The sequence below is a fragment of the Gymnodraco acuticeps genome, unplaced genomic scaffold (genome assembly GCF_902827175.1).
Source record: "Gymnodraco acuticeps unplaced genomic scaffold, fGymAcu1.1, whole genome shotgun sequence".
NCBI classification, from domain to species: Eukaryota; Metazoa; Chordata; class Actinopteri; order Perciformes; family Bathydraconidae; genus Gymnodraco; species Gymnodraco acuticeps.
The window spans coordinates 920,802-971,669 of record NW_022990358.1 but is presented as its reverse complement, the minus strand read 5'-3'; the positions used below and the strand labels follow the sequence as shown (position 1 = coordinate 971,669).

At 39.5% G+C, this 50,868-nt stretch overlaps 2 protein-coding genes across 3 annotated transcripts; both read left to right on the top strand.

Annotated features, from left to right (window-relative positions):
- Positions 1-1,549: 1,549 nt before the first annotated feature.
- On the top strand, positions 1,550-13,755 carry znf532 (zinc finger protein 532). Of its 2 annotated transcripts, none has more exons than XM_034224030.1 (9): positions 1,550-1,708; positions 5,610-7,851; positions 8,088-8,269; positions 8,841-9,017; positions 9,937-10,099; positions 10,281-10,616; positions 10,911-11,023; positions 11,766-11,898; positions 12,001-13,755. In XM_034224030.1, exons 2-9 carry the CDS (start codon positions 5,641-5,643, stop codon positions 12,490-12,492), a joined length of 3,807 nt encoding a protein of 1,268 aa, XP_034079921.1. In that variant the 5' UTR covers positions 1,550-1,708; positions 5,610-5,640; the 3' UTR covers positions 12,493-13,755. The 2 variants fall into 2 exon arrangements, with proteins under 2 accessions (XP_034079921.1, XP_034079922.1); XM_034224031.1 differs by lacking the exon at positions 1,550-1,708 and adding an exon at positions 2,583-3,011 and having other exon boundaries at positions 12,001-12,492.
- Positions 13,756-18,551: 4,796 nt separating this feature from the next.
- oacyl (O-acyltransferase like) lies at positions 18,552-27,570 on the top strand. Its single transcript, XM_034224173.1, has 16 exons — positions 18,552-18,655; positions 19,706-19,825; positions 21,130-21,263; positions 21,353-21,431; positions 21,516-21,648; positions 22,176-22,375; positions 22,576-22,776; positions 23,317-23,419; positions 23,831-23,932; positions 24,066-24,231; positions 24,317-24,396; positions 24,506-24,616; positions 24,735-24,858; positions 25,350-25,536; positions 25,989-26,131; positions 26,252-27,570. Coding segments are annotated over exons 2-16 (1,869 nt in total). The 5' UTR covers positions 18,552-18,655; positions 19,706-19,824; the 3' UTR covers positions 26,357-27,570.
- The last annotated feature ends 23,298 nt before the right edge of the window (positions 27,571-50,868 follow it).

The window sequence follows — 50,868 nt, the reverse complement described above, 5'->3', positions numbered from 1 at the left end:
TACAATAAGTGTTCTGATGGTGGCGTCTAACCTGTGATAATATCGGCTTCATAAAACGTGAAAATTATCCTTTTAAGAAGGGCCATTCAGCAGTGAAGTGTCAATTAAAACAGACAGATTGTCATTATGAGGTCTTTGCTGCTCGTCACAGTTATGACTAAACCCCCTGGCAGCTGTCCAATCAGAATCCTTGAAGTTAGCGCTGGATTTAAGGAGACATATTGGTTTTCTTTACTTTTGTTACACAAGAGATGGAAAGAAAATAAAAAACTAAAGGGTACATGACATCCTCAGTTAGGGCCCCATACACAGGATGCCCATGCCTGAGGATCTGAGACTTGCAGAATCAGAAAATATTCACTTTTTTATTAATTTAAAAAACACTATTTTATGCAAGCACACACTTCATTTCAGTATGCATTCTCTTTTTTCTGTTTTATACAGTTTTACATTTTTGTAGGCACCACCCTCAGCCTCCTCCCGTGTACTGCATCTGTCACACTTTCATGATATGCACATATCCAACTGCCTCGCAGTGTATAACATGCATTTGTGTTGTCTGGTGAATAAATCTGTCTTTATTCTTTATACAATGAAGGCTAAGTGTATTCTGCAGCAGGCTGTGTTTGATATTTCTGCCAGATGTATCAGGGACTGGTAGCAGGCCAAACAGAGACAGCTGAAAGCCCTTGCAGGTAGGTTATGAAATACTTTATTTGATCGTGTTTCCTTTGCCACTTTATCTGGCACATGAAGTGTGATGTGATGCTCTATTTTTCTCTTTAATTGCCTTGTATTCATGTTATTTCTGTGTCTGTACTGTGTGGGTAACATGCATAAGCGAATAAGCTCTTATTAGAATTTGTGAAATAGCATGGTTATTATGAGTTACGATTAGTTACGTGTAGGAAAAATAATTATGCCAATTAGTGTATCTGGAGTTAATTATTTCAGACTGGAATGTAACCCTCTACTTTCATATATCATTGTTATTGTTAGTTTGCATGTGTGTATGTGTGTATGTATATGGTGTTGTATCAAAGGTTACAACACTGTCCAGTAGACATGAGACTTATTGACTTTGGCCAAAACAGCATGCAAATGGAGCAGTTGGGCCTAAACAGAGGCCTCTGCGATTCATACATCCTGTTGTAAATATATAATGTTACTGAAATGTGCAGGATTGAGACAAGTTATCAGCCTATCATATGGCTATGCTATGGTACCTGAAATGTAGTGTACTTTTTCAAGCCCTTATTATAATCTTCTCCTGCTCATTTCCTTTTCTTCCTCTCCATCTCCCCCACCTCCCTCTGTCTCCATATCCCACTCTCTCTCTCTTCTTCCTCTGCACCAGCTGCTGCTGCTGCTCCAGAGCCAGAGTGGAGAGTCCCCTCGCCCCCCTACTCAGACAGAGACAAAAGGCCTGATTCGCCTGCTGAACACTGCCCCCTTTCTCCATCCGTCCCTTCATGCACGGCCATAGAGGTGATGGTGGTGGTGGTGGTGGTGGTGGTGGCGGGGGCTTCAGGAGAAAACAAGGCCCGGACTGGGACTAACATCTAGGACTGACCCAGTGAAGGAGAGTGTGAAGAGGGGGAGGGGAGGAGGAGTAGGATGGGGCTGAGTAAAGGCAGGTGCTGAGGCCTCTACAGGAAGACTATTTTTTCCCTGAATATCTCTCAGAGTGGAAACAAATCTGACAAGGGTATGCCACATTTAACTATATATGCATGTAGTGCATGTTTATGTGTGTCTCTGTGGTGGCATATGTTGGCAGGTGTGGCATGCGTTTCAGGGGAATCTGGAGAGGGTTGCATAAATGGCCTACGTTTGACCACGTCAGATTTTCTAATCTGGTGTTTCTACAATCCTTATGTATATATGATATTGTTGCTGCTGTAGGCTGCATGAAGGTTCTTTATATTTCAGAGTGATTACCAGTGTGTCTATGGTGAAAGCACTGGGGTAGAAACAGGCCAAGGTGCCAGATTGAGCCTTGTCTAACATTAAGGTTACCTATATTTCCTTGTTCCTTTCATTTTGTTTAGGTAAATATCAGCTGTTATCAGTTGTTTTAAACATTACCTCTTGTAACCTATTTTTTTATTTACATTGTATGATATTTCTCACCTTCTTTACTTTGTTTCCATGTTCTTGTGCTCACCCAAACATCATCTCTTTGTTCAGGGTTGTCTTTTTGAGGCCTACATTTCCAGCACTGCTAGCAACCAGTGAATTAATGTCCTTTAATAACCTGTCTATACAATATATTGCTGTTGTTTAATTAAATCTATGACATATGTGTAGTTTGGTGTAAAATCGTGCAGCGTTCCCAAGGAAGTGGGCACACTGCTTCTGCCTGTGTGTTTTCTGAGGCCGTATTGCAGCACAGGGCTTTATATTGGGTGACCGGAACCAGATGAAACCGGTTTGAGGCAGACTGAGGGCTGACAGGAACAATGCCCAGTCTGTGCTCCACTGAGGGATAGAGATAGCCCAGGCTACTCCATGGCAGCCCTTCACTGCTCAGCCACTTGCAACCATGGCACTGACAGAGACCCTCTGCTGCTGCTCGCTGCAGGCTGGATGTCGGCGCAGCGCGGCTCATAGCGAGGGGGGGCAGGAGGATTTGGGAAGGGCCGAGGGCTGGGGAACATGGCTGGCTCGGAGTTAGTCAATCTGCAGCCTGAAGCCTCACATACACACACATCCGAGAGCATGATCTATCTGTCTGTTGTATGTCTGTGTGCTGCTGGTGGTGCACAGAAGGACTAAGGAGGATCCCACCACCACTCACCAGATCCCTGGATGTAACCTGAACCAGAATTCTGGGCCTTTACTAGTCGGGAAGGTATTTTTTTCCCACCTCCAGACTGGTTGGGGGTGTGTGGCTTTTTGTGGGTTAGTTGTGTTGTAACTGTTTGTTGCAGGAAGGAAGGAAGGAAGGAAGGAAGGAAGGGCGGGAAAAAAGGGTTGGCTAGTGGCTGGAGAGGGACGGAGGCAAGAGGGTGAGGAGTAGCTGATTCCCGTGCATGTTTCCACCATTGTTGTTTTACATTCACTTTACCAATATTGTAGTTTTACAATGTGTGGGTTTGAGTTGGTAATGATGTCTGTTAAACTGATTCTGTTTTCATTTGTGTCTGTATGTTACCCATTTACTTTCTACATCAGACTGCTCTTGCTGTCATGGCTGTAACTAGGTGTTTTTCCAGCAGGCCTTTCTCTCTCTGCTGCAGCCTCACACAGCTCAGCAGCCATTTTCCCGCCTTACTGCATTTCTTTCCTTCTCTCTGTCATTAATGCAACCATTCCATCATCTGGATTGAACTGAGAATTCTTGCTTTGTGAAACCAAAGACGAGGCAAATAGATGTGGGTCTCCCTGTGTGTGTAGATGTACATGCATCTCGATTAAAGAGCAGTACTGGTATAACTGCAAGTACTGTTCAAGCACACTTGCACTACAGCTGCTTTGATTTCCCATCATGAACCCAAAGTTTTACTGACCAATAATGTATAAGATATTATGCTAAATAAACATGGTGTGTTTTCTTGAGTCATTATCCCTATATCTTTTCCATGTGCCCTTATCAGAATTCTTCTCTGTCATCAAGGTCATATGAACAACTCATACAGTACTTAATTCAGTTGAAGTATTGTTGAGATTATTCACAACCGAAGCAGCTAACTGATATATTCTGAAATTACACTAATCTTCGATATTGTTCAAACAACTTGGACAAGAACCATCATCCTCCAGATTATATATTAGAAAATAAATGTAAAAAGAACTCTATGAATTCTCTCTTTCCAAGACAATGGAATAGGATAGCCTGCTGCAGTATACTTGTTTTTGTCCCCATTTAATTATTTGTTCAATTACAGCACTGCTGACCATGTAGTGATTGAAAGGGGAAATGTTTTGCCAAGTACCCACATTAATTTCATCAAAATGTCAAATCTACCCCGTGTGGAGCAACAAGTGGTTGCTGCGGAAGAACAATGACGCAGAAAAGGGAGTAATTGGAAGTCAGTCTGAAACCTTTTTTCCGTAAGAGCTTTGCATTGGCAAGATGCACAGATTGATTGAAGATGTAGCAGGAGAGCACTATAGCTCAGTTTGCTTATGTATAATTTGTAACCAGAAAAGCAAGAAAGCAGAGATTAAGGGTGTATTGCATAGGCTGTACCACAGAATATCTGATACTTGTTCACTTGTTGCAAGTGTTTAGACACCACAAGGCTGAATGTAATTCACACAATAGGCAAATATGAACTGGACAACTACATCATGGCTTCTACCAAAATCACAAAAATATCCCTAAAACAATGTTGTCAAATAAGTGTATTCTATTTAGTTTTGTTAAAAATGGAAATAACAAAAAAGCAGGGTTAAAACTAAACTTGTGTTAAATGATATGATATGATGCGATAAGATACGATGCAATGATATGTTATTGTCGGATCAAATCTGGAATTGTTCTCACATCGCAGCAGCTTCATTTGCTATATCAACAAGGACAGTGCTCACCATTTCATCTTAGTCTACAATATGAAAGGGATATACCAAAGCTGAAAACGGTATTACGTCACTATTATTTTAAACAGGACCTTTTTGATAAACTCACATAATAGCGTATAGCTAGGTACTATCCAAGTAAGAATAAACAAGATACCCCTGTAATTAACTCAAGTAATGCCATTGTCTCTAATAATGTTTTTCAACTATAGTATTAGTGCTCCTAGCCATCACAATTGCTATTATAATGATAATGTATTGTCAATTTGTCAATAGGGATAGGTCAGTTTATTTGATTGATTATATCGTCAGAAATCTAATGTACAATTTAAACTGGCTGGAATGTACATCCCCCTCCTTTAACTTACTGTATCATCCAGGAAATTCAATGAAATGTATATCTTTGAAGATCTATTGAATGTTTGTTGTATTTCCTTTACTGTCTAAAATAGTATATTTTGTACTTTTATCAACCAAAATGTCCTATTTTCTCCAGCAATACAGATTGTAACCACAAGCCTATTAGAGGGGCCTTGGTCCACAGAATTTGAGAGAATTACAATTATTGCCCTGCAAAACGTCACTAATTTGGTACATTTAAATCCAAAGAAAATTCCAAACTGAATATGAATAACCTGATTATTTCCCATCACCATGAGAACAAGCCTGGGACTAATGATGGACTTAGTGGGATGTTATTCAATATAGGTGTCCATGAAGTTTATCTGGAAAATGTATATCTACAAGAATACAAACCTTTTCCATTTAGAAAAACTATGATCAGAAACAAAGATACCAGTTTTACAGCCCATAATCTAATACACATTGGTATGAAAATGACTAGAAACTGTCAACATGAGCTCACAGTGGATCAACTGTCATAAAACACAATGGTGATATTTGATATGCTTTAATGGTTTTTGGCTAAGACAAGTGAAATATTAGTTTTTTCTGAATACAATATACACAGTATAAAGACTTTCCTTGCAAAATGTGATACTGTATAAGAAAGTATTTTGAAGAATTTATATCAGTATGTGTAGTAAAACAAGTCATCATTCTACCATTTCATCTGTGTTCCCCAGGTGATCTCCTCATTAAAACAGAATTAGGACCATGGGAGATATGAATACACCAGACTTTGATGACCTGCTAGCGGCTTTCGACATCCCGGACATGGTGGATCCCAAAGCTGCTATTGAATCTGGCCCTAACGATGACCATGACGGACAGCTAAAGCAACCTAGTGGTGGGGTGAATGCCAATGATGATGAGTCCCAGAAGCCGTCACATGACATTGGTGTTAGTGTCATTGTCAAGAACATCAGAAACAAAAACACTAGCAGGCCTAATAAAACCATATCAGAGACGGATGAAAAGGTCCATTCCCAACACTATACTGCTAGCATTGACAATGCACTTTATAATGGCTTTTTGCCTTCAGGACAACCTGCTAGTCTTTACACCAAGAATGGATGGAACACTCCCAGCAAGGAAGGACAGCCAGTTGTCAATCAATCACCTACATTCAATCAGCTCAGCCCCAGCAGTGCTGAAGAGTTTGATGACAATGATAACATAGAGGTAGATGACCCTATGGAAAAACAGGGAGGTCAGTCATTCTTTAAGTCCATGACTAAGACAGAAAGCCCAAATCCCAAGTCTCCTGTATCAATCGCTAGAGTTTCCAGCACAAACAGGAACCAAAAACCTGATCAAAACAACAACACCAATGGCACTCTCGAAGGTTCCAAGTCGGATAAGCCCCCTCAATTAGGTTTACCTGAGGGGGAACAAAAGGAAACTGTCCTCAAGTCTCAACGTCTGGAGTCCAAGGAGGCTGGAAAGCAAATGGATCGTGTTAATGAGTCCATTGTGTCTCAATTCCAAGCCAAGTCCTCTGCAAAACTTTCGTCTTGTATAGCAGCAATAGTAGCTCTCAGTGAAAACAAGCCTATCGCTACAGACTTGACTGTTTTGAATTTGGCCACAACACAGAAGGAACTAACCAATACAAATCCCATAGCTCTAGTAAAGCCACACAAGCTGGAGTCAGCCCTAGAGTTTGCAAAGCGGCTGCTCACAAGACAACCAGACAGCCCCACTAGTGTCATGAGTGAGGGTAGCAGTAAAGATTCCCCTGCCTCAAGCACAGATACCCCAACGGTCATCCCGAAAGTCAGGATCAAAACAATCAAGACGTCATCGGGGCAGATCAAGCGTACTGTCACCCGAGTTGTGCCAGAGTTCAGTGCAATTTTCTCATCTCTTACAAGGCCCTCTCTGCCAATTGAAATAACCAAGCAAATTACTATTAAACCTGTGGCAACAGCTTTCGTGCCTGTTTCAGCAGTCAAGACCACTGGTTCCCAAGTCATAAACCTGAAGCTAGCTAACAACACCACAGTCAAAGCAACTGTCATCCCTGCTGCATCAATGCAAAGTGCTAGCAGTGCCATCCTGAAAGCCGCTAAGGCCATCCAGCAACAGACGGTAAGGGTACCTGCCTCCAGTCTTGTGCCAAAAACAGTCCATCTAAGTAACCTCAATCTTCTGCCTCAGACTATATCTCCTGCTGTATGTGGTCTGAAACAGGCCCTGTCCTCCTCCAAACAACCACAGCAAGTCAAGCATCAGACAAGTCTTGCTGGCCGGGCCTCAAAGAAAGTCTCCACTATTCAAGTGTTTACCAACTCTCAAAGCTCTGCAGTGGACGCCTTCAATAAAGTCCTGAGTAGCGTAAACCCAGTCCCTGTGTATGTCCCGAACCTCTCTCCACCAACCTCAGCTTGCATCTCTCTACCCTCACGTGGCTACAAGTGCCTGGAGTGTGGAGATTCGTTTGCTCTTGAGAAGAGCCTGACACATCACTTTGAACGTCGCAGTGTGCGGATCGAGGTCACGTGCAACCACTGTGCCAAAGGTCTAGTGTTCTACAACAAATGCAGCCTCTTGTCTCATGCCAGGGGCCACAAGGACAAAGGGGTGGTCATGCAGTGCTCACATCTAATCCTAAAACCCATCCCTGTAGATCAGATGATAACTCCATCACCCTCATCAGGCCCAGCCAACCTAAATGGCATCATCTCCAACTCCCAAGTTCAAGCACCCACCAGTCAAATCCCAGGAAGAGTTGCCAGTGAAGGGTCCCAAACTAAAGTGATTTCAGCTCCATGCAGTGCTCCTCTTGTGGCAGCCATGCCATTGGGGGATGATGCATTGAAGGTCTGCAGGCACAGCCTAAAATGCTTGGAGTGTAACAAAATATTCCAGGATGGCAGCTCGCTAGCTATGCATTACCAACAGGCAGTGGATTCCAGTGGACAGGTTTGTTAATGTTATATGTGAACTGCTACATAGGTTAAAATAGGAGGGAGCCTTTGTTTCAATACATTTTTCTCATCTAGACTTTTACATCACAGTACGAGAACTTATATTTCTTGGTTTGACAAGATATTTCGTTAAAATAAATAACAGGATCCTTTATGCAAGAAAAATCCCTCGTATGCTGGGTGCATCTTTCCAGTGCCATGATAAAATGCTATTTCTTCTTTTCTTTTCAGAAAACATGCACCAGCTGCCAAATGCTTCTCCCAAATCAGTGCAGCTTTCAGTCACACCAGCGAATCCACCAGCACAAGTCTCCTCACATCTGCCCTGAGTGTGGCGCCAGCTGTCGTTCTGTCCACTTCCAATCACATGTCACCAAGAACTGCCTGCATTACAGCCGTAGAGTCGGCTACCGGTCAGTCCAACCAAATAAAATCATAACATTTATTATTTGTATTTAAGTTTTCTCTTGTGCTCAAATGTAGTTTTTAACTTTCCAAAAAATGTCTTCTGTTGGAACTGAATTTGTTCAATAGTCAGACCTGACAATTGAACGATTTTCTTCCTTACACAGTAAAATGTCATTTATAATTACAGTTATTATAACATCACATTTGTCTCAGCTTGACAACCTTTGTAAAGGGAAAGTGAAACTATTCAAAATGAAACTTATGGGGGGAAATTGGACACTCATATTAATGTGAATTCACCCAAGATACAAAACATTAAAACAGAAAACCCAGTATCTGACCAATTACGGTTCAATTATGAGTCTGATCCATTATGTTATAGAAATCATCATCGACTTAAAATCGCCAGTCTGGTTAAGATCATTTCCATGTCAGATGGTTATTCCATTTCTTTCACAGAAAATGAATATGCATATTGATCAAGAAAAGTTTGTGTCATGTACTGACCAACAAAAAAATTGAATCTTATAGCAGAAACATCAACAAATCATGTCATCCTTTTCCTTCTCCCTCTAGCTGTATCCACTGTAGTGTGACCTTTGCTGATGTTGCATCTGTAAAATCTCACATCCAGAGTTCTCACTGTGAGATATTCTATAAATGTCCTCTCTGCCCAATGGCCTTCAAGACTGCACCTGGAACACACTCTCATGCAAACACACAGCATCCAGGAATGAAGGCAGGAGAGCCCAAGTAGGTCAAAAGCACTGTCTGCACTTAATATTTATATAAATGCTAATCTAAACCAAATGTATTTTGTTGTTATGTTCTGTTAAAGACTGAATTCCTGTTAAGGCCTGTTGAAGTTTTGTTTTGAAGTACTTACAAATATAGATACAATTAAATATTGTAATATTTCAACTCAAATAGTATGCAATACACAAATAATACACCAGCTTTTTTGTTCTCAACACACATCCGCACGATCTTCCTTTTACAGAGAGTCTCCTCACATTAAAACCGAACATCCACGTCCAATTGATGTTTCAAAGGAAATTCATCCTCCCTGCATCATGAGCAGGATTTGTGGGTTTTAGACATGGTGGCTTATCTTGGGTTTGTTCTTTCCACATGGCAACCTTTCAATGACTTACATACTATCAATCATCACAACTACTGACGACACAGGTGCTCAGGAGCAGGTGTTTGTGTACTAATGTTTGGGTTTGGCCAAATTTAGATCTAAATCAACATCTGATGTTAAACAATACTCCGAGTACTAAACCAATTATTTAAGTATGTTTAATTATTTAATAATTTCATGATCTAAACTTTTCTTTAGGTCTGTAAACGTTGACAAGTTAACGCTCTTGATTAATCTGGAAACCTTAGAGCATTACACTGAAATTAATGCAAATGAATCACATTACCAGGTTCATCCCCAACGTCCTCCCGTAATTCCAGTCCACTAATGTTTACCATTAGTTGACTGGACTGACTCGAGAACACATCAGTAAGAACCATCAGTATAAAAGACACACCTAATCCATGACATATAGCAACTACACTTGTTCTTTGGTTGTGGTGAAAACGAAAAAATGGGGTTATACCAATTGAAGTGAAGGAGCAGAGCTTTTTTTTAAGGACGTACATTTTTTTATCTCTCTTTCAGGATGATCTACAAGTGTTCCATGTGTGATACCGTGTTCACATTGCAATCCCTGCTCAACACGCACTTTGACCAGCACATTGTCAATCAAAAGGTTTCAGTATTCAAGTGCCCCGATTGCTTCATGCAATACGCACAGAAACAGCTCATGATGGACCATATCAAGGTGGGGATGTAAAGCAGTTCTTTTAGGGAAGCTTGACTGTTTATGTATGTATGATTCTGTTGTAAATTATTTTAAAAGTTAATTATACAAGTATACAAATAACTTTAGAAATCATTCATATAGGTACGAGTGCTGAGTAAATTTGTGGTTATGATTTATATGCATTGTGGATCATTTTCAGGCCATCCATGGAACACTGAAAACCATTGAGGGTCCACCAAACCTGGGCATCAACCTTCCTCTCGGCACTATGCCTACTAACTCTAATAACAACAACAGCAACAGCCCCAAAAATAATACAAATAAAACAAATAATAACAACAAAGATGGAGGAAATGTAAATGGTCAAGATAAGGGAATCACTAAGCCTTCATCTTCACCTCTAAAGAAAACAAACACTAACTGCTCATCGGACCTGAAGAGCCCACCATGCACAGGATACACATGTGGAGACTGCAGGAGCCTCTTTAGTTCCAGAGAAGTCTTTGTGGTTCACATGAGAAGTGAACACGGAAAGGTGAATGTTTGAAACCATTCTCATTAGGAGGTTTACGAACAGTGGCATTTTTGAGATTCTGCTTAAGGATGAAAAGAAAACACACGTATTTTTAGAGCTGATGCCAGCAAAGCTCTTTTATTACTATATGACTATAAATGACTATAAAAAAATACTGTATACGAACGATAGGGTTCTGTTACTTAAGATAAGTATGTAAGCATAATCAGGAGAATAAATCAGTGCGGAAATATGGCTGTTGTACTATTGCATGTTTTATAATAAATTCATTGATTAATGCATTTTCCATTGCAGATTCTCAAGAAACATCCTTGTCGGCAGTGTGAGAAGTCGTTCAGCTCCTCCCACAGTCTCTGCCGACACAACCGTCTCAAACACAAGGAACTGCGGAAGGTCTACACCTGCCCGTAAGTACACACACCCACTGTGGTTTTAACAGCAAGTCTTACAAACAGTGTCCTTATGCGATTACGGTTGAGGTTCGGTTAGGTTTAGGCACCAAAATAACTTGGTTATCTTAGCGAAAGATCATGGTTTGGTTTAAAATGAGACTTGATTTTGTTATAATGGTTAACTATAATAAATAATTGGATACAGTAAGCAACAACTGGTCATATGATGATAAGAAACCAATGTTGACAGTCTTAGGAAATAGGAACAAGTAGCAGTTGATGTGGTCCAATGTTATGTTTGTTGACCCATGCATCCACTCTGACATCTATGTGGTCCTCAGACTACTTCTTATTTTACTACTTACAGATAGACAGGGCTTCGTCTCTTAAACGTGCACATTCGTCATTTTTGTCTGCTAGGCTAAATGTCTGATGTTGGAGGACTGTCTCGTTTTTGAAGAATGTGAAAGAGAACGTCATTGGATACAAAGTACCAACTAGCCAAAAATCGAGTATATTGAGTAGTTTGTGTCAAAAATTTAAGAGGCATGATTAGTATCCATACAGAAGCCAACATTACTGCTGTTAATTCTGGAGGTTTAGGGGTGGGAATGCAAGCTTGCTTCAGCTTGCTTTCCTACAATTTCAACCGAAATTATTCTTCAGAAGTTATAATAAGAATGAAAGCTAATTTAAACTGTGCAAGTACTAGCACGCAAAAGTCGGCTGTTATTGTTATTTGCTTGCACTTTGATAGGCACTGTCCAGCTCTCAGTCCTCCGTTCAGTAAAAGAGTGCTGCTGGATCAGCACATTCATCTGACACATGGGGTCAAAGAGGGGAAAACGGTCAACTCGGACAATACGGAGGCTTTACTGGACAAGGATACGGTACTGTTGCATACACGTCAACATAATTGTGTTAGCAGGAAGTTAATCTTTTTACCCTACAGGGGTACTGTCAATCCTAACTCATTTCCATTTTCTCTGCAGACCCTAAGCCCCAAAAGGAAGCCAGAAGAGGACGAGGGGTCTCCAGGCCTGAGGTCCAGGGGCTCCGGCTCACAGCCGTTAAAGAGGCTCAAAGTTAATATCCTTAAAGTTCAAAAGTGTGCCGTCTGTGGACTCACAACTGAAGACATTGCAGCTTTCCATGAGCACATTCCCCAGCACAAGTCTGATGGCTCTTCCTACCAGTGTCAAGAGTGCGGCCTGTGCTACACCTCCCACCGCTCGCTGGCCCGACACCTCTTTATCGTCCATCGGCTAAAGGAGCAGCAGGGTCTCGTCCTATACAATGGACGGGGCAAGGATGACCATGAGAGTCAGAGAGAGAACCAGCTGGACGTTACAGATGGGACACCAAACACCAAATGCAAAGTGTGCGGGATGAGGTTTGAGACGGAGGGAAACCTAAACACTCACATGAGGACACATGGGATGGCTTTTATAAAGTCTAAGAGACTGAGTGCGGCTGAGAAGTGACTCTTTCAAAGCATTCCAACTAAAGCAAATACTGTTGTTTTAAACTTTTCAGTTTGTTAAGACTGACAACTCTCAGTATATTATGCTGTACATACACTCAAAATGTAAATGCAGGTTACTACAATATGTATACAGTATAAACTCAAAAATATGTAAGACATGTCAAAATCACTTTATGTTTAAGATAGATTTTTGTACACGTAAATGTTTTTAGGCTTTGAGGTTGTTTTATAGAAGAGCTTTTCTTCTTTTATTTGAAACCATTTCCATTGTTCTTGCTAGGGCTAGATAATATATTGTTGTAATGACTAATTATCATACAGTCAGCAGTGTTCTGAATGTTTAAAATTGCTGATGTAAAACAAATGTCTATAAGAAGAAACATGCACACACATAAAACCTTTTGGAGTTTCAGGTTTTCCTCAAACATTCATTATGTTTTTGTTTCATTTAATTAATAACTCTCGCCTTTTAAAATAAAACCTTGCTCTGGTCTCCTTTAAAAAACAAAGATTGTTGACCATAAAACAAAATCTAGGAATTCCGTTTAAGCTAATATTAAATTAAACATCAAAAGATATCACACAAAGATAACGTCTATCAGCGGCATACAACTTTGTAAAATGTGTGTTATTTACATATCAAATACACACACAGCGAATATTAAGAAATCAGTTTATAGCTACCAGTTTTGTGAATGACTATTGTATTTATCAACAGAAACAGGAGCCTTTAAAAAAAAAAATTTAAATTTTTAAATAATTTTTGGAAACATTTGTATGTATGGCAGATCTTTAAGTTCTTTAAAAATAATATAAAATTCTATTGACTTTTTATAATATCAGTCTTATTTCTATCATAACTAATATCAACATTTTCAGTTTTTTTTGTTTTGGTTTTAATGTTGTCATAATGAGTGTTCATTCTTTTACAGGAATAACACTGGGATTTGTTTTTTTACAAATGTTAACTGGGAAACTGAATTATTGATAAAAGACAACCAGTTCAATTTAATGACCAATAACTGCAAGACTTGATAATCAAAAGATGGTTTTCCATTGCTTTCTATGTTGCAATCATTTTCAAACGTTTTTGGATAGTTCTGCTACTTAGACAATGAGGCTAACTGTCAGGCGCTGTGAGAAACAGTCTGTGAATGATTGTTGAAAAGAATGTATCTTACTGCTGCTGTGTTTAGACATTCGTCAGGCCACTAAGACTGAAACAAATAACAAATGAAAAATAAAAACTGCTTTGCCCTGACCTTCGCCATATTAATCTTATCAGATGATAAAAAGGTAGTTTTGGGTAATAGCTTCTTGTTTGCCCCCATAAGCCCCAACAACTCAATGTATGGTGCTTTAACCAACAGTGTCACTGTCTAGTGCTTCTAATATTATAATAATAGATTTATTTTGTTAGCGCTTTTACAGGTGCTCAAAGTCGCTTTACAGAGATAGTGATAGGAAAATAACAACAAATAATGTCCATATGGGTCATTTTTCACTTCATTTTGCAATAACTTTAGTTGTGTTGGTGCAAATGGCCTGATTTTTGTAACAAGGCTATTTTCTCGATCTATTTTGGAATTCCAATTTCAATTTTTCAAATCGGTCTTTAATTCACTGTGTAACAAATCGACTACGCAAATTAGTCATTTGAGACAAAATTTCCACTGCAAAAGACTGATAAAAACATTATATTAAAAGGTTTTTTTCACAACTTTTTTGGGTTCAATCTTTAAAGCAACTTCCGCCCTAATAGAAAATACCAAAAATGTAATCATTTTCAGGATTCTAACCCTTTAAATGCCATTTTGAATACATGAAACCTCTGTTTTTTTTCATGATGAAAACAGAGAAAATGGGTTATTTTCCAAAAAATACATATCTGGGGACTGGCTCTTTTTTGTTATCACAGTCTTGGATATGTCAAAGATTAGCAACAACATTTATTTTGGTGGATTATTAGTTTTTGCACAGAATCAGATTAAACAAAAAACTCACACATTAGCCACTCGCGGACAAAAATGTCCCATCCACTCCCATTATAACCACATCTTTTGATCTCTCCGCCATACCGGTATAAAATCATGCATTTTGTAATGTCAGGGTTTTATATTGGAGGAAAATAGTTAAATTGGTCCTTTTTACTCTATATCACCAGATGTGACATTTTACCATTGAATTACATGCTTGTCATTTCTTGGTTTCTTTGCCTGTTGTATAATGGGGCCCTGACAGCCATTGGAATACATGTATGCAACTAATATGATGTAGGTGTGTTGGTATGGATGTGGAAGAGTGGTATCAGCTGAGAAATGTGTGTGTTTGTGTGTGTTGTGTGTGTGTGTGTGTGTGTGTGTGTGGGTGTGTGTGTGTGTGTGTGTGTGTGTGTGTGTGTGTGTGTGTGTGCGTGTGCATGTGCATGTGTGTGTGTGTGTGTGTGCGTGCGTGTGTGTACAGAGACAACAATATACAGTAGATTTGGTTTACAGCAAGTCGCAGTTTTCGTCTCATATCTTTCTTTCTTTCTCTCTCTCTTTCTCTCACTCCCTCATTCCCAAACTCATACACACTCTTACATATTAAACTTCCTTATACCTTGTATGTGTGTGAGTGATTGTGTGTGAGAATGAGACAGGACTAAGTGTGCTCTCATGGCGTTTTGTTTTTCATTTGTGCTGTTTCATGTGTCTTTGAGGTAAACAGATGTATGATCTTGACCCAGCTTGACCTCGATGTTTTGAATTGTTTGAACTTCAAAGTCCTTTGATAATGTCAAACAGACATACATAGCGATACATACACTCCTTGAAGTAAATAAAAACACCTGGCTGCAAAGCCAAAGCTTCAAATATGTGTAGTTTGGCTGGATGGTCATTTCATTCCTGTGATACGCAGCAAGCAGTAAGATGAGTAAGATGGTCTCATGCAGCCCGTAACTTCAGCTGCAGGACTCATCCTCTGAAACAGAAACACCCTGAGAAGGAGAATCTGGTGTGGATCTGAACTGTGCTTGAAAGGAGTCAGCACAAAGATAAAACACTTTGTTGCGAAACATGAGAATGAGAATCTGATGTGGAGTTTGTAGTGGAGTCTGATCCTTCTTCCTCCGACCCTTCCCCTGAAAGTGGAGAGGACACAGAAGATCCCATCCCGTAGCTGCGCTACATTCCTCTGCACTATCCTATCTGGAGGATCCTGTCCGTCATGGCAGTGGGTGGACATCAAAACATTTTCAAATCTGGTTTTCCTCTCACGAGGAGGAAACGCCGCGCTACATTCCTGCTGCCAGAGGTTTGGTTTCAGGGCCCATGCGTTATGCCATTACGAGTGGCATAAATAAGAATTCATGACGTGGAATCCTTCTTTGATTTATTCTTTACCCCTGAGATCATCAGCAGTATTGTCGACATGACACACCTGCATGGGGGACGTTCGGTGGCAACCTGGAGGGATGTTGATGCCACAGATGTTTGAGCAAACATTGGATAGGATAGTGCAGAGGAATGTAGCGCAGCTACGGGATGGGATCCTCTGTGTCCTCTCCACTTTCAAGGGAAGGGTCTGACGAAGAACGATCAGACTCCACCACAAGCATCTGATCATTTCTCTAAGCATGGCTTCACGTGGGGGCGCAACGAATATTCTTGTTACTCCTGTGGCAATCTCTGGTGCTATCATCCCCTTTGTGGTGTGATTGAGGAGGAGATCACTAAGCACTTTAGTGAACATCAGGCTTTTTCCATCTAAAAGGTTTTGTAGTCCTTCATACATCTCAACCTCATCACCATCGTGTTGTTCCTCAGCAGCTCCTCTGCAGCTCCTCAACCTCCTCAGCAAAGGACCTCATCAATTCCTCTGTATCAACGTGGGATTCGGGGCAGAATTGTTCCTTCTTCTCTGCACCCATCCGATAAATGAACTGTTAGGCAAACTGTTTGGCAAAAAAGTGTTTTATCCTTGTGCTGACTCCTTTCAAGCATAGTTCAGGCAGATCCACACCAGATTCTCCTTCTCAGGGTGTTTCTGTTTCAGAGGATGAGTCCTGCAGCTGAAGTTACGGGCTGCATGAGACCTCTTGTCTCACAGAGAAGCTCCTCTTTATCTTACTGCTTGTTGTGTATCACAGGAATGAAATGACCATCCAGCCAAACTACACATATTTGAAGCTTTGGCTTTGCAGCCAGGTGTTTTTATTTACTTCAAGGAGTGTATGTATCGCTGTGTATGTCTGTTTGACATTATTAAAGGACTTTGAAGTTCAAACAATTCAAAACATCGAGGTCAAGCTGGGTCAAGATCATACATCTGTTTACCTCAAAGACACATGAAACAGCACAAATGAAAAACAAAACGCCATGAGAGCACACTTAGTCCTGTCTCATTCTCACACACAATCACTCACACACATACAAGGTATAAGGAAGTTTAATATGTAAGAGTGTGTATGAGTTTGGGAATGAGGGACTGAGAGAAAAAGAGAGAGAGAAAGAAAGAAAGATATGAGGCGAAAACTGCGACTTGCTGTAAACCAAATCTACTGTATATTGTTGTCTCTGTACACACACACTGTACATCCAGACACACACACACACACACACACACACACACACACACACACACACACACACACACACACACACACACACACACACACACACACACACACACACAAACAAACACACACACACATTTCTCAGCTGATACCACTCTTCCACATCCATACCAACACACCTACATCATATTAGTTGCATACATGTATTCCAATGGCTGTCAGGGCCCCATTATACAACAGGCAAAGAAACCAAGAAATGACAAGCATGTAATTCAATGGTAAAATGTCACATCTGGTGATATAGAGTAAAAAGGACCAATTTAACTATTTTCCTCCAATATAAAACCCTGACATTAAAAAATGCATGATTTTATACCGGTATAGCGGAGAGATCAAAAGATGTGGTTATAATGGGAGTGGATGGGACATTTTTGTCCGCGAGTGGCTAATGTGTGAGTTTTTTGTTTAAAAGATTCTGTGCAAAAACTAATTATCCACCAAAATCAATGTTGTTGCTAATCTTTGACATATCCAAGACTGTGATAAAAAAAAAGCCGACCCCCCCCCAACATTCATTATATGGAAAATAACTGCCTTTTTGTGCATGTTTTTCATAGAAACCACAAATTCATGTTTTCAAACTGGCAGTTAAAATCCTGAACATAAGTTAACATTTGGTATTTTTGATCAGGACTGAAGTTGATTGAAAGATTTAACCCCAAAAAGTTTTTTAAAATATTAATCTGTTGTCATTTTAGAGCAGTTTTAGGAAGTGGACATTGTCCCGAATGACTAATGTGTGACTTTTTTGTTCAATCTGATTTTGTGCAAAAACTAATAATGCAAAAAAATCCATTTTGCTGCTAATCTTTGACATATCCAAGACTGTTATAAAAAAAAAAGAGCCAGTCCCCAGATATGTATTTTTTGGAAAATAACCCATTTTCTCTGTTTTCATCATGAAAAAAAACAGAGGTTTCATGTATTCAAAATGGCATTTAAAGGGTTAAAATCCTGAAAATGATTACATTTTTGGTATTTTCTATTAGGGCGGAAGTTGCTTTAAAGATTGAACCCAAAAGAGTTGTGAAAAAAACCTTTTAATATAATGTTTTTATCAAAGTATTTTGTAGTGGACATTTTTGTCTCGAATGACTAATTTGCGTAGTCCAATCGAATGATACCGGAGGGTTAAAGTCAAATCAAAATCAAGCAATACAAAAACAATCACACATTAAAAGCCAGATTGAAGAGGTGAGTTTTTGTAAGTTGTTTTAAGGTAATGAGGTCAGTGCAGTCTCTTATGGGTTGTGAGTTCCATAGGGAGGGGGCAGCGACGGAGAAGGCTCTGTCCACCCAGGTCCGGTGATTGATGTGGGTGGGGACTGGGGAGGGATAAGAGGTTGGCTTCTGATGAGCGGAGGCAGCAGAAAGGGGTGTGCTGGTGCAGCAGGTATGTGAGGTTGGGGGGGGGGGGGGGGGGGGCTGATTGTTGAGGGCTTTGTGCGTTATGAGCAGGACTTTGAAGTCGATTATTTGACTGACGGGGAGCCAGTGGAGGTTCTGGAGGACGGGAGTGATGTGGTCTCGGGAGCAGGTGTGGGTGAGGAGGCGGGCAGCAGAGTTCTGGATATGTTAGAGTTTATTGAGGAGGTTGGATGGTATGCGGTAGACTAGATGATGCTATTGCAGTAGTCGAGTCGTGATGTGATAAATGCATGAATGATATGAAGAATGTAACACTTGCTGGCAGTAAGTCATTGGCTAATAGTTCATTTACTCATCTGCAACTAGATGATCACCCCATGAACCACTCTTACAGGTCTGTATTTTTTAACAGCCCACCCACCCATCCCCCCTCTTAATATGCCTAATGCTTCCTGGACTGAAATATTGAAAATAAATCACAAAACCTGTTACTTCCCTTCCTCACCAATTTGATGCTGAGCTATAAGAAGTAACATATTCAACATTTGAATCACACTTTGGAGAAATAGAGATATAATGACTTGAAATAAAGTTGAAGCAAAAGGATTTATTTAGAATTAATTAGGATATAAAGCTACATCATACTTGATGTGTATAGATTCCCCCCCCCCACCCCCCCATTGTTGCCAGGTGAAGTCTTGGTACTTTATAAAGGTTTTTTTTAAGGACAAGCTCACCCTCTAGTGGCCGTTGTTGTTCTGCACTGTTGCTCCTACTATGTTCTAACCTGAGATAGCTTGTTCAAGTAAAAACAAACTAAGTGGAAACATTTGAGGAAATATATTTAAATTATTTCACACAAAAAAACAACAACATCTGCTGTTCGAACGGCGGTCGTGGCACAATGTGGCACTGACTTTAGTATAAGTGTAGCAATCATTATTATGCTTATATTTGAATTATCCTGTGCAGTGACCATAATCCCAGCCTGGATATCTTTTGTTTGCATCCTACCCTCAAGTAACCAAATCCTGTTCACACCTGATGTAGAAAACCAGGTTGCCATCTGCAGTAACCAAAGCAGTTTTTCCATCTACCCCATTCAAGATTAATTTCACGCTTCCTTCTTCTTCCCTCCTATGTTATTTAAACTCCCTCTCCATTAAAAAGAAACACTTAGTCATAAAAATGGCACCGAGTTGGATGGTGTTCCTTCTTTTTGCAGGGTGTAGTAAAGCGCTGGAGAATACGCAGGCCTCGACTGTGTCTCAGAAATGTACAGAGGATACCAACACTTTTCTCTGGGAAATTACCCAGGACAGGCCGAAGGAATATGCTGTTCAAAGTAAGTGTTGCTGCCTTTTTATTTCTGTATGTTTAATTGTAAAGTCACATTTGCATTGAGTCTGAGGCAGTGGATGTTCTGGTGAATTTAAACCACAAGGGCCAGCTTTTCTTTGAGCGGGGCCAGCTACATTACTTTTGAAAATAAGTGTTAATTTAAGCCATGGAGTGGATAAATACAAGCCATCCAGAAAATGTTTATCAAACAGCCAACAACATAATAGTAAGTAAAATACAAGTCAACTGACTCATATGTACATCCGAAAGAAAAAATGTGCTCAGAAATAACCGTAATTAAGAATATTTATACTACAAAGCTTAGAAAAGAGAATACAAAAGTGTTGGCCTTGCAGTTATTTATTTATGTCAACTATGCCAAGGATATTCGAAGGATTACTGACACTTGTAAATATGATGATGGTGAAAGAGTATGTGTTTAAGAAAAAAAATGCTGTTGTTGTTGATTTCTATAAATTTGTTGTATTATAAAATAAAGTCTATTATTATTACTATCATCACCCATCATACAACACAGCTTGTAATCTTACCTGTTTCAATCTTATGAATTTCCCAACGGGTATTGATTAAGGTTTATTTTTATTTATCTTAAACCAAAACAAGAAACTAGGTAAAGGTGGAAGAAGTAGGCAACTCGGATCTCGTAATTAAGTGAAAGCAGAAGTATCAGTGTAGGAATACTCTGTAACAAGTACAAGTCCTTCATTCAAAATCTTACTAAAGTAAAAGTATTAGTATTGAAATATACTTAAAGACCAAAAGTAAAAATGACTCATTATGCAAATTGGTTATATTTTACATCATTAAACTAAATCTGCTAAGTAACTAAAGGTATCAAATAAATGTAGTGGAGTAAAAGTACACGATTTAGATTTTAAATAAAAAAAATAAAATAAAAAATTGTAATTGTAGTGGGTAAAAGTAGCCAACAATTTAAATAGGCCTACTCGTGTGAAGTACAAATCCCTCAAAATGCTACTTAAGTACAGTACTTGAGTATATCTACTTAAAAATGTTTAAATGATTTGTATTTACAGTTTTTGATTTAAGTGCAATACGGAATATAAATATGTTAGAGCTTTAAAGGGGATTTTGAAGAGTCAAAAAAGGATTATTCTTGAATCAAGGAAGCTGATAATTATGTGCATCAACAATCAATCATTAATGATACATGCTTTGTTTTATGAATTAAGTGCGTCTTTTTACATGAAAGGACTGTGGAGGTCGCTGTTTTTCTTCTTTGTATTAAGTTGTGTTTTTTGGTGATGCTTGTGAATGTTTTATCAGTGTACAATGCATTTGGAAAGATGGGCAGCAATGTGAAAGGAGGCAATGCAAACCGGCCTGGCCTGCTGCAGCAGTGTCGCTCTGCACATGGGCCCTCTTTCTCTGCACAGTACTGTGAGGTGTTCCTTAAACAGGTAACAACAAACAATGTAAAAAAACAAACATGATAAAATACCATCCTGACATTTGTTATAGATCCTGAACGGAGTTGTTTTTACTATAGGGAACAGTCCAGTACTTTGTGGGTATTTGTGTTCCTGAATCCTGTGGAGAAGAAGATGTGGACATTCTGGTGCTGGACGGTCAGTGATTTCAAAATAAGTTTTCTCTGGACAAAGCATTCTGTCATTCCAATACATTTTTTGTTTTACCCTTTTTTTTAACAGGGAGTCTTCAGTTTGGTCAGACGTCCCTCATTCCTCCTTTACCTCACATCCTGGTCAATCAGTCCACTCAGGAGATGATCATGACCCACTGCATGTCTGCGATTGCACCCGGTGCATTAGATGCCATCTCTCTGTAAGCATTTTATTGGACATGTTTTTCTTTAAAAAACCTTCCCTTCTGTCTCCCAGGGGTATTCATTACTAAACATCACTCAATGATCAACGATCGATTATCTCTGCAAAGTGGTGTATCAAGTGTATCATCTTTAAGATATGAAACTCATAATGAAAACAAACATGTGCATTTAAACATAGATAAATATGAGAAATGTGGCAATTTATATATTTATTTCCTTGACACAAAATATTTGTTTGTAATATCTGAAGGAGTCAAGAACAAACATCATGTTGTCTTTTGTGTTGATATAATTATAGCTGATAGTGTTGAATAGGCACATGATATCGTTTCATATAAATCGCATGCCCCCAAATGGAATCCTATCAAAATCGTACCAGGGCCGATGTTGTGTTATCAGCTAATTATTATGTTGTTGTCCAAATAGTGATGTAATTTACACCCCTTCTATCTATGTGTGATAAACTGAACCACAGAAGTTAAGTGAGATTTCAAGACTTCACTCTACCTTTTCGCTCCTGCAGGTTTGTTTGTTGTGTAATGGTAGCCATCCCTCTTACGGCTACCCTGTTAACGGCTATAATAAAGTGGCAAAGAAAGAGAGAGGTCAGGCCATCAGCGCAGACTTCCTGTTCAAACACAGGCCTCAACCTTTATGGGACCATGAAGACCAATGGCTCCTACAGTAGTGATATCAATCATGACACGGAGGAAAATAGTAGTAGTAAGTACATTTTGTATTATGTGTAGATGATATGTAAATTATTAACCCCTTGAGAATGACCTTCTCATTTCCAAGTGGGAAAAAACTGATGAAAAAAATGTATCGAAGAGAAATGATCTGAGTGATTAAGGAAAACTATTCCAGTCTGATAGTTGCAAAAATATTGTTTACCTGAAAAAATATGTATTTGTCTTTCCTAGGCAGCCCCAGCATCACATCCCGAAGCTTTTTGTACCGGTGCCTTCAGGCGTTCTCCATACAGAACACCAGCCAGGGAGTCCTGAGCACCTCCTCATCCGTCCCAGGAGGAGGCTACTCCTCCTTGAACGGCATCCGCGTTCTCAGCCTGTTATGGATCATATGTGGACACTCTGCTCAGTTCCCTGTTATAAACAATCTGGGTACGACGAGACTCACATTTACTCGTACTTGAGTGTTTTCATGATATGCTACATAATACTTGTATTTAATTTAATTAGAAAACCAATATTATACTTTTTGCTCCACTACATTTATCTGTCAGCTATAGTTACAAGCAACTTTACAGATTCAACCAATAAGCTAGAATAACATTAATAAGCTAATAAATGCAAAGCATTTACAAAGCAATTAAAATAAGCTCCACATTTACCAGTTGTGAAACACACAACACACATCAATTACCATAATCCAGTTATTAAACATTACACATTGGGTACTTTTACATTTTCCACTAAGTACATTTTAGAGCCAATTATTGTGTATTTTACTTAAGTAGGATTTTGAATGTTGGATTTTTTACATCTAACAAAGTATTTCAACAATTTAGTTTTGCTACTTTTACTTAAGCAACAAGTCTGAGTTTATCTTCCACCACTGCTCCATCTCACAGTCTCATTCAGTATACAAGTCATTCAGTCACCTAAATATTATTATTGTGAAAAACATTATCTTTTTTCCAGATAACTACAAAAACTGGAGGACAACAGTTGAAAGCAACCCTCTGCATGTGCTTACCATCAGCGGGCCCGTTTTTCTAGCTGTGGACACCTTTTTACTGCTAGGGTAAGACTGAAACAACATTTCATTTAGTTTAACACCATACATTATCTGTACAAATAAAACACTGAGTTTTGAAGGAGTTGACCAAACGATTATTTTCTTACATGTAGTGCCATTTATCAACTTAGATTTGTCATGAGTAGTACTTTGTGTGATATTGTAGAGAGTAAATCATTCCTGCAATAGGCTGCTGAAAACAAGATCTCTGGATTAGCTTGAAAAACAGGGTCATAATATCTGGAAGTACACCATGCTGTTAAATTGTTCAAATGTGAAACTTACATCGACACAATATAGATTGATAAATAGCACAGCAAGTACTGTTAGAGTTAAATAATGATTTTTGTTTTGCAGTGAATTGTCCATTTAACTTATCAGTTTTTAGCCGTTTCTAAAGCAGCTTTTGTGTTGTAGGGGTCTGCTTAGTGCGAGGTCTCTGCTGGGCTCCATAAACAAGGCTGATGACAATTTGAGTCCGAGTTTGGTGGCTAACTACCTCCTCAGGAGGATTAAAAGGTACTCCATGTTGTTATGACCACCAAAAGTTATGATTATCTATGTGTCATTCTGTACTTCTAAACAGATTTGAAAGCTCTTCTTTGTATATGTGAAGTTACATAAGTGTGAAAGCTCTTTGTCTTTTCTACAGGATTCAACCACTGCATATGTTTGTTATGTGTCTAACGATTGGCCTCATCTCACTGATCCAGTGGGGACCCTACTGGTTCCCATTTATAGATACACTGATGGATTGTAAGACGTACTGGTGGGCTAACTTATTTTTGATAAGCAATCTTCTTCCAGTCCATGAAATAGTAAGTAGTAAATGGATTATTTCCTATTCTGAAATGTTTATATACTTACCTGTTTTTTTAATCTGATTTCCTCATCTCTCCTCAGTGTATCCCTTGGTCATGGTACCTGTCTCTGGACTTCCAGTGTTATGCCACCACTCCTCTGTTGGTCTATTTTTACAGACTGTATGTCCTTGATTTCTACTTTTGGCAAACTCCCCTTTTGAATCATGGCTGACTTATAACAGCACTACTCCTATAATCTTATTCCTCTATCCTGTCTTTTGTTTATCAGAAACAGAGGTGTGTTTATAGTTATTGCTGGAGGTCTTCTGCTGATGACCACTGTGGCCGGAGCTGTTGTAACTGCACTCATGCATCTGCCTGTCTTTCAGCCATCTACCCTGTAAGGTCTAGTGATGGTGATATGCAAACAGTTATACAAGTGGAGGCTAACCAGCGGATAAAGTAAATTCTTTAAAATTGTCTTAATTCTCTACAATGTTTCTTTGTCTATTTTGCAGGACGTCTGAGTATTACGTCTTATATTACTATGTCAAACCGTACACAAGGTATGGGCCATTTTTAATAGGGATCTTGGCTGGAATATATTTGACAACAAAGAAAGACCCACTGTTAAAACATAAGGTGAGAACACCCTGCCAGACAGCTTATTTTCATTAAGAAATGAACACATTGTAACGTATTTTGAGAGGTTATCAGGCCAAAGAGACACAGTGATAGGGAACTAATTACTTGGCCCTTTAGTTATTTGTTTTAAATTGTTTATCCATTCCTCTCACTCCTCTCATCCCCCTAATATTCTCCTTGCATGTGACAGCTTGCCCTTTCTTTGTGCTCGGGCTTTGACCACAGCTGTTTCAAGATATGACCCTGATAGTGGGCTCTGCTTGCCAGAAGGCAGAGTGGTTCACACTCACGTTCAGAACACTAGACATGACTTGTAGTATCTTGCGATAGAAAGTTAATTATCCTCTCAGGATTAGTTAATTATCTGGGACTGAGCGGGAGGGTAAGGGTTATATGCTCTTTAAGGGATATGAGGTATCTGTGCGGACTCAACTCACATGCACATCACACTCATCTCCTTATCGTGTCTTTCTGTTGTGTCTTTTCAGTGGCAGGCAGCACTTGGTTGGATCTTCTGTCTGTCAGTCATGGCTGCGGTGATTGGATTGTCTTACATCCTCAAGGAGACCCCAGCCTCGCCCTCTGTGCCCCACGCCCTCTACCAGGGTCTGCACAGGCCGCTCTGGGCTCTGGCTGTGACCTGGATCATACTGGCCTGTGAGGATGGGTATGGAGGTAAACAAAGAACACTAATTTTAATACATTTGTATTTTAAATATGCATCTTAACAAATGATTGTTTGCTTCATAATGTCATTCTTCAAACGTATAGTATCAATGGCAATATGAGAAACATACTGTATACTGCTCTATTTTTGGCAATTGTTATTAAAGCAAAAAAAAATTGTCCTATAATGAACTAGTACGTTTTTCCTACTTGGCTGGTGATGCTCCAAACAATATTTGGGTCCATTCTATTTAAAAGATGGGATACATATTTACAACTGATTTTTCTAACATTATGCATCCAGAAATGATAAATAACAGAACTATAAGAAAAGGAAAACATGGATTTTAAATTTTGGGGATATGTGCCTTTGCATCATGCAAATGAAGTCCCAAATAAATGACCTAGTCAAACATTTAAAAACAATGCTCCCTTTCTTCTTTATTTCCTGCTCTCTCCAGGTTTGATCAAAAACCTCTTGTCCCTGGGTTTCTGGGTTCCTCTTTCCAACCTTAGTTTTGCCTGCTATCTGACACATCCCGTCTTCATAATCCTTTACATTGGCCTGCAAGAGACCCCAATCCACTACACTGACATAAACTTTGTAAGTCAGCACCTTTTTATTGAGTTTCACGAAGCGACCTTTTAAGATTATACCTTTTTATATTTGTGTTTTCGTATCCTTTTCTAAGTTAATGTACAACATTTCTCCCATCTTCTTTAGATGTATCTGTTCTTTGGACACCTGGTGCTCACGCTGGTGTTCAGCTATGTGTTTACCCTGCTGGTTGAGAAGCCATACCTCCTCCTAAAATGGAGAGGTACATAAAGAACACAAAACACTCGATCCAGCTAACACCCCTACTCTTATGTGTTCGTTTGTTGTGCCTTGTAAGTTATTTTAGTTTCTTGATCAAGTAACTTTTTGTAGAAAGATCACACAAAATTGTAACTCAAAAGTATTAATTCAATTGGTCATTAAGAAAAAACAGTTTACTATTTAGGATAAGTGGCAATTATGCTATTATTTACTGTGTCTCCACATAGTGTAAATTCTATATTGAAGCTATTAAAAGAGGAGAGGGCTTGGACTACGGAAACATACTTTAAGTGTAGCCCTCGTGCCAAGACAAGGCTTGTGTGACACAAAGTTCATCATATTCCCCCGGCCATTCGACCCCCTCTGAAACTGGACTTGGACATTGCACTTTCCATGACAGTGACTTAGAAAGTGACACTGACTCAGCTGGTGAGATCATAACAAAGGTTTTCAGTTACTTATGACGCATAAATGGCAAGCTACATTTCCATCGTAGCACTTGCAATATGCTTGGTATGCGCTCTGTGTTACATTGCATTAAGATGAGTAATGCTTTCTGAACAGCCTCAAAGGAATACCTTGATCCTTTACCACTGTTGATCCCTGCTGCTCACTCAGAAACGTAACTCCTCATGTGGGGATTTTCACAGGAGCTATGTTATAAAATCAGCAGAAGTTTATTTTTATTTTTTAAACAACACTATTTCTCTGAGAATCTTAGTCCAATGATGACAGTTTCAGCATTTAATGTTCTTAATGAAATGGTGTTTTAGTTCAATTTTAGGCAAGACCCTGCGTTAAGTGTATAATAAGATCCAAACATGGCTACCTATTTATTTATTTTAATATAGTGATCTCATATCAAACATTTTCTTGCTACATTACAGGAAATACTGAGCATGGCTGTAGTGTTGATTTCATATACTGTAAGTTCTATATTGTGTAACTCCATATGTACATGTATTTGACCTTGAATATATTGTTCACATCACATCATTGATGGTTTTGTGTCCTCATTATCTGATGTTGTGCTCTTAAGGTAAATAAAACCTTTCATAATGTGTGTGTATTGTGTCATTGTGACCCTTTGTAGTGTGTGTGTTTCCAACAACTTTTTGTGGGAGATGATTTACATATAAAGCCATGGCCCTTTGATATATTTACTTTATTTAATTTGTATTTATATGTTTGAATGTCTTTTCAAATGTTTTCTCATGTCTTTTGTAAGGACCGCTTCTTGTTTATATTTTGGATTAAATATCTGAAAGCATTATGTTAAATTATGTATTGGTAGAATATGATCCTGGCATTGTTGAATCTTGTTTTTCTGTAGCTGTGTGTTATTGTTTTTCCATGTAAAAATCCATTAGCAGCTATAAACATCCAGCCCCCCCTCCTGTGCTGTGCGTTATTGTTGGTCAGTAGATGCATATAATTGCTGTTGTAAACATAATAAGGTTGTGTGTGGTGTTTAAAACAAGTATTATTCAAATATTAGCCTTCTCCATCCTGAGCCTCATCGGCCGCATATGGCAAACATTCATACATCCGGCTCATAAATCCTGCTAGCTGCAGCGAGTGGTGGACATCCAAGGCCAACCATCTTGCATGGCGCAAATTAACAGACCACTAATTTTTAGGCTAACCTTATTTGTTATTACCATCCAAATGGGCCACTATGTTAATCTGAAGGAAAATTATCCCGATTATAAAATGTTAACATTTGGAAATGGCCAACAAAATCAACTCAATCTGAATACTGAGTGTTCAACGGGTGAACTTTGAAAAACTCTCAATTAACTCCACAATCACACACGCAAAATGACAAGTCACAGAAATAATTACCAAAAACTGCAACCTACATTTTGCATTTTAAAGTCAAAAGCTCCAATCTGGTGCAAACAACGCGTTACGGGGCTAGATCAGGAGGATAGACAATCCATAATTAAATATATTCATGGTCACATTGGTGTTTAGTTAATGAGAGCGCTCTGTGTTTAAAGTATAGGCTGTAGGTCTGCTGGTTTGCCTTTGGACCAAAGATGGAAGAAGTACTAGATTGTGTACTTAAAAAGTACAAATAACAAAGAGCAGGAATAATCTGTTCCAAAAAGTATTGGCATCAAAATATACTTAAAGTACCAAAAGCAAAAGTACTCAATTTAAGAATTATACATTTTTGATTAAAATGTGTTATCAAAGGTGCAGCTAGTTTTAATTCAAAAGTAAAAGTAAAGTGCAAGGTAGCTTGAGGATTTACTCCAGGTAGGGGTGTAACGGTATCCGTATTCGTCCCGTACCGTCACGGTTCGGCACATGCAGTCACACGGCGAATACGCCTTTTTTTTACGACTGGGAAAAAGTCTGTCACTCAGGGCAGTATTACACTATATATAATCCAGGGGGCGGTATTGCGCCTAAAAGCCAGCCGCCCGTAAATAACAAATGAAGAACAAGAACAAAACACTACAAAACGAACACAATACATGAAGAAGAACAGTTAGTAGCTATGGCGAGTTCACACAACATAGATATATATAAACACTAGATGACTCACCCGCGCTGCTGGCCAATGGAGACCGACGTTGCCACTTGGCCGCCATCTTGCTACAGGCAGTTCTCTCATTCATAACATTATGGTTTACTATTTAAATAACCATAGCTTGCTCAATTTTCAAACGGTTTGGTTTTTTATAAACATCAAAGATGTAGTTATGATACTGTATACTTATAGTCATGGACTTTCTTATGAAAATAACATTAAGCAGATAAAGCAATAGCTATACACACACACAAGGTATTTATATTAAATATTTGCCGGTGTATATATTTCCATTTATTTTTATTATATTGTTAATATTTAAAATAAATTATAAAATTAAAATATATTTATATTTTATATATAAAAATCGGTCTCATGTTACCACTCTGTAAGCCAAGAGTTGTTAATTTAGCAATGCCTTAACTTTAAGAATAGGGACACAACTAATGACAATAGCATATGGTGGTATATTATTTAGATATTCACACCTTTATCAGAAGAACCAAACCAACATAAAATGAGCTCACAGACAGGCCAGTTCTGTCTCATTTATCACAATTATATGAATATATAAATAATAGTAATATGGAAATTAATAAGTTACTTTTTTAACAATTCAATGTTCACTTATCAATACTGTGAGCCTGATTTTTCTTACATTCTCCAACAAAAAACACAACTCAGCGTACTTTTAAGAAATTGATCTTAATAGGCTTTCCCCTTATAAGGCAAAAATATGTTTTGAGGCTCTGGACAAAAATGGCTATTTTGATTGTAAAGGTTGCCAATCCCTGGGTGTAGTTTCAATGTTTGCACATGTTTATTCAAGTGTATGAGTGACATAGAGCAAGTGAGATGGCCAGTGGTTCTCAAACCTTTTACACAGAGTACCACCTCAAATTATATTGGGCTCTCCTAGTAACACCATCATAGACCTTCCTGGGTACCACCGAGATAAAGGATTTAATATGACAAGCCATATGATGCTCTCATTTGTTAGTGACATTCCACATGCAAATAAAACAAGATAAGATGGTACTTTATTGATCCCAATTTGGGAAAACATTTTTAGTTACAGCAGCCTAAGGGACAAAGCATTTTACAATGAATTAGAAATAAGCAAGAAAAATAAAGAAAAGAAAGAAAGAGGAAAATATACATGTTGAGTTTGGCAGGATATTATATATATAATATACATAAATATAAGGCATATGGAATATTAATGTTAAATATTAAATAGATTATATATGTGTAAAATGTACAACGTGGTTATATTCAAGAGAAACTATGGAGCAGAGTTATCTTCCAGCCAGAGGTGATTTGTTGAGTTATGGCACTGCGGAGCTGCAGCAGTCTGTTGGAGAAGGAGCTCCGTTGACTGTCCAGCTGCAGGTGGAGAGGATGGGTGGGGTTATCCATGATGGACAACAGCCTGTTCAGTGTCCTCCTCTCCACCACAGCTTCAAAGGGGTCCAGCTTGATGCCGATGACAGACCCAGCTTTCCTAATTAGTTTATTGATCCTGCTGGTGTCACCGGCTCTGATGCTGCCCCCCCAGCAGACCAGAGCAAAGAAGAGTGCACTGGCCACAACAGACCGGTAGAAGATCTCCAGCATCTTACTGCACACGTGGAAGTATCTCAGCTTCCTCAGAAAATAGAGTCTGCTCATCCCCTTCTTGTGCACAGCATCAGTGTTGATCCTCCAGTTCAGTCCGTTGTCTAAGTGCACTCCCAGGTATTTGTAGTCCTCCACAACAGCCACATCCTCTCCCAGAATGCACAGGGGTAGAAGAGACGTCCTCACCCTCCTGAAATCAATGACCATCTCTCTGGTCTTGGCCACATTCAGAATACTCACAACATTAGGCTGAGGTTCATCTTCCGCTCTTCTTGAAGTGGTTGTGCTTCTTGTTGCTTCCGGCTAAAATAAACATAATTAAAGACATTTTGAGTGTTTAAAATGTGCTGTAATACACAACACATTATTTATTCCTAAACTTGCAGAAAGAAAAACTAAAGTGAGACATTTAATCACATATTTATCAATCAATCTTATACACCTTGAATTCTTGTTGGCCAATGATACACATACCCTTTGAAGATGAGCTGGGAAATTGAATACTGTTGGCACAACACCATCTTTAAGCCGGACAGTCTGCCCCGTCCTGTCAAAGTCCTCACTCCTGAAGTACTCACTGCAGAGCAGCGTCCTGCCAGAGGAAACAAAACCGTCCCTTCTTAGGGCGAGTTCCCACTGCCTCCTCCTCTCTCCGCTTTTGGGAAACCTTAAAAACATGAGAAAGGTAGCCAGATATATAAATTATTGTCAACATTGTCCGCCCTTCTTTCCTTTAACATTAAGGGTAAGGACAAAAATACACACCGAAATTATCATATTTTTGGGGTAATTGTATGTATGTATGTATGTAATGTATGTATGTATACTTTAAGAATAAGACAACCACACTAAGAGTAATAAAAAAGGTGTCCAAAAGAAACATTACATAATTGTGTAAAGAAATGGTAGCAACATATTCTAAAGAGGCTGGGTCAACATCAATCTTGCAATACTATTATCTCACATAGCCCCACTGATCCTGTGTAGCAGGACTTGTAATGTACATACATCCACTAAGTAATTAACGATTATCCTAATTATAGTCATAATATTGTCATATCTTACACGTGAAAGGTGATTCCACGGGTTCTTGTTTGCAGACTGCGCGATTAGAGCAGCCGTAGGCTGCACAAAAGTCAGGCATAGTCAGGTACTTCTGTAAACACAAAGCCAGCAATTTCCTGTATCATAATGTATCTAAAAATGTAAGATGTTTTTAACAAGCCAAATCACTTGGAAGAAATCATGTGTAACTTAAGTTATGTTGAAAAGAAAGAGCAGTTCTGCCTCTCCCACTGGTGTAAAGTTGCTGGGTGAACTTCTTAATACTAGGTCTCACTCACAGCCTCTTGTTATTAGCCAGCTAATAAATACAACCACATACACAAAGAAAAGCTGCAATTTCAACATGTCCAAGCATCCTGTATCATAGCCATACTAATAACGTTTATAATAAACAAAACCGTTTGTAAATCAGTCAAGATTTCAGCGATTTAAGAGTATTTGTGTGCAGATCACTCACCTTACAACAGCTACCATAGCGCGTACCAGAGTAACTGTTGACTGTAGCAAGATGGCGGCCGGTGAGCTACGCTGGAAAATCTCCCATGAGCCATCTAGTGTTTATATATATCTATGTCACACAACACCCAGGAGCTAGAAGACCCACCTGCTTCTTTTAAATCAGGTGTGTGGGAACAATTCGGGTACCCTGTGGACTACAACAATGATGGGGTGCGAGTTGTGGATCGGACGAGGACGGTGTGTCGGCGATGTTCGACAGCGGTGCGGTATGCTAGTGGTAACACGTCAAACATGCTCAATCACATCCGAGTCAGTCTCAGTCCCCAGCGAGAGCGTTTTCTCGACGGCAGGTGACATAGTTACCGTCAACAGATCTGCCCTCACTACTGACAACATAGACAAACTCATCTTTTCGAAGAAAAACTTGAAAATAGAGTAAAGCTTGAGTACCTTTATTTAGGCATAATGGCCTCACACACTCACAAGTTAATTACACATGTTAGACATTGCTCCTAAAGGTACAGATTTAATTTTGTTTTATATGTATCATTGTATTTATTTTATATTTTGACATCAGGAGATGTTAGCTATAAAGTTCTGTATTGCCTTTTATTGATTGTGATTGAAACACTTTCTTATTATTTATTTAAATATTTTTAAGACATTCTTTTTAGTTGTACAGCTTATTTAACCTTTTTGTTTGACATCAGCCATTATAAATAATATGGCCATCTGAGTGTGTGTGTTACTGTTCGTGGTTTGTTTTTAACTGTGTAATACAGTTAATTATTCCAAATGTTAGAGTTACTTATTTTCATACCAATACTTGCACTACTGTTGAAAAAAATGCATGTGGGACTTTTTTTTGCTTTTCCTTGTTGTACCTAACCCGTACCGAACCGTGACCCCCAAACCGAGGTATGAACCGAACCGTGACTTCTGTGAACCGTTACACCCCTAACTCCAGGTGTAACTAAAGTGTTATTTAGGGGTTGATTACATGTCATATCAATAATCCAAATCTGCACAGTAACTAAATATACAAAATAAATGAAGGGGAGTAAATGTACACTATTTAGGCTACCTCTGAACTGTAGTGGGGTAGATATAGAAAGTTGCAAAAAACTAAAATACATTATAGGGTGTTTCTCAATGTCGGGGACGGTTCCTTGGTAGGACATGTCCCTCCGAGTCAGGTCCTTACGAGGCTGAGAATCCTTCCTTTCATTCGGAGAACGAAGAATGGGACAGGCTAGCTAGTGTGTCATATGAGAGGCCCCGCCATAAATTGAGTGCGATTTGTTTGAAGACTCATAACTGATTTGCGAAGATCGAAGATGTAGGACGTCACTTGACTAACTGTATTTTGTAAAATGATAATCTCTCCAGGACAGAACCACTAAACATAACACGTTCTGTTTGCAGCCTTGAAAAAGTCCTGGAGGATAAGCAGCCATAAGAAAATCATAAAATCACAATCACCAATAAATAATAAAATGTGTATTCATATACCATACTTGATGTCTGAAAACCTTTTTTACACATATTGGTGCACATTGTAGCATAAACCACAAATATCAACAAAAGAGGCAAAGTCAAAACAAGGTTCATTTTAATTATTTATTTAGGGACAAAACGCTCTAAGGTCTCATTCAAACCTATAGAGAGGCGAAGTCCCGCCCATCTACTTCCGACCCATGGGACCTTATTTCGGAAAAATTATGTATTGAAGTCAATGGGGAGAGAAAGATTATCTTTCGATTCCGTTTGAATTGTGCCACGAATATGATGTTTGTCAATCTTAAAAAATTATTTCCATGTAAAGAAAGTCACAGTTTGTCGTAAAACTGTTGAAATATAAGACTGAAAAATACGCAAAAAAACTCCCCTTTTGTGTATGTACAGCTCTCAACATGCCCGGACTTGTAGTGATTTTCACCTCTTAATACGAAAAGTATTAAGAGGTGAAAATCACTACAAGTCCGGCCTCATTCTGAAAGAAAGAAGTGTAAGGTTCGGTTTGCGTTCACACGGGCAAAACTCAAACGGACTATAAACACAATTAGTTGGGTGGGTAGAAGGGGGCAATGGTGGATAAGTCACTAGCACGGGCTGAATTTTAGTCCCAGTCCGGTATCATGCACCCCCCTGAAATATACTTCTAATCAGCTTTTCTAGATTGGAAAAATTGTGTAGAAAACGATTAGCTATGTTAAAAAGTTGGCAAATAGTCCCACGTATATATTTTTACACCTTTCAATATATCTCAGCAATTTTTGCAGATAACTGAACAAATAAGGTGTCCAGATCCATGTTTTGAGGGTCAAGGAACACAATAAAACTATTCGCATTTAGCATTTTAGTCTTGTACCAAGAAGGGTGTATTTTGCACCGACACAAAAATATACTTCTAATCAGTGTTCCCTAAATCGAACAAGTATGTAGAAAATGATGAGCTATGTTAAAATGTTGTCTGGATGTCCCACATATATTCTTTATGCAAATTAGTGCTACCAAAAACGGAATTTTCACACTTTTCACTATATCTCAGCCAATATTGCAGATAAATGAACAAATAATCTGTCTAGACCAGGGGTGCCCAACCAGTCGATCGCGATCGACCGGTCGATCGCGGGGAGATTCCCAGTCGATCGCGAGATGTGTCTAAATATAGAACAACAACATTCTGTTTTATCGTTAATGTCCTGTAACATAATCTTCCTGTGCCAGAATAATGCACTTGAACGCATCAAAGCTTTGTGATTGGCCGGCGTGACCCCATGTGTCGTGGCGTGGCCGGTGGGCACTATTTCGCTGACGTTGTCCGTGTCAACAGGAGTGACAGTCCGCACACACACAAGACCGCAATTACGGCAGAAGAAAAAAAGCCCAAAATATATAATTTTCACTACGAGTGGGAGGATGATTATTTTTGTATCTATTCCAATTCAAAGTCCACCTGTCTCATCTGCAATGCGAGCGTGGCTTTATCGAAGAAGGGTAATTTAGGAGCGGCATTTCAAAACTGCACAACCGCTACGAGACGGAATTCCCTCCTAATTCTGCCCTACGCTCCCAAAAGGGGAGGGACCTGAAAGGACGGCTAAATGCACAGCAGTCCATTTTCACCAGGCCCAACAACAAGAGCAAGGCTGCTACCATAGCATCTTATCGTGTCAGTCACGTTCTTGCGAAACACATGAAGTCTTTCAAAGACGGCGAAGTTGTGAAAGAAGCATTCATGGAGGCTGCCGACGCGCTTTTGGGGGACAGTAAAAATAACAGTAGCATTTCAACAGGTTTTTGATATAATAAAAACGCAAGTTAGATACCGTTATTAATCAGCTGTAAGTTTTAGTTTGTTTGAACTTATTCATTATAATTATTGTACAAAATGGTATAAGAATGCAAACATTCAGATCTGTTCTGTTTAAATTGATTATAGTCTATTATCAATTCAGGTTAAGAAACTAGTGTTGCTTGCATCCTATTTTAAAAAGGCATTTATTTTTATACTCTACTAAAATGCTACAAAAAAGGGTTTGATTCTATTAATGTTGTCTTTTTTTTATTGCACTTTGGCATCAGATTCCTGTGTAGCTTCAGATCTGAGTTGTCTTATTAGTAAGCCTAATTTATACTTTTGTAGCAACACTATTTTTATATAATGGCAAAGAAAGGGTTCATTGTCTTTTCTTCCTGTGTCATATGTGGCAGCACTGTTCAATGTTTCTTGAAAACATTACCCACTGTAGTGTGACGTGTGAATAAACTCCAACTCTGTATCAACAACACTGTTGTGTAACTTCAGTTAAATACTTGTATGTGTGTAGATTAGAAAGAGGTAAGATAAAGGATCTGCAGTATTTTATGAAGTATTAATCATACAAAGGTCAGTTTTATACAAATAGAAGTGTGTATTTACCTGGTAGTAGACCGTCAGTAATGGCTACGCCTCTCTATTTGGACTGGTAGATCTCGGCAGACTGGCAACTTTAAAAGTTGCTCTCGGTTCAAAAAAGGTTGGGCACCCCTGGTCTAGACCAAGCGGCAAACTGTGGGGTAGAGCCGGGAAGCCAATACGGAAGTGCCACACACTGCAGTTCATATATTGGCCGATAGGCGATGGCTGCAGAAAGGAGCAATTTCCATAGACCCCCATGTTAAAATGCCCAACTTTACAGCAGAAAAAAACATGTTTCTACCCCTGGCTCCATACATTTTATTAGCGATATAGTTAGATTCCACCTTCATGATTATGGATCTGTGAGTGAATTGTTTTCTAACGCGACCCTTATATTTATATTAGGTCTTAAAGTTTTTGCATAGATTAGGGCGTGGTCACATTGAGTGACGGCTCTGTCAAGTGCCTGCCGCTGTTAGCTTCTTGTCTCTCTGCTAGCTGCTCCGTGAAGCTAGCTACAGGGACTCTGCCTGCTCAGCTCATCCAGGAAACACAACTTGAAGCCGGCCGTGGTTGTTTGTTCTTCATGCTTATATATCGGACTATTGTGACTCGCTCTGCGGTTAAAACAGACGGTGCATGAATGCGGTAAGTGAAATTCGAGTGCTTTATTTATGTGTTAATGATTTTAATCGGCTACGTAATTAATGGTAAGGCTTGGGTTAGTTAGTGGCTAGTGGTAGCTACATCGGTGCTAACGATTGTAATCGTAGCCTCCAAGTTAAAATCATAGACTGTATATATAAAGGTTCAAACTAAATAGACAAGTGTTAAGTGGGATAATACTGTTGAACAAACGGCTTCTGTTTGAGGTTGATAAAATAAGGTTACATCCTTGTAACTTAGAGATATTTTATTATATAGGTAGAACTGTATGCATCTAAGGTTAATTTAAATTGGCTATGCTCAAGTATGTAGACACGCTAATGTCGAAGTAGTGTATGTGAAATCAACCTCACAATAAGATGTGTATATTACAATTATTAATGTCATATTTCAAGATGATTACTTAGATATTACAATATGGTTGGTTGAGCTGGAGTTCATTATCGAGCTTACACGTTAACGTCAGTCATCTGAAGAACGAACCCAAACCTTGTTGTTTTTATTAATTGCATTACCAAATGGGTATCAAATAAACAATAAGCATTGGAAACACAATTTCCAAAGTTACAGTAAAATAAAAAGGACCCTGACTCGGACAATACACAATCCAACATGTTCAACAGAAGAGAATCAGTTATATTGTTTGTACACATGGTACTTTACATATATATCTGTTTGTTTAAAGTGTCCAGGTGATGCAGACAGGCTGGACCAGAGAGTGAGAGACAGAACTGGACTCCTCACAGCAGTGAACTTCAGCACAGGTACAAAGACTCTTTTTTCATACTGTACAAAGAATCAAGAAAGATATTGGTTTAAATGAATTAAGTATTGACTTGAATACACTGATATACATTCCATTAAACAATACTAAATACTAGATCACCTACACATCAGTTAAGTTGAGGGTTTTTTTCCATGCAAAAAGTTACATTTAGATATTTAGCAATATGACTTTGTCAGCTTTCTAATTTAATGTATTGAAGGCAAAGATATTTAACACATAGTGAGAACTGCTACTATTTATCTCTCAATATTGTCTGTAAAAAACGTGGTAAAAGTGATTCTTTCAGTGAGACAACAGAGCAAGCTTCTACAGTTGCACTACGTTTTGATAACAGTTACATATTATTTTGATAATAACATATATTTCAATGTTGATGAACTTCATACTGTTCATTCATAATCTGATTGTCTTTGTAGCTCATTGTTTAAATAAAAAAAACACATTACAATTACAAAATAATTATATCTACAGCCCCTAAACACACAAACACACCGCTTTCATAAATAATACACTTGTTCTGCAATAATATGTTTTATGTTTCCTGTCATTTTTGTTAGGAAAGGACATGCCTGAAAGACACAACATTTTCTCCTTCTCTGAGGGTCAAGAAGAACATCCAAGAGGAACATTAAAAGCTGATGTTATGAGATTTTAAGACCAGTACAGGACATTCACTAAGAAACTACTTTTATTGTAAAAACAGTCAGCTGATCGAATGCAGCTATTTCCACATCTACACTCCATCAGCTGATTATTTCTATTTGCCTCACTTTATGAGCTTCACAACATGTACCTTGTTTTGCAACGTCACAAATAAATGGGGCCAATCTTCAGTCAGATGTGAATGTGTAATCTAACATTTTCAGTAAGAATAATGGACAAAAGGAGTGCAAATACAATTTATTGAAATGTGAACCAAAAGCACATATGGACAGAAGGTGTAAACCTATTAAATGTATAAGTAAACACATTTAGTCAAATAAAGTGACAGACTAGGCCTGTGCAGTTGGTATCAGCTTTGCCCAGCATGGGCTCCTTCATCAGCCCTGGTCCTCCTCGCAGAGGAAAGACCCTCAGTCCTCTCCAAACCAACAGACAGGACGTCCATCACACGGAGGTTTATCCCTGAAATCTCTCCTGCTCTCTGGACACCAGACTGTCTCAATCCGTCCACACTGAATATGAGATTGGGAAAATGAAAATAATAAATGCTTTAGACAATAAGAAACATAAAGTTGACTGTTGAGTTGCTCAGTTTTTTTAGATTGTCAATACTATTACTGTATAACTAATATCTCAGGTTAAGAGGCACATTGAAATAAAGATTGGTCTTTAAATACATTTTATCTTTTGAATTGTTTGTCGAAAGTCAAGGATCTAGAACTGGTACTTAGTTTTAATGATATAGTCTGGTTATTATGCTGTTTGGAGGAGGCCTCACAGGTAAGAGCACTAACTAGCTACCATCACATGTACCTTAGCTTGACTTAAATGTATTAAACGTATAGTTAAGTGATATCAAAATATAAATAACTAATGTCATGCAAACATATTAATATTTGCTTGATTCCAGTGTTGAATTTAGCACAATTGCATACAAAGGTTATGGGGTTTTAAGATTCTGAAGTATTATGCTAAAAACTCAATAACTTAGATTATTATTTATAGTTTTGCTGAGTAGTTTCATGTCCGCTTACCTTAGAAACGTAAAATACGACGGCAGCGTGCAGATGGGGAGCATGTTAGCTTAGCTTGGTAGCTTCAGCTAGCTCTGGAACTTCCAGCTCGGTGGCAGCAGGTCCCGCCTCGGCTCCGCCTCTTTGCCCTTATTTGGAGCGGGCTGGAACAGGCGGGAGTTGAACTCTGACGTCACTGTCGAGCCGTTAGTGGCCGACTCCGCCTACTAAGGGCTTCACGGCAACTCTGCAGAATCCTATGGGTGACGTCACGGACCCTACGTCCATTTATATATACAGTCTATGGTCTAGACCCATGTTTTGATGATCAAAGATCAAAATAAAACGTGTGTGGCATGCTAGTATACAGTGCTGGCGGTAGTGAAAATTCCCACCTTTTTTCCCACCAAAAACAAACAAGTACCTGACTTGGCTACACACACACATTCAACCTTCAAACAAACAAGGTAAGTAGCTAACTCAACTAGACTCATGTGTTTTGTATGTTTTATGTAAGTTTCTAACTTAACCTGTTAAGCCCCATCCCCCATTAACCTGTTGAACCCCATCCCCGGGCGTAAAAACGCATCATCTGCAGGAAACAGCGTATCTTAATATTTAATAAACTATGAATGTTTTATATCCATTTAACGGGAAGAAACTCAGCTAACAGATCTTTTTTTTCTTTTTGCAAAAAAAACCCCACAAAGCTAGCGCTCAGCCTCTGAATTAGCCACGAGCGAGAAAATGCTAACAGCGTTTTGCACAGAAACTCACTCATAATAACACCCTTATTACTTATCGTAGCTGCACACCCAACCCATCGATTAGCATCGTGAGAAGACATAGAATCGATAGGTACATACATCATCACTCTATGATAAGAACTCACGACTTTATAAAAAAAACAGACATCAAAACACATGGCGCTAGGTAGCTAAAATGGCTTACCTTTGTCGTTGTCTGGTTGTTACGTCCCCAGCTCGCTTAGGGTAAAAGGGAAGCAACACGAAACCAGGTGTTCTTGGTAAGAGGTTGATTTTAATAATAAACTCAAAATAAAGATGATATAACCAAAAATACAGGCTTTTAAAACCAGCTATCTGTTCACAATAACGCTACACAAAACAAAGGTCACAGATTATCACAGTCATAGCACACTATGGGCACTTAAGGCTAAAATAGTGAGGCGTCTCGCACAAGTTCGACGCCGTCACAAATCGCAGAATACACACTTAATCACACACCCTAACTAACCACTGTATCAGAACTAGCACAGAGCTACACAGAACATAAGGAGAGCACCGAGAGACGTCTGACACAGATTCAGACCTCTCCCGTCTAACTGAGATGCACACACTCTTGTAAGAGTCCCCGGAAGGTGTGGGCAGGGATTGGTGAGTCGGGCCCGACCTGCTCCAATCCAGATCTTCGGTCACGCCTACCGGAGGAGGGACAGGAAACTGGCATCCAATGGCGTCCGGGCAACGGCGCATCTCATATACATATAACATACACAGCTGAAAACAATCCCAGACAGGTTAACGAGCAGACAGCAGCAGCAGCAGCCGTGACACTGGTCAAAAGTGGTCTTCAATGGCATTAAAACGATAAAAACGCTGGTGAAGGTTAATCAAATAGGTTAATCCAATGTGTCTGTGTCCCTTTGAAATGATTTCTGATCATCCATAAGCAATAAACAGCGTATCTTAATATTTAATAAACTATGAATGTTTTATATCCATTTAATGGGAAGAAACTCAGCTAACAGATCTTTTTTTTTTTTTTGCAAAAAAAACCCACAAAGCTAGTGCTCAGCCTCTGAATTAGCCACAAGTGAGAAAATGCTAACGGCGTTTTGCACAGAAACTCACTCATAATAACACCGTTATTACTTATCGTAGCTGCACACCCAACCCATCGATTAGCATCGTGAGAAGACATAGAATCGATAGGTACATACATCATCACTCTATGATAAGAACTCACGACTTTATAAAAAAAACAGACATCAAAACACATGGCGCTAGGTAGCTAAAATGGCAAAATGGCTTACCTTTGTCGTTGTCTGGTCAAAAGTGGTCTTCAATGGCATTAAAACGATAAAAACGCTGGTGAAGGTTAATCAAATAGGTTAATCCAATGTGTCTGTGTCCCTTTGAAATGATTTCTGATCATCCATAAGCAATAAACCTAGTTTTCCGTTTTCAGATGTCAGAGCGTGAGCTAGGTTCGTTCTGGCCAAAACTGCATGCGTGAAGCCCCCACTTGTCTTTGTTAACGTTGGTGTGTATGTGGACATTCCCCTTCGATTATATTGGCTCTAACGGTTAAAAAGAGATGTCAATCACCAAAATCGACCAATGGGTAAAAACGCGGTAAACGCCCATTTCCACCCAAACCTTTTTGCTAAACCTCTCTTAAAAAGGTCAAATGTCACTTGTTTTGCATTAATCTTGATACAGGGTATTTAGTATATGTTTTACTTTGGATTCCTAAAGCTTTTAGTCTACCATACCATCATCCAAGGGTAGTTTTCACTATAAGTAAAAATTTATTTTTGGACGGACATTATAATTGACAGTTTTTTACTATGTTCAATCTGAATTTTCTTTAAAATAAAAAACATTTATATTGATTCTGACTTTTCTACATCCAACTCACAGGTTTATCATTACGTTGAGAAAAAAGATTATTAATTTTCCCCTTTTAGAAGTGTAGTTATGGTAATTTGTTCTGGAAATGTCATTTTCGAGCCTGAGACCTGAAAAACAGCCTTGGGGTCTAACAGGTTAACAAACTATGAATGTGTCATATCCGCATAATGGGAAGAAACTCAGCTAACTGACGATATTAATCATTTTTAGCCAAACCAAACACAAGTCTAACGTCGAGCCTCTCAATTAGCCCTGAGCAAAAAAATGCTAACGCACTTAGCACAGAACTCACGGTAGAAACACTCCACCACTTATCGGATCTGCACAAACAAGACATCAGCTAGCAAACTGAGATTCCACAGATTCCAGAAATATAAGTATCATCACTGAGCGACCAGAACTCGCGGCGTGGGATACAAACCCAGACATCACACAACGTAGCTTTACGGAGCAAACACACGAATAGTCTTACCTTTGCTGTTGTTCTGATCAAAAGTTGTGTTCAATGGCATCAAAACGCTAAAAACGCTGCTGAAGGTTAATCCAATGGTTAATCCAATGTGTCTGTGTCACTTTGAAATGATTACTGATAATCCATCTTCATATTTACTAGTTTGAGCCTAGGTTTCAGTTTTCAGAGCGTAACATAGCTTTCGACTGCGTGTGCGTCACTCTCACTCCTCAATGGTAACTTGTGTGTGTATGTGGAACCTCCCCTTCGATTATATCGGCTCTAGGGGTTAAAAAGAGGTATCAATCACCAAAATCGACCAATGGGTCCAGGGAAACGGCAAATCCACCCAAATGACCCCAAAGGTGGTTTCTTTTTTGCTAAACAGGTCACATGTCACTTGTTTTGCATTCATCTTGATATACTTATTATAAGAGTTGGGTGTAACGCGTTACAAAGTAACGCGTTACTGTAATAATATTACTTTTGTCGGTAACGGAGTAGTGTAGCGCGCTACTTTTATAATTCAGTAATCACACTAGGCAAGGCAAGTTTATTTATATAGCACCTTTCAACACAAGGCAATTCAAAGTGCTTTACAAAAAACGGAAGACATTAAGAAAATGGCATTTAAAATCAGTCATTAAAAAGAAAAGATAATAAAATAAACATTAAAAGAAAAAATACATGGATAAAAGTTACAGTGCAGTTTAAGGTGTCTTTGACACACTTCCTGTGTACTTTGCCAGTGTAAAGACTTCAGAACAGGAGTAATGTGATCCACTTTATTAGTGTTAGTGAGGACTCGAGCAGCAGCGTTCTGAATTAGCTGCAGCTTTCTAATATATTTTTTAGTGAGACCTGTAAAGACACCATTACAGTAGTCCAGTCTACTGAAGATAAAAGCATGGACAAGTTTTTCCAAATCCTGCTGTGACATTAGTATTTTAATCCTAGATATATTCTTTAGGTGATAGTAGCCTGATTTAGTAACTGTTTTAATGTGACTGTTGAAACTCAGGTCAGAGTCCATGACTACACCTACATTTCTGGCTTTATCTGTTGTTTTGAACATTGCAGACTGAAGCTCAGCGCTAACTTTTATACGTTCTGCCTTGGCTCCAAAAACCATTACCTCAGTTGTATCTTTGTTTAATTGGAGAAAGTTCTGGCACATCCAGTCATTGATTTGTTCAATGCACTTACTCAGTGTTTGAATTCGAGCATAGTCTCCTGGTGAAATTGTTATGTAAATGTGTGTGTCATCCGCATAGCTATGGTAACTTATTTTGTTGTTTTTCATTATCTGAGCCAGTGGTAGCATGTAGATCATATTTGTCAACTCAGATGTGTATTTACCTATAGAAACAAAGTTTTTTCTGTCCTTTAAGTAGGATTCAAACCAATTTAGAACTGTTTCCGAAAGTCCCACCCAGTTTTCTAGTCGGTCGAGTAATACTGTATGTTGTGGTCAACAGTGTCAAACGCAGCACTGAGATCTAATAATACTAACACTGAAGTTCTGCCACTGTCTGTGGATGTCATTGAAGACCTTTACAAGAGCAGTCTCAGTGCTGTGGTTTGGACAAAAGCCTGACTGGAACACATCCAAACAATTATTTAAATGCAAGAAATTACTCAACTGTTGAAAAACAACTTTTTCAATGATTTTACCTAGAAATGACATGTTTGATATGGGCCTGTAATTGTTCATTACTGAAGCGTCTAGATTATGCTTTTTTAAGAGCGGTTTAATGACTGCAGTTTTCAGGGCCTGTGGAAAAACACCTGAGTGAAGAGATTTGTTTACTATACTATAAGTAGATCTGAGGCCATGCAACGAAAAACATCTTTGAAAAATCCTATTGGGAATAATATCAAGGCAGCAGGTGGAGGATTTCAGAAGTTGAATAATGTCCTCTAGGTTTTTATCATTAATCTGATGGAATTGTGTCATGGTGTTTGAATTGATATTAGGTGGACATAGGGACAACACATTTGCTGTACCTGATGCAGAGGCACTGACTGCTTGTCTGATTTTCTGAATTTTGTCAGTGAAGAAGGAGGCAAATTCATTGCAGGCCCTGGTGGATAGAAATTCAGAGGCTACTGACACTGGGGGGTTAGTTAGTCTGTCAACGGTAGCAAACAAGGCACGTGCATTGTTTTTGTTTTTGGTAATAATGTCAGAGAAGAAAGACTGTCATGCGTTTTTCAATTCCAAATTATAAAGGCCAAGTCTCTCTTTATAGATTTCAAAGTGAACCTGGAGATTTGTTTTTCTCCACCTACGTTCAGCTTTTCGACACTCTCTTTTTTCTGCTCTCACGGTCATGGCCTTTCTCCATGGAGATATTTTCTTCCCAGTCACTTCCTTTACCTTAGTTGGAGCAATTGCATCTATAACATTTTTAATTTTTGAATTAAAATGATCTACTAGCTCATTTACTGAGATGTTAGCAGGGGCAAGTGTGGAAGAACAATTCTGAGTAAACATTTCCCTAGTATTTTCAGTTAAATATCGCTTTGTGGTTACCTCTTTTTGAACATTTTTGTGAACAGAAATAGAGCTCTCAAAGAAAACACAGGAATGATCAGAGAGTGCAACATCAGTCACCACAACCTTAGAGATATTCAGACCCTTTGAGATAATTAAGTCCAGAGTGTGCCCCTTATTGTGCGTGGGCTCCGTCACATGCTGAGTCAGTCCATAGTTATCAAGAACACAAAACAGTTCTTTAGCCCTTCTGTCCTGGGGGTTGACGGTCAAAGTCAATACACACTATAGACAGCAGTTCAGTAAAGTCATCAAAAAAGCTTGCACAGTATTTGGGTGGTCTATAGATATTTAGGAACAGAGCTCGAGAGGAGCATTTCAGCTGAAGGGCCACATATTCAAAAGAAGCAAAGTTCCCATAAGATGTCTTCCTGCATTGAATGGAATCATTGAACAGAATAGAAACTCCACCCCCTTTCTTATGCATTCTTTCCTGACTCATAAAACTAAAGTTGGGAGGGCTTGATTCGATAAGAACAGCTGCACTGTTATTTTGTTCAATCCAAGTTTCCGTTAAAAACATAAAATCAAGATTGTGCTCAGTGATAAAATCATTGATTCAAAATGTTTTTCCTGCCAGAGACCTGACATTTAATAAAGCTAGTTTAAGTTTGTTAGATACACTATCAGTAAGATTTTTTGTGACAAGCTGTGGCTGACATGGAATCACTGCTAAATTTGATAAACTCACACAAACGTTTGAGCACTTCCTGGTTCTAAGCTGATTCACCGCTCTTAATCTATTACCTATCAACACAGATATCGGCAAAGCTACTGGCAGGCAGGGCCCCGGCATGTCCTGGAAAGAGTTGAGAGTGCCATACGCCCTTGAGCCTGGACCCAGCACATATCAGTAAGAGTTTGTTGCGTTTTGTACACACACATCCTTATCAGGCTTCGGAGACTGCAGATGCTTTCTTGAAGGGAGGGGAGGTGGTTGACGTAGGCACGGTGATGGAGACGGGGGAGATGGTGTGGGGGTAAAGGACATGCTGCCAGGGGGGGAGGTGGTTGACAGGCACGGTGATGAAGACGGGGGAGATAGTGCGCGTCTCTGCGGTGATTTTGGTGGCCGTCGTTGAGGAGCGGGGGTAAAAGACATGCTGCCAACCCTGCGTATCGCCTTAGTTTGGTCTTTGAACTCCAGGAAGGAATCGGTGCCAACCCTCTGTATCTCCTTTGTGTGTTCAGCGATCTCCAGGAGGGTGGGCGAGGGTGAACGGAGAGTAGAGAGAGCTGTGGGGTGAAGGAAGAGTATCCTCAGAGGTGATAGGGGGGGTGAGGGGCGGTGGAGACTCCTCTATTTGTCTCCCATGATCAAGACATTCCTCAGGCGGGTGCAGTGACAGATTTTCAAGGTTTTCTGAGCGATGTGTTGTGTCTTTCTCTTGTTTTGATTCCTCTTGTTGCTTGTCCTTGGCAGAGGGAACAGATTGATGATGTAAGCAGTTGAATACGTTAGAGATAAACAATTTCACTCCTGACTTGTTCAGACAAACTCCATTTGCCTTAAAAAGATGTCTGCAGTCCCAGAAAAAGTTAAAGTTGTCAATATAATTGACAGAATGGTCAATACAGACAGTTGAAAGCCAGGTATTCAGTGCAAACAATCTGCTGAATCTCTCCACTCCTCTTCTGACTGGCGGTAGAGGGCCACTGATGAACACCTCTGCATTTAGAGAGCTGACAGTTTCCAACAGACATTTAAAGTCTTTTTTCAGCACTTCTGACTGTTGTTTCACAACATCATTTGTTCCAATGTGCAGTACCACATTCTTCACTGTCGGATGTTCAGCCCCAATATGCAGGATCTTCTCAGCCAAGTCAGAGACCATATCCTTGGGAAAACAGAGTACTTTGGTGTTGTTCTTACTACACAGACCTTTTACATCTCTTACAGCAGAGTCACCCACAATCAGAGTTTCAGGCCCAGTCGTTAGCTTTCCCTCTAGCCTTTTACTTTTGGAGTAGCTATTGGTCCTTACCCTGCTGTGTGAAGAGGACAAGTTATCCAGATCATCAGAAAGAGATCTCCGGTTCTGTGTCAGCGGAGCGTATCTGTTCTGGATTGGCACACTTGGTAGTTTAGGAGGATTGTTTGTAATTCTCCCTTTAGCAGCTGTTCACGGCTGTTTCCTAGTAGGAACAGGGGTTGAAGAGGCGCTCTTCCTGGGTGATAACAATGCAGGCCAGCCGGTCGCATCACAGATTTCAGAGCGCTGGGCTCTGCCTGTTGTTCGTCCTCCCAAATCCCATGGAAATGATTTACTCTTCGGCTTTGCACCCAGAGAGTTCGAGGGAGGACTACCACTTGTAGATGTATTACCCGGTACACAGCCCTCCTGTTCCTTGTAGCTGCTAACTAGCTTTGAGTTAGCATGCCTTTGTCCATTATTTTGCAACACTGGTAAAGTGGTGTCATTCCAACCTAGTCCATTCACTTCCACGTTAACTTCCAACCGTTGCATTTTCATTTCCAACACGGCCATCTTCTGTAGAAGTTTGTGGAAGTCATCTGTAGAGAACGGAGGCATTTTGCTGCTAACTAGCTTAAGCTAAATAGCATGCAGTAGCCTACCAGGCTTTAGCTGTTGCTAGGCCACGCTACTGTAAGACTGAGGTCGTCGTAAAAATATTGAAATATGGCTGAAACCCTCCGTCTATTTACGAAGAATAATTGTCCCAGTGATAGGTTAATGTCCAGGAGCCGCTGCTCGAAGTTCTCAGAAAAGAAAAATTGAAAAACAGCATAAAAAAGTAAGCAGAGGCAAGAGCAAGCAGTATAGCGTCTGCACTGTAAGAAGGCTACACACACTACAGTTACTAACATTGCCCCGACGCGCGTTATTTCGTTACTTACTAAAAATCAGTCATAATCACAGACAAGACAAGAGGGGTTTCCGCTGCAGGTTTATATGTACGTAATCTGCGCGACTTGCGCGTCCACATCTCCACGTGCAGTGCTGCATAAACATGGCTGAGTCAGCGATAACTTTCGAGGGGTGGAGGTATGCCCATTATTTTGAGTTCGTCCGAAGAATAGACAGGAATGTGACGGTGAGGTGCAAACTGTGTCCAGGCCAGAAGCTGTTATCCACTGCTGTAAACACCACGTCAAACCTCAACAAGCACCTGCAAAAAACACATGCTAAGGTGAAGCTAACGCCCACGCTATTTGTTGTTTGTTTATATCACGTAGTCTGTTCTTCTTCTCTGTCTTCCGGTTGTTGCCTGTTTTGAATGACGAATACACACTACCGCCGCCTGCTGGTAAGGAGAGTTATTGCCACTCACGCATGCGCAGTTCGTACGTGCTCGGCGAGTAAAGTAACGAGTTACTTTATGTAGCGAGTAACGAAGTAGTGTAATATATTACTTTTTTTTTAAAGTAAAATGTAATATGTAATATATTACATTTTTTTAGTAACGACCCCATCTCTGCTTATTATACACTGAACAAAAATATAAACGCAACACTTTTGTTTTTGCTCCAATTTTTCATGAGATGAACTCAAAGATCTAAAACATTTTCTATATACACAAAATAACCATTTCTCTCAAATATTGTTCACAAATCTGAAAAAATCTGTGATAGTGAGCACTTAAGATAATCCATCCCACCTCACAGGTGTGGCATATCAAGATGCTAACCCTAACACCAGACACTGACTGGTTTTCAGACCCCCCCAGACCCCCCCAATAAAGCAAAAATGCACGTTTCAGAGTGGCCTTTTATTGTGGCCATTCTAAGGCACTGTTACGGCCCGCCTCCCTACTCAATAGTAGTGGCTCGTGAGGCAGTCCGCAACATAAAACAAAAGTACACAACACGTAGGCACTAAACTGTAATCGTACATTTATTGCCACAATACTTAATCATTCCACTGGAGGACAGGTAAAACAAACAAACAGACGGAGGGGACTTGGGCCAACCACACCACGGGCCGTAGGATCCAGAGCCTTCCTCCGCTACCCAAAATCCAACAGACCTAACGGGAGAAATAAAGCCGCGAAAACCTAATCCTAACACGTCCTCCAGGAAACATAACAAAAAGGCAAAAGAGCTCTGACACAGCAGAGACATCCGGAGTAGTGATCGGCCTCCTCCTTCTCCTTCAGCCTCCTCTTTTATGTTCGGCTGATTGGCAACTGGGAACACCTGGGCCAAGCTCGGCTGAGTGACAACTGGGAACACCTGGGGAAGGCGGAGCCAGGTGTACCTGCACAGCAGAGAGAACAAAGAGGACAACAAAAAGGGGGGGAGTACGTAACAGGCACACCTGTGCAATAATCATGCTGTCTAATCAGCATCTTGATATGCCACACCTGTGAGGTGGGATGGATTATCTCGGCAAAGGAGAAGTGCTCACTATCACAGAATTTTTCAGATTTGTGAACAATATTTGAGAGAAATGGTTATTTTGTGTATAGAAAATGTTTTAGATCTTTGAGTTCATCCCATGAAAAATGGGAGCAAAAACAAAAGTGTTGCGTTTATATTTTTGTTCAGTCTATGTTATAGTTTGGATTCCTAAAGCTTTTAGTCTACTATCCCATAATTCAAGGGTGGTTTTCACTATAAGTAATGTTTTTTGGACGGACACAATAATTGAAAAAAATTTACTATGTTCAATCTGAATTTACTTTAAAATAAACAAATTCTATATTGATTCTGACTTTTCTACATCCAACTCACAGGTGTGTCATTGCTTTGATAACAAATATTATTCATATACCCCTTTTAGTTGTGAAGAATACTCATTCATTCGAGCCTGAGGCCTGAAAAATAGGCCCAGGGCTTAACAGGTTAAACTGTGGAACTTGATGGCTGCTCTCAGAAAATCTGTTATAATTTACAAAAGTTCTGAGTTTTTTAACAGGGTGTCTTCAACTTGAATGGTGATTTCTATTTCATTTATCTGACAGCATGCCCAAAAGAAAACGAAGTGTAGATCGTCCAGCCCACAAATGCTTGCCAAGTGCCTGCATCCTTCATGTGCCATCCATGTCTGATCATGGTCCGTTTACACCCCTCACTAAAATTAAAGGAACAGCTATAGAAAAACTACAACAGCTGCATGAGATCCGGGACCAACTTCTCCATCAATCACATAAGTCCCCATATTGTATGCAATCAGTGTGTGACCAGATCCCTACAACTCTCCCTGATGACCTGGAAAGTGTTGGGTATCACCACAACTGTTATCAGCGCTTTAACCTTCATCTTCTGGAAGATAATCCAGAACCATCAACCTCACAGTGGAATCACCCATGTAAATTGTCCTCAGGGGGTTCTACGAGATCCATCTTCCCACCAGAGTGCATTTTTTGCGACAAAGTTGAGATCAAAGATGGTCATCGTAAAACTGAGAGACCTGAATACTTCCCATCTTATAAGAACAAAGAAAATGCATGGGAGCAAACCGAATCACGAGCTGAGAAAATGGGTCTACTGTAGTTCGACTTCAAAGACAAATGAAGGGCAAAGACCTCTTTGCTTGTGAGGCTAAACACCATCAGTTGGGCTTTAAATCTTTCCGCACAGCATTCACCAACTACGAGCGCAGTAGTATTCTTAAAGCAGGAGCTAAGGATACTAACCAAGCTTTCATGTCAGCCTCCCATGAAAAGGCATTTGTTTCAGTACTGGAACACATTGGAACTCATGTAGTCCAGTAAAATGAGGTCCTACAGCTATCTTCCTTGCGCTTGCTGTATGTGGAAGAGCTGAACCTGTTCCTTGGTCACCTGGTGCTCACGATAGTGTCCAGCTATTTGTTTACCATGCTGGTTGAGAAGCCATTCCTCCTCTTAAAATGGAGAGGCACATAAAGATTTTATACAAATCAGGGCTCGACATTATAAATGGCCCGCTGGCCCGGAAGCACTATTTTTACCTCATTCACACCAACGGTGTTTCAGGGCCGGTTCGGAGCTGGAGCTTGAAAAGCACCGGGTTTTCCTCTTCACACCGCAGCGGAGCAGCCTCTTAGCTCCGGAATCCCGTTCGTTTCAAGCACCAAAAAATTGTCCGGCCAGAGCAAATGCACCACATACGTCACGCTTACGTCGAGGCAGGGGCAGAGACAGATCAACTCCTGAACAACAACAAAAAGCCCGTGTTTTATCCAGTTTGT

Excerpts from the sequence above, each read along its gene's own strand:
- znf532 (XM_034224030.1), top strand. The coding sequence starts at position 5,641 with ATGGGAGATATGAATACACCAGACTTTGATGACCTGCTAGCGGCTTTC. Across the intron at positions 8,270-8,840 it reads AGCCGTAGAGTCGGCTACCG|CTGTATCCACTGTAGTGTGA; the intron begins GTCAGTCCAACC and ends TTCTCCCTCTAG. Across the intron at positions 10,100-10,280 it reads TCATGATGGACCATATCAAG|GCCATCCATGGAACACTGAA; the intron begins GTGGGGATGTAA and ends GATCATTTTCAG.
- oacyl (XM_034224173.1), top strand. Across the intron at positions 21,432-21,515 it reads GGACATTCTGGTGCTGGACG|GGAGTCTTCAGTTTGGTCAG; the intron begins GTCAGTGATTTC and ends TTTTTTTAACAG. Across the intron at positions 22,376-22,575 it reads CACGGAGGAAAATAGTAGTA|GCAGCCCCAGCATCACATCC; the intron begins GTAAGTACATTT and ends TGTCTTTCCTAG.